Source organism: Coregonus lavaretus, assembly GCF_964263955.1.
Source record: "Coregonus lavaretus genome assembly, chromosome: 3".
NCBI classification, from domain to species: domain Eukaryota; kingdom Metazoa; phylum Chordata; class Actinopteri; order Salmoniformes; family Salmonidae; genus Coregonus; species Coregonus lavaretus.
This window is the reverse complement of record NC_139990.1, coordinates 69,616,466-69,688,554: the sequence shown is the minus strand read 5'-3', so window position 1 is coordinate 69,688,554 and position 72,089 is coordinate 69,616,466. Positions and strand designations below refer to the sequence as shown.

Below are 72,089 nucleotides of genomic sequence, written 5' to 3'. Positions count from 1 at the left end.
CTACCTGCCCCAATGCATAGTGCCAACTGTAAAGTTAGGTGGAAGAGGAATAATGGTCTTGGGCTGTTTTCCATGGTTCGGGCTAGGCCCCTTAGTTCCAGTGATGGGAAATCTTAACACTACAGCATACAATGACATTCTACACGATTCTGTGGTTCCAACTTTGTAGCAACAGTTTGGGGAAGGCCCTTTCCTGTTTCAGCATTACAATGCCCCCGTGCACAAAGCGAGGTCCATACAGAAATTGTTTTTCGAGATTGGTGTGGGAGAACTTGACTGGCCTTCACAGAGCACTGACCTCAACCTCATCAAACACCTTTGGGATGAATAGGGTCGCCGACTGCATGCCAGGCCTAATCACCCAACATCAATGCCCGACCTCACTAATGCTCTTGTGGCTGAATGGAAGAAAGTCCCCGCAGCAATGTTCCAACATCTAGTGGAAAGCCTTCCCAGAAGAGTGGAGGCTGTTATAGCAGCAAAGGGGGGACCAACTCCATATTAATGCCCATGATTTTGGAATGAGATGTTCGACTATGAGTACTTTTGGCCATGTAGTGTAGTTTGCTCTCACGATATGTACTGCGGAGTAGGCTAACGTAAGAGATAGATCACTACATTTGTTTCAACAGTGCTAATGGCTTTACCAGGCTTAAAGAGCAACTGCCCATAAAAAGCAACTTCTTATTTAGAAAACAGCCTATGTGGCATCGATATGAGTCAGAAACATTTATTCTACTGTCAAAATTGACTACAATGTGTAAATAGGATAATTTTGGTCATAAAGTCAATCTCGTCCAAAACTAACTTTTGTGAGACTTGTGGTCGTGACTGCATCACAATGTAAATGAAGGTTGGGTTTGTTTCAATCCTGCCCACATGCCCACAGTTGGCAGCACACAAGTAATCATCAATTCAGAGTGCAGCTGCACACGACCTAATCGTAATGCCCATGGTAAATTTCGGTTGACTTTGGATATCCCTTTGGGGCTAATTAGGGACCATCGGTAAATTACACAATGTACATGGGACAACAATAGCTCCAAATTTCAATGACTTAAAAACCTAACCCAACTGTAAATTGTATAAATTCATATACAACTAATGAAAGCATTTAATAAGAACTACAAGGTGTGCAACATAAAAATATCATCTCATTTATATTGTGTAATTTATTGTCAGTCCCTAACTAACCCAGGAGCTAGGCTATCCAAAGTCAAACCAACTTTGTCACGGTCTCACACCAGTCGGCTATAGCTAAACTGTGAAATAATTAGGCTAAATCTTCCAACTGCGAACACACACAAGACACCCACATCAAACCAAAGCCCGAAACCAACTCATGTTTGAATTCAGTCATGGCTGCTAGCATTTCTTAATTAAACAAATCTAAAACAAATCAGGAAGTGCAGTCGGCCTTTAACATGCAGGCAGTAGATACTCAAAATGGGATGCATAAGAATAACAGTTTGGAAGAACTCAAAGAGCCAATATATAGGATGAGATAAATACTACATTTTAACACTACTGAGCCAAGCCTAGCTGGCCTGGTTATTCACCCACCATAGTTGCTGGATCCAGTGGCTGGAAAGGACAGTAAAAAGAAAATATCAGAAGCAGCACGGTATGGTTTGGTTCAGCTCAGTAGTGTGAAAAGGGTATTAACTTTGACTGTGTTACTGTTACTGTTTAAAACAAACTAGCACCATTTCACCAGAAAGGACACCATTGCGCAAAATAACCGACAGCTCTTGTGAATGCATCCAAAAAATGTGAATGCATCCCAAAAAGAAGTTGACGCTTTCAATATTTGAATAATACCAATGAATTTTCATTATTTAGGCATGTTGTGAATTGGTGCCAATCTTTGTGAACAGCTCAAGCAGTGACAGGACACCGTGAGATTTAATAAGACATGAAAAGGAGCTACAAAGAGAGAACACCATAGCCGTGGTCCTGAGGGGGTGTTTCACTGAGAGCCCTACATCAGAGACACACACACACGTACTCACACACACACACACACACACACGCAAACGCACACAACCACACACACATCAGAGGAGCAGACTAGCTAAGCCTGTTTAGAAAAACAGACATTTGGTCCAAAGTCATTCTCCCCTTCTCTCTGCCGCTCTGAGAGTGCAGAGCACCATGCAACACTCTCTGTGTCTCTGGTTGTATCCCAAATGGCACCCTATTCCCTATGTAGTGCATTACATTTGCCCAGGCCCTATAAGGCTCTGTTCAAAAGTAGTGCACGACATAGGGAAGATAGTGCCATTTGGGACTTAAGATCTGTCTTTGAATTTAGAGCCTCATTAACAATCTGCTGATTAACAGGCCGGGAACACAAGGGTATATATATCAGAGAGGAGAGAGGCGAGAGGGAAGAGGGGGAGAATGGAGAGATTGGAAGATTGTGGAGAGGTAACTGAATGGTCGTGTGGAGTGCACAGGTGGGAGACAAGGAAAGGAGAGGAAGGAGAGGGAGAAAAAGACAGAGAGAGGGAGGGAAGAGAGAGAGAGAGAGAGAGAGAGAGAGAGAGAGAGAGAGAGAGAGAGAGAGAGAGAGAGAGAGAGAGAGAGAGATTGAGAGAGAGAGAGAGAGAGAGAGAGAGAGAGAGAGAGAGAGAGAGAGAGAGAGAGAGAGAGAGAGAGAGAGAGAGAGACGATGGATAGAGAGAGAGAGAGAGACGATGGATAGAGAGAGAGAGAGAGAGAGAGAGAGAGAGAGAGAGAGAGAGACAGAGAGAGAGAGAGAGAGGGAGGGAAAGAGAGAGAGTGGTTGGATGTGCCTGTTCTGAATTAATCACTGCTCTCATCAGAAGATGAATGTACGCTCACTATCCCCTCGGAATGAGCCCAATAATAAAAGGAAGTCAACCCAACAAATAATGAATAAACAAATAAATAAATAAATAGATAAATAAGTAAATAAATAAATAAGACTGCACTCCTGAAAGAAAGATACCCAACTGGTGTGTGTGTTGGTGCATGCGTGTCTATTTGTGTGTTTGTGTGTGTGTGTGGTGCATCTCTGGTGAGCCTCCTTAACATCAAACAGCTGGAAGTAATAAAATATTTAGGATGCGCTGGGAGTCTGTGAATATTAATATAGGCATTTTCCTCTGTCTCTCAAATCTGTCTTTTTCCTATATATTTTCCTCTTTCTCTCCCCTTTCTGTCTGTCTTTCTCCATGTTCCGCTCTTTCCCCCCTCCTCTCCCTCTCCTTTCCCTCTCTCTCTACCTTCCGCATCTCCCTCTCTCTTCCTCCTCCCTATCCCTCTCTCACTTCTTCTTCCTCTCTCTCCCTCTGTCTCTCTCCTTCTCTCCCTCTGTCTCTGTCTCTCTCTCTCTCTCTGTATGTCTCAGTGTTGACCTTCAGTCCCTAGTGACCTTGAGAGAGAGAGAGAGAGAGAGCGAGAGAGCGAGAGAGCGAGAGAGCGAGAGAGCGAGAGAGCGAGAGAGAATGGAGGCTCACGAGGAGGCAGTGACAGGATTTATGAGCTGCTGGGTTGCTCACCATGGTCTCGCTGTGGTCCACACCTCTATAATCGACGTTGTTCGTCAGGCTCCGATGTGTCTGCCTGGGGGCCTGTCTCTGTCCCTCCTCTCGCCCCATCCTCAGGAATCCGGGCCGCCGCCGTGCAATTATATCACTCACTACCATGGTATTGGAAAACAGACCCCGGATTCCCGCTTAGCTTACTGCATGTTTGTCTGTTTGTCTGTCTGTTCATCTGTCTGCATGTCTATCTGTATGTCTGTCTGTCAGTCGGTCATCCTGTTTATTTGTCTGTCTGTCTGTCTGTCACTCTCTGCCAGAGTCTCAGTGTGTGATAGGAGGCCGTAGGCAGTGTCTCTTCTGTTATATGGACATGTGTGTGTGGGTGCTGTCTGATATTGACACAGTCACGTACACAGCCATTTATGCATACCAATGACTGTATATATGAATGGACAAAGTCATTGATCACATGACACCATTCATTACAATGTGAAGACTCAATAGCGCATTGAAAGCAAATGAAGTCGGTTAAGATGGCGTGTCATGGAGACATAACATGCGCAGTTTGAGCTACTCTAGGAAGTGACGTTGCAGGCTAGCTCAGTCCTGCCCTCTCTCATTGAGTAACTCAAGTTGAAGGCCGACCGGGGTACTGCAGGCTTCTGTTCAAATCAAATCAAATCAAATTGTATTTGTCACATACACGTGTTTAGCAGATGTTATTGCGGGTGTAGCGAAATGCTTGTGCTTCTAGCTCAGACAGTGCAGTAATATCTAACAAGTAATATCTAACAATTTCACAACATATACCCAATACACACAAATCTAAGAAAGGAATGGAATTTCAGAATATATACATATATGTACAAGCAATGACAGAGCGGCATGGACTAAGATACAGTAGAATATTATAGAATACAGTATATACATATGAGATGAGTAGTGCAAGATATGTAAACATTATTAAAGTGACTAGTGTTCCATTTCTTAAAGTGGCCAGTGATTTCAAAAGGCAGCAGCAGCCTCTAATGTGCTAGTGATGGCTATTTAACAGTCTGATGGCCTTGAGATAGAAGCTGTTTTTCATTCTCTCGGTCCCAGCTTTGATGCACCTGTACTGACCTCGCCTTCTGGATGATAGCGGGGTGAACAGGCAGTGGCTCGGGTGGTTGATGTCCTTGATGATATTTTTGGCCTTCCTGTGACATCGGGTGCTGTAGGTGTCCTGGAGGGCGGGTAGTTTGCCCCCAGTAATGCGTTCGGCAGACCGCACCACCCTCTGGAGAGCCCTGCGGTTGCGGGCGGTGCAGTTGCCGTACCAGGCGGTGATACAGCCCGACAGGGTGCTCTCAATTGTACATCTGTAAAAGTTTGTGAGGGTTTTAGGTGCCAAGCCAAATTTCTTCAGCCTCCTGAGATTGAAGAGGCTCTGTTGTGCCTTCTTCACCACACTGTCTGCGTGGGTGGACCGTTTCAGTTTGTCAATGATGTGTACGCCAAGGAACTTGAAGCTTTCCACCTTCTCCACTGCGGTCCCGTTGATGTGGATAGGGGGGTGCACCCTCTGCTGTTTCCTGAAGTCCATGATCATCTCCTTTGTTTTGTTGACGTTGAGTGAGAGGTTATTTTCCTGGCACCACACTCCCAGAGCCCTCACCTCCTCCCTGTAGGCTGTCTCGTCATTGTTGGTAATCAAGCCTACTACTGTTGTGTCGTCTGCAAACTTGATGATTGAGTTGGAAGCATGCTTGGCCACGCAGTCATGGGTGAACAGGGAGTACAGGAGGGGGCTGAGCACGCACCCTTGTGGGGCCCCAGTGTTGAGGATCAGCGAAGTGGAGATGTTGTTTCCTACCTTCACCACCTGGGGGCAGCCCGTCAGGAAGTCCAGGACCCAGTTCCACAGGGCGGGGTTCAGACCCAGGGCCTTGAGCTTAATGATGAGCTTGGAGGGTACTATGGTGTTGAATGCTGAGCTATAGTCGATGAACAGCATTCTTACATAGGTATTCCTCTTGTCCAGATGGGATAGGGCAGTGTGCAGTGTGATGGCGATTGCATTGTCTGTGGATCTATTGGGGCGGTAAGCAAATTGAAGTGGGTCTAGGGTGACAGGTAAGGTAGAGGTGATATGATCCTTGACTAGTCTCTCAAAGCACTTTATGATGACAGAGGTGAGTGCTACGGGGCGATAGTCATTTAGTTCAGTTACCTTTGCTTTCTTGGGTACAGGAACAATGATGGCCATCTTGAAGCATGTGGGGACAGCAGACTGGGAAAGGGAGAGATTGACCATGTCTGTAAAAACACCAGCCAGCTGGTTATGCTCTGAGGATGCGGCTAGGGATGCCGTCTGGGCCGGCAGCCTTGCGGGGGTTAACATGCTTAAATGTCTTACTCACGTCGGCCACAGAGAAGGAGAGGCCACAGTCCTTGGTAGTGGGCCTCGTCGGTGGCACTGTTATCCTCAAAGCGGGCGAAGAAGGTGTTTTGCTTGTCTGGAAGCGAGACGTCGGTGTCGGCGACGTGGCTGGTTTTCCTTTTGTAGTCCATGAGTCTGTATACCCTGCCACGTCTTGTGTCTGAGCCGTTGAATTGCGACTCCACTTTGTCTCTATACTGATGTTTTGCCAGTTTAATTGCCTTGCGGAGTGAGTAGCTACACTGTTTGTATTCTGCCATATTCCCAGTCACCTTGCCATGGTTAAATGCGGTGGTTCGCGCTTTCAGTTTTGCGTTAATGCTGCCATCTATCCACGGTTTCTGGTTAGGATAGGTTTTAATAGTTACAGTGGGCACAACATCACCTATACACTTCCTGATAAACTCAGTCATCGTTTCAGTGTATTCGTCTAAATTATTTTCGCAAGCTAAGCGGAACATATCCCAGTCCGCGTGATCAAAACAATCTTGAAGCGTGGATTCCGATTGGTCAGACCAGCGTTGAATATTCCTTAGCACGGGTACTTCCTGTTTGAGTTTCTGCCTATAGGAAGGGAGGAGCAAAATGGAGTCGTGGTCAGATTTGCCAAAAGGAGGGCGGGGGAGGGCCTTATAACCATCCCGGAAGTTCGAATAGCAATGGTAGAGGATTTTAGCAGCCCGAGTACAACAGTCGATATGTTGATAGAACTTCGGCAGCCTAGTCCTCAAATTTACTTTGTTAAAATCCCCGGCTACAATAAATGCAGCCTCAGGATATGTTGTTTCCAGTTTGCATAAAGTCCAGTTTAGTTCTTTGAGGGCTGTCGTGGTATCGGCTTGAGGGGGGATATACACGGCCGAGACTACAACCGAAGAAAATAATCTTGTTAGATAATACGTTCGGCATTTGATTGTGAGGTATTCTAGGTCGGGTGAACAACAGGACTTGAGTTCCTGTATGTTACTACAATTACACCATGAGTCGTTAATCATGAAATACACACCTCCGCCCTTCTGCTTCCCGGAGAGATATTTATTTCTGTCTGCGCCAATGAACTGAGAACCCATCTGGTTGGACCGATTTCCCAGAGAGCCATGTTTCCATGAAACAAAGTATGTTACAGGCCTTGATGTCTCTCTGGAAATAAATCCTTGCCCTGAGCTCTTCGACCTTGTTCTCCAAAGACTGAACATTAGCGAATAGTATACTTGGAAGCAGTGGGTGGTGTGCGCGCCTCCTAAGTCGAACCAGCAGGCCGCTCCAAGTGCCTCTCCTCTGCCGGCGATGTTTTGGGTCAGCCGCTGGAATCAGTTAAATTGCCCTGGGGAGAGCAAACAAAGGATCTGCTTCGGGAAAGTCGTATTCTTAGTCGTAATGCTGGTGAGTTACCGCCGCTCTGATATCCAATAGTTTTTCCAGGCTGTATATAATGATACAAGACACTTTCTAAGCTAATAATGTAAAAAATTATACATAAAAAACAGTTTCCTAAGAGCTAGTCGCGAGGCCGCCATCTTCGTCGGCGCCAACAAAATTATCCTTATAACTTCTGTGTGCGATTTTTAAATAATTGATTCAAGGACAGACATCTGGTGTAATAGAAGCAATTATTGGTACCATGATTGTCTTAAAAATATATATTTACACGAAGATGCCTGCTAACAATGCCTGCAGTACCGCGGTCAGCCCTCAGCGTCTCTGGCCCTTTGGTTATGTGCTGTAGAGGGTCACAAAGTGTGGCGGGGGAGAGAGTGTCAGCCCTTTAATGTCAGTGTGAATAAGGACATCTGTGGGGCATTTTCATGTATTATTCAGTGGACCCTGCTGCCTCTCCGATGACCTTGCTCTATTACCCCCCAGCACCACACACACAGCACACTGGCCTGGTCCACACTGACTAGCACAGTGGGAGGGTGGGAGATGCTGACCAACACTGGACAGAGAGAAGGCGGAGAGGGGGTGAGAGAGAGCGGGAGAGATGGACAGCAGACAGACAAGGAGACAAACACAAAGACACACAAACACACAGAGACAATATATAAAGAGAGAAAATAAAGGGTTTTCAAATTATTTACTGTTTGTGTGTGTGCATGTGTGTGTGTGTGTGTGTGTGTGTATGTGTGCGTGCCATAAAGTGATTGACGGAGGGAGAAATAAACACAAGCATACAACATCTTAACCATCATCAGTAGCATCAAACAGAAGAGCAGCAGAGAGGAAGAGGAGGGGGTGAATATTTTGGCGCGCGTCCAGAGAGGGTCTGACTGACTTTCCGCTTCCCCCCGAGCAGTGTCAGCCCCGTCAAGCTGCCACTTCAAATCCCCTGTCTCACTGATATGAGGCCTGTAAGAAGTTCACAGGCCCTTCAAGAGGACAGAGCTAAAGAGAGAGGGAGAGAGCAAGCGAGAGAGAGAAGGAGAGAGAGATAAATAGAGAGGGAGAGATGAGGAGATGAAAAGAGAGATAGGATGAGAGACACAGAGGGAAAGAAAAGGGTGAGATGAAGGGAGACAGTATTTTTAGTATTTTATTAGGATCCCCATTAGCTAAAGCAGCAGCTACTCTTCCTGGGGTCCGTACAAAACATGAAACATTACATAATACAGAACATTAATAGACAAGAACAGCTCAAGGACAGAACTACATCAATTAGAGGCCGAGAGATGCAAAGACAGAGAGAGAGATAGCCAGAAAGAAAGAAAGAAAGAAAGAAAGGGGGATTGAGAGAGGAACACAGATAGAGATAAATTGATATAGAGGCGGAGGAAGACAGAAGCTCATACAGGACTATTGTAGTTTGCGAGTTGTACCCAGTCGGCACTTCTAGCCTCTCTCTCTCTCTCTCTCTCTCTCTCTCTCTCTCTCTCTCTCTCTCTCTCTCTCTCTCTCTCTCTCTCTCTCTCTCTCTCTCTGTCTCACTCTCTCGCTGCCTCTCCCCCTCTGTCTCCAGCTTATCCAGCAGAATTTAAAGTGTTGTTTTAATGGCTTACATGTGTACCGATTAAGAATCGGGCACACGAGCAAGCCCCTTTAAATGGGCAATCTAGGATTCAAACAAAAACCAAGAAAAACCTCACCACTTTTTTTGTTAAACAACTGAGGGATGGGGCTGGAGAAATGGAACCACTCTCAAATGTATAGACGGTAACCATCTATAGGATCAATATGATAATTTTAACAATGTTTTAAAGCTATAAAGTTTGTTTACAATCACATTGTTTACAAACGATGGAGTAAAACAATCTTATATTTTGGGTTGTGATTGAGTAATACTGTTCAATTATCTTTAATGGGGCAATCTGGGATTAGAAAAACAACAAGGTGAACAGCTGAGGGGTAGGACTGAAGAACCACTCTCAAATTCATAAACAGACCTAGTCTATGGATGCAAAGACTGATCATCCATGATCATAACTTTTTATTTTTATTTTTTACAAACAATGGTGTAAAACAAGCGGATATTTTGGGTTCTGAACAGTTGAACTAAGCTCATGAGGCATTTATAAATGTTATTCTTCAATAATCAATGGCTATGTATTGTTAATTTAAAAAATTGATGTACCAATCACAAATTCCCCCTTTAATAGTGTTGCTTTACTCAGAGTTTGTTGTTGCTCTGCTCTGTCTGTCGAGGGGATTTGGAGCTAAGGGTTTGTTATTGCCTGGGTATGGCAGGAATGTATTTTGTGAGACTGTAGGTATGTTGCATAGCAGGGATCCTCACACACTCGGCATCAATCACACACATACAGTGGGGGAAAAAAGTATTTAGTCAGCCACCAATTGTGCAAGTTCTCCCACTTAAAAAGATGAGAGAGGCCTGTAATTTTCATCATAGGTACACGTCAACTATGACAGACAAAATGAGAATTTTCTTCTCCAGAAAATCACATTGTAGGATTTTTAATAAATTTATTTGCATATTATGGTGGAAAATAAGTATTTGGTCAATAACAAAAATACCCTTTGTTGGCAATGACACAGGTCAAACGTTTTCTGTAAGTCTTCACAAGGTTTTCACACACTGTTTGCTGGTATTTTGGCCCATTCCTCCATGCAGATCTCCTCTAGAGCAGTGATGTTTTGGGGCTGTCGCTGGGCAACACGGACTTTCAACTCCCTCCAAAGATTTTCTATGGGGTTGAGATCTGGAGACTGGCTAGGCCACTCCAGGACCTTGAAATGCTTCTTACGAAGCCACTCCTTCGTTGCCCGGGCGGTGTGTTTGGGATCATTGTCATGCTGAAAGACCCAGCCACGTTTCATCTTCAATGCCCTTGCTGATGGAAGGAGGTTTTCATTCAAAATCTCACGATACATGGCCCCATTCATTCTTTCCTTTACACGGATCAGTCGTCCTGGTCCCTTTGCAGAAAAACAGCCCCAAAGCATGATGTTTCCACCCCCATGCTTCACAGTAGGTATGGTGTTCTTTGGATGCAACTCAGCATTCTTTGTCCTCCAAACACGACGAGTTGAGTTTTTACCAAAAAGTTATATTTTGGTTTCATCTGACCATATGACATTCTCCCAATCCTCTTCTGGATCATCCAAATGCACTCTAGCAAACTTCAGATGGGCCTGGACATGTACTGGCTTAAGCAGGGGGACACATCTGGCACTGCAGGATTTGAGTCCCTGGCGGCGTAGTGTGTTACTGATGGTAGGCTTTGTTACTTTGGTCCCAGCTCTCTGCAGGTCATTCACTAGGTCCCCCCGTGTGGTTCTGGGATTTTTGCTCACCGTTCTTGTGATCATTTTGACCCCACGGGGTGAGATCTTGCGTGGAGCCCCAGATCGAGGGAGATTATCAGTGGTCTTGTATGTCTTCCATTTCCTAATAATTGCTCCCACAGTTGATTTCTTCAAACCAAGCTGCTTACCTATTGCAGATTCAGTCTTCCCAGCCTGGTGCAGGTCTACAATTTTGTTTCTGGTGTCCTTTGACAGCTCTTTGGTCTTGACCATTGTGGAGTTTGGAGTGTGACTGTTTGAGGTTGTGGACAGGTGTCTTTTATACTGATAACAAGTTCAAACAGGTGCCATTAATACAGGTAACGAGTGGAGGACAGAGGAGCCTCTTAAAGAAGAAGTTACAGGTCTGTGAGAGCCAGAAATCTTGCTTGTTTGTAGGTGACCAAATACTCACTTTCCACCATAATTTGCTAATAAATTCATTAAAAATCCTACAATGTGATTTTCAGGATTTTTTTTCTCAATTTGTCTGTCATAGTTGACGTGTACCTATGATGAAAATTACAGGCCTCTCTCATCTTTTTAAGTGGGAGAACTTGCACAATTGGTGGCTGACTAAATACTTTTTTCCCCCACTGTACATGTAAACACACAACTTACACAAACTGTAATGTAGTGTTTCTTGGAATGCACTTAAGTACAGTATACATACAGTATGCAAATGTATGTGTACACACGATGCATGTACTGTTGTGCAGTGGAAAGTTGCAAATCACTTCAAATACTTTAACAGGGCTTGATTGAGCTTGTCTGGCACAATGGAACCAATAAATAGAAACAAAAAAACGCAAAAACCTCCCATCTTGCACTTCAGGTAGGCTAAAGCAAACACTAAGAGCTGGTTTCCTGGACACTGATTACATTTACATTTTTTACATTTTAGTCATTTAGCAGACGCTCTTATCCAGAGCGACTTACAGTTAGTGAGTGCATACATTTTTCATACCGGCCCCCCGTGGGAATCGAACCCACAACCCTGGCGTTGCAAGCGCCATGCTCTACCAACTGAGCAACAGGAGGCCTAGTCTTGGACTAATAAAGCATGCTCAATGGAGAATCTCAGGTTAGGCCTGGACTAGGCCTAATCTGTGTCCCGGAAACCGGCCCTAAACATATTAGAAAGATTTCAAATAGTATTTGAACCCAGGTCTGGTACTGTGTCTATGTACTGAATGAAGACATCGCGTGCATGCCTTACCCAAATATTACCCTCCCTATTCACTAGCTAGCCAGTCCTCCACCAATGTGTGTGTTTGGTTGCAACCCAAATAGCACCCTATTTTTATTATGTAGTGCACTACTTTTCACCAAAGCCCTATCTGTCCTGGTCAAAAGTAGTGCACTACTGTATATAGGGAATAGGGTGTCATTTAGGATGCACACTATGGGTATGGCAAGTGTCCTGCGCCACCAGACCGCACCGCTAGGGCCAGGGTGTCTCTCTACCCTGTAAAAGCCAGCTTGGCAGACACAAACGACCCTGCGGTCGAATAAAAAAGCCCAGGCGTAAAATGAACCCAGGCCTGTAAAAAGGAGAAAAGAGTGCGCTCACTGCTGCCTGGCCTACTCCATGTATGTGTGTGTGTGTATGCCATGTGTGGAGCTGAACTAATGAGGAGTTGGGGAAGGATGGGGTGAGGGTGGAGGTAGGGGTGTAATCAGCACCACTCAGCCGTGGAGGGAGAGGGGGGCTCCTCTCGGGGCGATGCCCAGATCCTGCAGTGGTGCCCACAGAGTCATGCCAGGGCAGATGTGGGTGTGCCTGGCATAAGGGGCACAGGAAGGGATGGAGGGGTGTAGGCGTGGGGATTGTGGGTTAAGAGCACGTGTGTGGGTGGGACCGAGAGAGAAGGTGAGCGTGCCGAAAGAAGGGAGAGACGGGTGGAGGGAGGAAAGGAGACAGTACACAATCCTCCTCATCCTCCCAGTCACCCTATTATTATCATTAAGAAAGCAGTAAGCTGTAAACGGTCCCTCTAAGCAACAATGTCACTGTGAAAATGACTCCATGGACACAGATATGTAGAGCAGGGTTGTTGTTTTTGATGAAGCGGCACTACACACACACAAACACACGTACACAAGCATCCACAAAGATGTACATAAGCAAGCATGCACACACGTACACAAGCATGATGGCATACACACAGACACACACACATACCCACACTCACACACACCCACACACACAAACACACACACACACAAACTTAAAGGGAGTGTAGCACTTATTTCTCAATGCCAGAAACGCATATAATAGTAACTTAAGAGCACCCCAAGAAAAAATTCGCAAATTACAAACTCTTTTCGGTAACAAATTCACCCATTTTCTATACAGCCTGCCGAGTGCGGGCTAAACCTCGCTTAGCCCATGGATCTGACCGCGGATCTGGGGGCATTTCGGAAAAGCCCAGAGCCATGCTTTCTTTGGAGGGGTGGATTCGGATTTTCCTCATTGGGAAAGTATTTTTTTAAATCTTAGGATCAATGTTGTTACAATTGCTTCTTGTTGAAGAGGCAGCTGCCAACGTTAGCTTGCTGTAGCTATCTGTCCTCTACCTCTGTTTCTGAATGAATTTGCTAGCAAAATCAGTGAGCTCGATTTTGTTTGTGTACTGCCATATGTCGATAACATAGCTAAGTTTGTCATTGGTGTGGGTTAGTAAATATCCTAAACCTAGCCAGCTAGATGGTAAGCTAAAACTGGGGAGAGAAGGAGGAGAGAATTCACTTTCTGTTTCATCTGCTGCTGGCTTGCTAATATTCCCGCAAATACGTAAAATTAGATTTTTATTCTATAATGATTGTAATTGTGCCAATATGTTGTGAATATTGTATAAAAATCCTCACAGCCGTTTTCCATACTAAAAGGTGAAGTGCCACTTACAGCTTACTATGAATAGACTACAGGCAATATGTTCCTCCACAATGTGAGTCATAGAAATTACGATCTTGCATACGGGGCTTTCCCGCAGTCTTCGTGGTTTTTATTTGCGGGGAGCATATAATATACATCACCAACTACATAAATATCTGTTAGGGTCCATTATCTGCTACCTGGACATATCTCCTGAGTGGCGCAGTGGTCTAAGGCACTGCATCGCAGTGCTAGCTGTGCCACTAGAGATCCTGGTTCGAATCCAGGCTCTGTCGCAGTCGGCCGCGACTGGGAGACTCATGGGCGGCGCACAATTGGCCTAGCGTTGTCCAGGGTAGGGGAGGGAATGGCTGGCAGGGATGTAGCTCAGTTGATAGAGCATGGTGTTTGCAACGCCAGGGTTGTGGGTTCAATTCCCACAGGGGACCAGTTTAAAAAAAAAAAAAAGACAAAATATATATATGTATTCACTAACTGTAAGTCGCTCTGGATAAGAGTGTCTGCTAAAATGACTAAAATGTAAAAAAAAAGATAAAAGACATAAAACGCAATGGAAAAATACTTTGGAGTACCTTAAATAATATAATGGGCAGAAAATCCAATTCATCGCTCATTGCAGTTGATGGGTCATTTATTACATTTACGTCATTTAGCAGACGCTCTTATCCAGAGCGACTTACAAATAGGTGCATTCACCCTATAGCCAGTGGGAACAAAACCTTTCGATATCTGCCAATCATTTCAATGACTATTCCAACTCAGAAGTGAAATGAAATGAACATCGAACAGTGAACCATCATAAAAAATCTAATAATGAAAGAGAAGAATTGCTGATTTGAATTTCGTCAAGTTTGCCACCAGGTACAGACAACCTTGATGTGAAACTATTGAGAATGGTAGCAGACTGTATTGTCTCCCCTATTTGTTATATCTTTAAAACCTTAAGGAGTGTGTGTGTCCACAGGCGTGGAAGGAAGCTAAAGTAATTCCACTGCCTAAAAATAGTAAAGCACCCTTTGTTGGCTCTAACAGCTGCCCAATCAGTTTGCTGACTGTTCTTAGTAAACTGATGGAGAGAATTGTATTTGACCAAATGCAATGCTATTTTTCAGAGAACAAGTTAACTACTGACTTTCAGCATGCATATAGAGAAGGGCACTCAATGTATTCTACACCGACTCAGATGACTGATTGGTTAACATTTCTTATAATAAGATGATAGTTGGAGCTGTAATGTTAGATTTCAGTGCAGCCTTTGATTAAATCATAAATTGTCATTGAAAAAACTCACTTGCTATGGCTTTACACCACCTGCCATCACATGGTTGGAGAGTTATTTATCCAATAGAACCCAGAGATTGTTCTTCAATGGCAGCTTCTCTAACATCAGATATGTACAGTGTGGTATCCCTCAGGGCAGTTGCCTTGGGCCGTTACTCTTCTCTATTTTTACAAATGATTTGCCACTGGTCTTACACAAAGCTAGAATGACTATGAATGCAGATGATTCCACACTCTACATGTCAGCACCCAAAACCAGTGAGCTCACTGAAATTCTAAATAAGGAGTTACAATCAGTATCAGAATGGGTGATTAATAATAAACTGGTCTTAACTACATCTAAAACTGAAAGCATTGTCTTTGGTTCAAAACATTCTCTAAGACCTAAACCTCAACTGGAATTGTGCATAAAGGGTGTGACCATTGAGCAAGTTGAGGAAGCTAAACTCCTAGGTATAACATTGGATGGTCAATTATCATGGTCAAGTCCTTTTAACAAAGGTGTTGTGAATATGGGGAGGTGTATGTCTGTTATAAATATATATATATATATATATATATGTTCTGCTGGGTTTTTTGACACAAAAATCAACTGTACTAGTTGTTCAAGCTCTGGTCTTGTAACATCTTGATTACTGTCCGGTAATATGTTCAAGTGCAGCAAAGAAAGACCTAGCAAAGCTGCAGCTGGTTCAAAACAGAGCAGCACGCCTTGCCCTTAACTGCACATATAGAACTAACATCAACAACATGCATGCCAGTCTTTCCTGGTTGAGGGTTAACTGCTTCTGTGATGAAAATTCCAGATTGTCTGCATAATCAAATAACATACAGCTTAAACACCCATGCATATCCCACAAGACATGCCACCTGGGGTCTCTTCACAGTCCCCAAGTCCAAAACAAATTCACAGCAATGCACAGTATTATACAGAGCCATGATCCCATGGAACTCTCTTACATCTCCAATTACTCAAGCAAACAGCAAAATTACCTTAAAATAATGGCTAAAAAAAACATCTCATGGCACAATAGGGACTGTGAAATGACACAACAGGAAGAATAGCTGCTGCTTTGGCAAAAGCTAATAGGGATCTGAATAAACCAAAGCAAACACAGACACTTCTCCTTCTCCAGTCGACCTCTCCTCTCTCTGAGGCATGGCAGAGCGTTGGCACACAGGCTGCCCTGGGGAGTGAGTGAGGGTGCCCAGCTGCATGCCAACTGTGCCTGCGGGGATGCCCTGCCCTGCCCACACACTCAAGGGAGCAGCTCTCTCTCTCTCTCTCTCTCTCTCTCTCTCTCTCTCTCTCTCTCTCTCTCTCTCTCTCTCTCTCTCTCTCTCTCTCTGCCAGTCTGAGTGATTGACAGGATGTGAAATGCTCTGGGGTTATGCTACAGCTAAGGAGCAAGAGTCTACATAATTGCAACACATACAAACACGTCTAAAAACTCTCCATCTCTTGCTCCCAGCCTCACTCACAGTCACACATCTAGTGTCACATTGTCATTTGTCAGATCCGCCTCTCATTTTAGTGCTCCAATCCAGGAGTGACACTCTTTGTCTGTCCCTGTGGCCTGTCTGCCTGGTCATTGGCTTTAATGTGCATCTTGGCGCCTCACGTCTCTGTGGCTGGGTTGCAAATGGTGCCCTATTCCCTAAATAGTGCATACACTTTGGGTCTATAAACCCTATGGGCCCTGGTAAAAAGTAGTACACCATATAGGGAATAGGGTGCCATTTGGGACTAACTCACTGTGTCTCGCTATGACTCGCTATGTGTCTGGTTATATGGCTCCCTCTGTGTCTCGCTGCGTCTCTCTGTGTGTGCCTCGCACTGATTACAGTGTTCAACCACTCACTCCCCTCACAGCCTGCTGGCAATGGCTATGGGGATCCAACCTTCAGCTCAGCAGTAGCACCACTTACCCAGGCCATCCATGACTGTGTGTGTTGTATCTGAATCAACCAGCCATGTCCTGCTTCCTCAACTCAGGTTGCGTCCCGAATGGCACCATATACCCTATATAGTCCACAACTTTTGACCAGGGCCAGGGAATAGGGTGCCATTTGGGACGTTATTTGTATGGCGCTGTAATGCCGCTGTATGAAAGCTTACCTACAGATGTAGGATCTTAATTTAAACCAGTTTGCTACAGCAGGAAAATAATCCTGCAGCAACAGGAAATTATAATTGTTATGTGGATTATAATTAATGGACATTTTTGTAGGGGTTGATACCGTTATTGTAAGGGAAAATTAAGTCTGAAATGTGGGAATGACAAACTTCAGAAGCCTTTTTAAACCTCAAATACACTACAAGTTTTACATTTCCTGCATTGCAGGAAGGTTCTCCTGCAACAGGGTGATCAAATTAAGATCCTACATCTGTAAGTCCCTGTAATGCAGGATGACCCCATAATGTGAATTCAAACCCTAAATACATCAAATCGCAACCAGCCAAGCTATAATGTTTTAGCTAAAAATAAAAAAGCGCTAAGAGAACATGTTGTACAGTATATCCATGTAAGAATGTACTTGCCAATATTTTCCTCTTGAAGGACAATAAACGTGATTCTGATTCAAGTCAAAATCATTATTCTAACAATTTTTATGAGGTTTGCTTGTGGATTAGCGTTAGCATGTTCTAGTTTACATGTTTACTTCCTCTTTCTCAATGTCTTGTGACAGCTTTTACAGTGAACTGGGTAATTACAGTAATAGCGCTAGCTGTCTTCCGCAGAACGCTGATGGTGGGAAACATGAATAAACAAACAAACACTGACACTGATGCTCTCACATCTACTGTGAAAAAGGACCCCTCTGTGCTCGGAGTCTGTGTGTGTTTCAAAGTAATTGACTTCTTGATGCCCGGGATGGATATAAAAAGCAAAACATGCCCAACGGAGCACGTAATGGGCTGATTTGACTAACGTGTGAGTGCAGAGGGGTGGAAGGAGAAGGAAAGGCATGGGGCCTTTCCCTCAGCAGCAGCAGCAGCAGACGACACAGACTGACCGCCCCAGACTGATGACATGGCTGCCTGCACGACTGCCTGACTGAACCGTCACATTTAGGCAGAGCTGTGAGTCTATGACTGTGAAGAGCTGAATCTGAATTTATTGAGCTGAATCGGAACTGGCCCTGAACTGAATCTGAACCAATTGAGCTGAATCTAAACAGATTGTGAACTGAGAATGTTAGTCAGTTCATTGCTGACTATGCTGATTCAGATTGAATCATGGCGTCATTCAAAGATCACCTTGAATCAATCTCACCTGCCCATACATATACAGTGAATTACTTGACTAATCAGATGAATTCTGATGTCTGTAATATGGATGATGACACTCAGACTCTCATTCCCTCATATACATGTGAAGTCAAAGTGTGAATGTGTACAGTAAATGTGTACACTACTGTACATTAGTCATACTGTGAATGCCAAAAGTAAAGGTATGACAAGCCACACTGTTATTTTGACCCAGCCAGTTGGGTCACTTAGTTGGGTTGTTTTCTTTGAAGACTGGAGGCATGGCTTAGTAGGTTTTTTCAGATAAAAAAAACTGGCCACACGTGAGAGTAAATGTCATTCCGGTTAAACTGTTCTGCTCTATTGTCATCATGTTAAGGTTGAGCACTGACACTTTTTTTGTAGCTTTATGATGCTTACACAAGAGTATGAGTTCCTCAAGTACCTATGCATATCCCAATGTTGGGATAGTTAACACTTAGCTTTATAATATTTAAATAATAATGTTATAAAATGCATATTAAAATATGTAATGTGCAAAAATATTGAAGGAAAATATCAATTTGCAGTGTACAAACTTAACAGGATGAATAGGAATGACATTTACTCTCCCGGGTGGCTGAACATAACTATCTGAAAGACACGCCCCCAGTAGTCGTATTGTTTATATACGATGTGGAACTGTTTTATATATTTGTAGACCACAAAAGAGATCGGATGTCAAACTGATCCAGTCCGAACCCCTGTGGTCTGAAAGCAAAACAAGTGCATTTAGTCATTTCTGAAAATGCAGCTATAATGACATTGTTATTCCCATACTTGGTCATTTAACACTAATAATGTCTGTATTGAATTAACAGAATGCCAAGCTGTGCAAGAGACCGTCTCTGTTTCTTGTGAGACTGACGCTGCATTCACCTGCCCCACAACAACAACCGCATCAACGGCACTATAAAGGCCACGCGTAGACGAATCCTTCTACTTTAACGTTAGTGAAGGATTGGATAGTAGGCCTACTTTTCATCTGGATGAAACTATCACAGACGCTGAGGACGGACAAGAAAGGTAGGCTAGCTCACCCTTGCTGTTGTAGTGAGTAATATTTTTGCCTTGGTGTAAATATTTTGCCCTGGTCATCTAAAAACTGTTTTGGATATTTAGCTTGCTAGCTAGATAGTTAGCTAGCTAGCTTCTTAAGCGAGCTAACATTATGCCCGGTTTACATCGTGATGTATTTCATTACGCCATACGTCATCTTCACAGAGTCTTACCACGCTACTGAACGGACAAGCAGTGTTGCCAACTTAGCGACTTTGTCGCTATATTTAGCGAGTTTTCAGACCCCTCTAGCGACATATTTTCAAAAAAGCGACTAGCGACAAATCTAGCGACTTTTTCTGGTGTTATTGGAGACTTTTGGAGACTCTGACGTGAAAGCACGTATCATTCTTACTCTTCTCAACGAGCAGCGTGTGCTTTGTTACCCCCGTCCCAAAGCACTCACAGGCGGCCCAGTCCTCGCGCAGCAGTCCCTCCCAGCTGCAGTCAGAGCAGGAGATGTTCACCCCTCCGCGTCCAGACTGCGCATGCAGGAAGCCGTCACTGGCTGATCCCGCCCTGAGTTACATTCAGGGCGGGATGTAAATGTAGGGTGTTTTTTACTCACTTTTTGTCTCTCCCACAACGTTATTCCTCTCTCCTACAGCGTCCATCACAATAGGCGATATGCACAGGCGAGCATCACGTATGTTAGAAATTGCGTAATTCAAATCTGGTATTGAAATAAGAATCAAGAGATCTTCAATCCAAGCTAAATTTATTATATACAAAATGTATGGATGATAAGTATGTTGGTTCGTATACGGGCTCACTGAAAAACCTCGCAGGGCAGACAGAGAACTAATCCATTGTTTTAGATTGTTCTTCAAATACTCTGACAGAGAGAGAGTTCCCACCTCTCTGCTGGCCAATCAGAGTAGAGACTTGAGCGTGGTTTAGACTTACTCAGCCAATCCGTTGGCGCACTGGCTGTTCCCCGCCTCTTAGCGCCTCCCTGTTTCCAGGCATACATTTATCATAACAACCTGTCATAGTGAGAAGAGCCAGCTCCCTTAGACACCATTCCTACGTCCAAGGAAGGTTCACAGATCACAAAGAACCAGTATAGTCTAGTATTTGGAGACACAAATCCTTATCTCATTTTACCCCCTAAAACAGCTCTTCACATCAATCACAGCTTGCCAGGTGACACAACCTACATTAGCCCAGTCAAGAATGCATTCTTTCTAAGTTAGTCATCCCATCAATTATAAGAATAATAAATCTCTCACAATCCCCCTTTTCACACCCACTAGGGTGTGATTTAAAAAAAATAAGAAAACACAGGGTGTCATTCATTATAATACAATACAAACAAAAAGAATCACACTTTTATTAATAGGCCATAATGATACTAAAAAATTAAAACCCTCAGTCCATCTACACCCAACTTGCAAATTGTTACCAGTCACCAAGGAACTTCAAACCATGAAACACAGGATTAATAGAACACAAAACATAAGACTATTAAAACATAAAACACAAACAGAGAAGTATATTTTGGCCCCCTTTAGACACCCTCTAGTGTCACTCCACCAAGCCTGGTAGGTCATATCCTTCATTCCTTAGGTCGGAGTCCAGGATTGGGCCGTATCTCACCATCTGTTGGGAAACCACCTTCTCCATCTCCTTTCTCACCAAACCTCAGACACAGGAAATAAGACAACATCCACAAAGAACAAGTATACCCATAGAAGCTATAACTTCACCCAGAATAGTTACAACAATAGTTTTCCATTTACCAAATATGTTATCAAACCAACCGTTTATGGAGCTATCAATACCAGAGTTCTCAGCCAGTTCGTTCGTCAGCGTGGTTACTCCCTGAAGCTCTTTTGTCACGGACCCGTCCGGTGCTATATTGTTTGAGGATGAAAGTACAGCACATATATCCAAACAGAACACAAACTCTGCCCCGCTCAGCCAAAAGCATATCTAAAGCTATTCTATTCTGCCATGTCATTAAGCTAGTTGCCGCTGTCTGCTCAGCTAATCCCTTTATTGCATCACGAATGTGGTTTACAAATCTTTGCTGGTTATAGTAAATATAATTTATCCAATCTACGGTTTTATTAATTGTTGACCACCAAAAAAGACTTGATTCAAACTCAGCTACGATCTGATTCCTAGCTTTGAATTCTTCTGGTACCCCTCGAGGTACTCCTATCCCATCAAAGGATCCTTTCATCAAAGGATCCCGGGAGGAGGTCCTAATTAATAAAACAAATACTTGCTATCGTTGATAAGCATACATTTAATGATGTTCCTATCATTTGAACTATGTACTGTCTCTCACCTCTCCTCCCCCTCTCCTGCTCCTTCCTACATTATGGGGGAGGCACGGGAAACTTCCCTACAATCTCCCTTCTTAGGAAATAATGTCATTCGTACTTGCAACATATTTTCATAGACCTATCTAAAATACTACTAAAGCTATCTTATGCAACTTTTAATACACGTAAAAACTCTCTCTCTCTCCACCCATTCCCTATTGAATAAGTGAGTTTTTTCTATTTAACCCCAAAACACGCTACAAATAGTCCATTCAACATTACCAAACCAAATACTCCATCGTACCCATTCGATCAATACATCAGCAGTGGAATTTACACTCATAAATGCAGATTGTTACTCCATGCCTTGAAATGATAAATAGATTTCCACCAATAGCACCATTAATGATTTCTCATCTTACCCTCTGACACAAAATGAAGTTCCCTCACTGTACTACGTTAGCTCTACCGTGATAATTAGTTCAATTTAACCCTTTATTTGCTTTGTACTATATTATACATTACGTCTAAAACAACATTACTTATGGTCAGTTTATTCCACCATCACATGATCCAACAACGCCACAACCTTAAACTCATATGGGGCAGCAGGCAGCTTAGTGACCAATAGCGCCGCTCCAACAACCGAGAGGTCGCCGGTTCCAATCCCCAATCCCCAACTCCCAGTCTATCATGGCTCCAAAAGCCACACTTTCGCTGTCTCCAGCCCCTCCCCTCGCAACTCTACCTATTCCTTGTCCAGGGGGAACAGGCTTTGTGAGGAGCTGTTTCTCGTTTTAGCGCGTTTCCAATATTCTGCCGTTATTCAAAGTACTTTAATCTATTTATTTAAATCAAATGATTCCCACCTAATTAGTTAAAGTTGGTGCATGTTTATATTTCAACGATAAACCGAATTATTTCAGTCTAATTGTTTAACGAGTATTTTGCAGGGTCAAACATCAAACGTTAAATCAAATAATAAACCAAATAGCCTAAACCAAGCACCTAAAACCAGTATTATGCTATGTCAAACATCAAACATCAAATCAAATAATAAACCGAATTGCTTCGACACAACTATTCAAAAGCAGTATTATGCTATGTCAAACACCAAACATCAAATTTCAATCATATCAGCTCAAACGTTTCAGTTCAGTCACACAATTAATCACTTTAGCTTTATGTTCCCAATTGTTTTTAACGGGTTATATGGTTTAAGCAACCACAAACCCAACAGTTATCCCCAAATTATACAGTTTGAATAGTTCACATACGTTTTTTTTTTTTTTTTATCCCTAATTGGTTTTTCATCAAGGTACATTATCATTCACACCCTCATGCATACAGTAACACTCTAATTTAAAGTACCTCCTATGGATTTCTAACCATAGCTCGCACTGTTTTTTTTAAAGTACCTCCTATGGATGTTCTATCCATAGCTCGCACCGTTTTTTAAAGGTACCTCCTATGGTTGTCTAACCATAGCTCGCACCTCCCATGGGTTTTAACCATCACAACTATCAAACATTTGCATGGTATTTTATCAAATCGAATTAGTAATCTATAATCGTTATTTATAGAGTAATAGAGTTCACTTACATCAAACAGGTGCTTCACAAAATTAATTTGGATAAAGCCAATGTGCAAAACTTTAGTTATATTACAATAGGTGTTTGCTTACCTTTTTAGAAGCCCGGGCACTTTGTGAAACACACGGTTCGAAGACAGCGATTGTCCAATAGGCTGGATGAATTCCAGCGAAGTTCTGCTACCAGATCACGTCGGAGGTCACCAATTGTTAGAAATTGCGTAATTCAAATCTGGTATTGAAATAAGAATCAAGAGATCTTCAATCCAAGCTAAATTTATTATATGCAAAGTGTATGGATGATAAGTATGTTGGTTCGTATACGGGCTCACTGAAAAACCTCGCAGGGCAGACAGAGAACTAATCCATTGTTTTAGATTGTTCTTCAAATACTCTGACAGAGAGAGAGTTCCCACCTCTCTGCTGGCCAATCAGAGTAGAGACTTGAGCGTGGTTTAGACTTACTCAGCCAATCCGTTGGCGCACTGGCTGTTCCCCGCCTCTTAGCGCCTCCCTGTTTCCGGTTAAATCACGTATTTCCGGTTAAATCTCAGGATGGATGTAAACTTCCGGTTATCGTAGAATGCTGTGCTACCGTGTGCTAGCATTGAATGCTTGTCGTCAAAAACATCCGAAACGGTTAATTTTCGTCGTCGTTGTTGTTGTTTATCTTAATGTTTATGTTAATGTTTTTACTTGTAATACTTCGTCTTGACTTATAACACGATGACGTGTAAACGTACGAAAGTGTCCTTTCAAAAACGGGATGACAGCTCTTCCAGCCATCACTGCTGTGTGCCGCAATGTACAGTGTCTGCCAGATGCAATTCTTCTGTTCGTTTTTTTACTTTTCCCAAAGACAGTGAATTACATAAACGGTGGGTTTCGACGAGTCAACTTTCTTACAACAAACACACGAGTCTGCAGCCGACACTTTCTAAGTGAAGATGTGATAGAGCCTCCGACTCCAGCTGGGCGCAGACATCTGAAGAAGGGAGCTGTTCCAGTGCTGTTTCAATGGAACAATTTCAGTCTTCCAGCCCCACGGCCCGGAGTTTGGGAAAGGACTGAGCGTCCCAACACAGAAACCATGAATGATCCGTCTGTGGAATTGGACTGTCCTCCTGACCATGACTACTGCAACAGTACTGAACCTGCTGCGCTGGATATGTCCCTTGACCACAATGAAGAACTTAGTGTAGAGATAGCAAGGCTCTGAAATCAAATTGAGGAGATAACTATCAGCAGCAAGTTCTGCTTGGAGCGGTTTGCTGGATCTGATGATGACATAAGGTTTTTCACAAGGTAAATTAAAATGTCCAATGTGTTTAATATATAGGCCTATGTATTTGAGCTGTCAACAATGACTAGTATTATTATCTGTTTAAATGTTGCATGTGTGATGTGTGTTGTTGTAAGCTACTGGAAACCTTGAATTTCCCTCGGGATGAGTAAAGTATCTATCTAAAACTATCTAGATCTAGGCTATCTACTAACACATTCATTGTATTTTAAAATACTGAGAAGAGCAGTAAGCAAAAGGACTGACGTGTGCGTGGTCCAGTTTCTGACCTTAGTGCCAAATGTTCTAAGATGTTGTATAACTGTCAATAAGGATGCTAACATGCTTGCAATTTAATGTTGTGTATGGACACTTAACATATAGAAATGTAACACGTATGTCCCACAGGTTTGCAAGTCATGCCCACCTGATGGCCTTTTGGAAGCAGATAGAGCCAGCCACCTGCAAGATCATACGGGTGACAAGAGCACGAAGTGTAGCAAAGACTGATGAGGTCCCTCACACTGGCAATGCAACTGTGAATATATTTTACAGTTGTTCTTACAAAGCAAGATATATTGCATCATCTTATCATCTTGAAAGTTAAGCCAGTAACAATCTATTTGTGTAATGAGGTAATAATGGAATTCTTACTCTTTTCAGGTTCTTCAACCCATTGACAAATGTTTTCTCTTCATTAATTACTTGTCATTGGGTCTAATGCAGAAGGATCTGGCCCACAGATTCAAAATCCACCAGTCAACTGTAAGCCGCATCATAAATAGATGGGCTAACTTCCTGTATACTGTACTAGGGGCTGTGGGTATTTGGCTGGATGAGGAGACTGTCAAATCTCACATGCCAGAGGTTTTTCAGGGTTACTCTGACACACAAATTATTTTGGACTGTACCGAAATACGCTGCCAAACACCTAGTTCTCTTCTCCTCCAGAGTGAGGTGTTCTCGAACTATATATCACACTGTACATTTAAAATTAATTGGGATGGCCCCTCACGGCACAGTAACCTTTGCGTCGTCTCTCTATGAAGGTGCCATCAGCGATAAAGAGATTCTGAAGCAGTCTGGCATGGTGGCTATCTTAAACCCATCTATGGCCATAATGGTTGACAAGGGTTTCCTTGTAGAAGACTGTGTGCCCTGCAAGGTCCACATACCTACCTTTCTGTGTAAGAGAGCACAACTGTCTGAGCCAGAGGTCAGTTAGACACAATCTATTGCCAGACTGAGAGTCCACGTTGAGCGGCTCATTCGCAGGGTTAAGGAACATAAATTATTCAGTACAGTAATCCCTCTTTCATTGACGGGCAGCATCAATCAACTTTACACAGTTGCCTGTCTTTTGGTAAATTATCAAAATGGGCCCTTGGTTAAAGCCTGGGCAACCAATGGCTAATGTTGGCAGCACAATCCTAAAATGAACACTCATGGATGGCTATGGAACAAATAGGCTGTGATGAAATATGTTATGAAATTCATGTCTTTTTTTTTCAAAAATGTTTTTATTGAGCCACAGATTATCGTACAAACAGTAAATTAGTCAAGTCAGCGCTCAATTTTTTAGAACGGTAACAGTAAAGTTACAACTATTAATCTGTATACATACAATATTCGGTACAGAAAAACAGAATTAAAGCACACAGTGCGAAACCAAAGCATAAATAATAAAGAAATGAGGATAGAGAAGAAGAAAAAAGGTAAGAGTGCATACAAGAAAGTCTCAGTATTTGTATGTTATAATTTGATATGTTACAATTTGTATATGTGACAATTAAAGGGGAACTATGCAGCTTTTTTAGCTTAATTTACCTTAACTGAACAGCTTCGGAGTCATTGGAATGGTTATATAACTTTTTTCGAGTTGAATGGTGGTCGTGTCCCTTCCCCCTAGCGCCTGTGAGCGGAAAAAACACCCTTGCAACTTTCAGCCGGCGAGCCGCCGTCCACAGCGTCAGGAAGTATCGCGTGATATCAGGTCTCACGATGTAACAAATTGCTTCACAGCACTGCACACATACGCCCATTCAGGAACCGGCTAACAAGGTAGCGATGGAGTTTTTCACACTATCGTCATGGCTGAGCCGGCCAAAAAGAAGCAGAGTAAACATAGGAGCTGCCAAATATCTATATGTAGGGGTAGCGCTATAGAGAAAAAAGCGAAGAAATGACCAAAACTGCATAGCGCCCCTTTAATATTACAATGTTGTAAATAAGACAGTTGACAAAATAAATTTTAAAATGATTGTACAATAATTCATGTGTCTGTTCAGTTACTTTTCATAGAGAGGTATTTTGACATGTATGTGTTAAAGAAAAACAAATCACATCTCTCTTTCAGGGAGCTTAATACAGTGCTGTCTCTGCAAATGCACTGCACGAAAATGTCATCGTGGTCACAGACAACAAAATCACACCATTCCATGCCTGTGATGAGTAACCGTCCCTGGACTTGCCAATAATAACAATGGCTTTCCTTCAATTTGTGTAGGCCATGGTCAAATCTCAGGAACTTGCAGTCTATGTAGCTGGCTACATTTGGCCATTTCATTTCAACTAGACCAAATGATGGTCGCTCAAGTGGGTCATATACCAGCCCATCAGGCGATGCACCCAGCCAGCAAAACTTGTTCTTTCTACTTTTTACTGGTGTAAGCAACTTATCTACTGTCTCGTGTCACTTTAGTGCTTTCTGCATCACTTTCCTACTGTCTTGCACCACTTGGCTATACTGTCTCCCACCACTTACCTATTGTCTTGTGCCATTTACCTACCTTCAAACAGTATTGGCAGAGCAGTAGGTGAGTGGTGCAACATTGTAGCCTAGTACCAATAACAGTAGAGTGAAGGTTTTGCTCCTAATTCCTCTTGATAAGTAGAAACATCAAGTACAAAAGCAAGGAAGTTGGGCCATATGTTTATAAAGAAAGAAGTAAAGATGACAGGACAGTTTTGAGTAGAACATCAGCAGTTTGAATAATAGCTGAGTGGAATATTACTGTCATTGCAGTCATCAAGTCAGGAAAAAGTAGTAATCTCATTATTGTTTACATTTCAAACCAAACTCCAATTTGTTTACAACAGACCCAAAAACAAAGCATGGCAATTCCCACTCAGCTACCCTGGTCTGTATTAGGCTACCACTGTTCAGCTATCGTGAAAACCACTAAAGTTCTAAAGTGTTCTCTTAGCAATGGCAATCAAAGCTGTGGTAACATTAAACGAGTAAAACATGTGTTGAACGGAACCTTGAACAAGTTCAACAGAACTTTGAACGTGTCACTTAATCTAGTCCTACTTTCAGCTGGTGTGGTGGTTTTAGTTTCTTCATTGAGCGGTAGCAGTGGGCTCTCACAGAGATCTCATTTGTAGCCCTGTTTTTACCTGATACTTTCATAAAAGTACAAACACATGAAGTGAGAGGTATATACACATGATTAAACTTTATTTAAAGCATGATTAACCTGAAGCAGTACGGAGTCATGACTTAAAACACCAAAGCAAGGCTTCTAGCTCAGGCTAGCTAGCGTTAGCATATTACCTTCAAAGTTGCAAAGAAAAGAAGAAACGTAAAATGTGAAGCCTTTATCCAGTTTGCTACCTGGTGTCATACTGGATGTCCGGACGACCCTCCGTATATCATTAACATATACTTTAGGCAACTCCAGCAAACACCTTGTAAACTTCATCTCTGCCATCATAACGGTCTACTGTCACTGTCTAATGTTTTTTTTCCGGTAACCGGAAATGCCCAAGCATCCTTACGGCAATGCGGAAGTGATGCGTGCATAGACACATGGCCAATTATGGAAATTAGGTGAAGACATCATTTAGCGACTTTTAGGACAGCCAATAGCTACTTTCCTTACTGAGGAGTTGGCAACACTGCGGACAAGTGTAGTGTTTGTAACGCAAGATGGAGGAGAGCTGGTCTCTCGTTAGAGATCGCATTTATTTTGGGAGATTGCAAAATATGACCTTTTCATTCAAGACAGAATAAATATATTGTTTCAGGTGATAATAAAACATGTTTTGTTTAGATACTTTTTCCTCAACTTGTTTCTCTAACTTTATAGCAAGTCAAGCTAGCTTGCATTGCAAAGTAGCTAGCTAGCTTGCTAAAGGCTAGGCTAGGTTGAAGATACCACTGTAGCTAGCGACCTCCACCTAATAATTATAATCAAAATCAAACTCATTACCATCACAATTAACTTAAACGGGAGGCACCAGTCATATAATATAATTGGCTTAACAGCCAATGTGTATTATTTAACATTACTTTTAAAATAGTACTCACTAATAGGAATGGGTAATTGTTGCTAGCTATCCCATATCTCAAAAAGCCATCACCGAAAACCACATGTTTTCATCTTCTTCTGTGGTTTGGGAACTTCCTGTTCTTTGATGGACTCTGGCTGTATTGAAGACGACGGCAAGTTTGAACATTTTCAAAGTATGCGGCATCTGTCTCGCAATGGAGCCTTCAACCACAAGGGTGGGTTGCGATAGGCCCTTTTCACGATGACGTCATCTAACTTCCGCCTTTCCGCGTAGCAGGTTAACTTCACTTCCGTTCGCCCGTAACCTGAGACTTCTCAACGAAAATACAACTGTTGACCACTAACTAGCAAGCTAGCTACTTGAAGAAATTCCAAAAGGTACGTTTAAGTTAAATTAGTAAAGTTAAGAGTAATAATGTTTACGTATATGCAATGGTTTGTAACTTGCTAACGTTATTGTTAATTCATAATTGTTCACTGCCTTAGTTACTTAAAAGTGGGCTAACGTTAGCTAACAACAACTTAGTACCAGATACCGATAACGTTAAAAGGTAGCGTTACATTGCTGCCTGGCTGTAATGTAACAAGTTTACTTAGCTAGCTATCTAACCCTTTGTTAGGCAGTTAGTTTATTCATGAATGTATAGTAACTCACCTATTCAAATACTGTTGTGCATGATAGCTAGATAAATATTGATTCCTGGTCAAAGCTGAATGTTAATTTAGCTGTTTCTTTTCTCCCGGTGTCTGTATCGCAACAGTATCCCATCCAACACCGAAGCATGGCACAATCTTCGAGAAGATGCTATTGCAGTGTACCATTTTGTTCAAACAACAAACAGAAATTCCCGTATCTGAGTTTTCACGATTTCCCTGTTGATGGAGAAATACGTGCCCGTTGGGTGAGGGCGATCAGGAGAGATGAGGGACCAAGTTTTAAGATTCTTCGTGGGAGCACCTTTGTTTGCAGTCAGCACTTTCCCCCTGAGGATAGATACACATCGGCCAGTGGACGGATCCGTATTAAACAGGGATCAGTGCCGTCTAGATTCCACTGGAATGATTGGGGTAAGGATAGGTAGACAGCGTTAAACGTAATACTACTGTAATCCAATAATATATTACTTGTACAAAATGTTTAATAATTTAATCCTGATGCAATATAGCTGCTACATTTTGTCATTTTAGGGACTGAAAAGTGATTACCAAAATGTATCATGACAAGCATATGGTTAATTTCACACATATAGGAGGCGGCTCACAAGCTCGGGAGTCAGTTTACCAGCGAGCAAGAAAGCGTCTTGGTGTTGCTGTCCTGGATGATTCTGATCATGAGATGCCTGACAGCACAGAGGGTGCTTTGCCTGCAGTGACAAACGATCACGACTATGCCTGCCGTCCTTCTCCTGGTTAGTATTACAAATAAGAGTAACCATGTATCTGTTTGGCAAAAAAAGTAAAAGTATATGGCAGTTAAGTAAAAATACTATTTTATACTACGATTTGGAGTAACTGGTCTCTCTGTGAAAAGACTTGGCGTTTTAAACCTCATCCATCTTAGAAGCTTCTTCAGTTTTATTTATTGAAAATGGGATGGGATAGATGAGTAATAACTAACCTACCAACATGTATGCTTTTTCTTCCCCTTAAGGTAAACTGGACAGTGCTACTCAAAGAATTCGAGAGTTGGAGCTGCAAGTGTTGTCCCTAGAAATTGAGATCCAGCACCTGACAGTTAAGAAGCAGCATCCACTCCTTTTTAATTTTTGTGTCACAGATGAGGACTATCGCTACTACACACGATTCAGCTCAAAGGAGGTCTTCACTGTGTTTTGGGATTCTGTTTATCCCTCTGCTTCACGGCTTGTATACTGGTCTAAGGCACAGCAAACGGCACATGTGACACCTAGCCCTCACCGAAAACTTCCACTTATTGATGAACTATTTATGTTTCTGTGTCGTGTTGCAGCTGGGCTTCAGGAGAAAACCTTGTCTACCATCTTTGAGGTCAGCCTGTCCACAGTTAGCCGCATCATTTTAACATGGACTAGCTACCTTTACCAGGTTCTTGGCTCACTGCCGGTGTGGATGACAAGAGAGCAGGTGCAGGCCACAATGCCTGATAAGTTCAAGCTCTACTGCCCTCAGGTGAGAGTTATAGTAGACTGCACCGAGATCCGCTGTGAAACACCATCCTCCCTCTCACTACAGTCAGAAACCTTTTCGAGCTACAAAAATCACACCACCTTTAAAGGGCTGATTGGTGTAGCTCCATGTGGTGTTATCACATTTGTATCAAAGCTCTACACAGGCTCCATCTCCGACATGGAAATAACACGGAAATGTCAGATCTTGCATTTACTTCAGCCCGGAGATGAATTAATGGCGGACAAGGGTTTCCTGATCGAGAGGATGTTGTCAGAAGTGGGGGCAACACTCGTCATCCCTCCACTGAAAAAATCTCCTCAGCTCAGCAGGGAGGACACTCTTAAGACCCAGGCCATCGCCCGGCTGAGGATTTTAGTCGAGAGGGCCATACGGAGGGTGAAGGAGTACCATATCTGGGATGGGCTTGTTCCTCTTTCCACAGTGGGTTCAGTGAATCAGCTGTGGGCCATCTGCTGCCTCATGTCGAACTATCAGGGACCTCTTGACATTAAAGGAGACAAACCAGTCTGATGTTTTTGTCAACTGGAAGTTGTATATTTCCTGAGTAAGCTAGATGGGCTGTAAATAGAAGTACTTTTATATTACTGTATTGTATGTACAAAAAAATGTAAATATGAATTAACTTTGTTGGTAATTTAATTGATCTAATGTTATACTGTATGTTTTTGTTAAGGGTAATAACTTTTTCATAGCTATTAATGAACCTAATGTGATATATTGTAAAAATATCCAACTATTAACCATGTTATGTGCTTATGTGTCATGGCACTGATGGAACTATTAAATATATGTTTGCAAGCAACTGCTTCCAATCCTTTTTGATTTTGGTAAGAGCATTTACAACATCGCAATCCTTTTCAAAATTTGTATTTCAATACATAGATATACAGTATATAACACAATTAAGTTCATTTGCAGTTAAAGAAAAACATGTCAACATTTACATCACAATCCTTTTCAAAATGTGTGTTTCAGTACATAGGAGATATACAGTATATGACAAGTTAATTTGCAGTTAAAGAAAAAAATGTCAAAGGTTCACCTTCCACATTTACCTTAACACTATTTACACATAAAATTCTGCCTTATGTTTTATAACTTAAGAAGACATCCATGTAGATGTTATAATAGAAATGATCAAGCTTCTGTCGCATTGAGTGGATAATCTCCTCATCCCTAAAGATTCTCTCAACTGTGAAGTCAGTGCGGGTATCTGTAATGAAGTCACACCACTGAAGTCCGCTTAAGGCGAGTTGGCCTTGAACCTGATAGTAGTATTTGTGGCTCTTCTTAAGGCAGGCCTGGCCTTTAACTGTGATCAGGTGTTTAACTTGGGTAACATTTTCAACATCGCAACTCTTAACCTCAGCAAGACCAAATGGTGGTGCTTCTGTTGGGCAGAAGACTTTAGCATCCGGGCTGGCTGCAAGGTGAGGTGAATCAGGGTGGATGATGACCCCGCATTGTTTCAGAGAGACATCACAAAAATCAGAATATTGCCTCAGTATCTCAGGTTCCAGATCCAACCCTCTTCTCATAGCAGCTGTCTGAGGAGTTCCTCTCAGAATGCGGGTTGCCAAAGCCTTGGCAGACAACTCCCCACGAACATGGCATATTTCACGGAATCTGCTGGCTGTCAGTCGGGGTTTGCGTACCTGGCTCCACAGCTGGCATTCTGACTGCATTCTTGTTTCTGCTTCAATAGCAGCAGACATCTCCTCTGACACAATCAGGCTGTCCAAATGACATTGTTGTATGTAGTTGGGCTCAAAATCAATGGGAAATTTAAAGTTGTAACCTTCAATAGGCAACTGAGGAAACTCACTGGCACCAGGGTGTTTAATAATATCTCTACTTAATTCTAGAGGGCACTGGTAAGAAAGCACAGACCCAAATGGCACAGGGCCAAATTTAGAGTCCACCAAATTAAGGCCCTCAAGCCCGTGCAGCAATTTGCAAATCCCTGGTTGTGGACGGATGTCTTTCAGTTTCTCAGCACTGGCCATGACGTGAGGATCCGGAATAGGCCCTGGCATGAAAGTGAGATATGTCAAGTTTAGATTTCATTAAATGCCACCTTATCTTTTTCACTAAAAAAGACAACCACACTCATCCAGTCTCGTACATGCTTCTAATACAAATAAAAAAATATCCACTGAAAGTCTATATAAAAAGTAACAAATAATAATCACTTTTATGTTTGTATTATTTTAGAAATGCACTAAAGTCTTTGTGCTCTAGTACAGGCGGGGGCTCATTCAGACTCACCATCATAGGCTCGGTACAGTGTGCACTTCACACCAGCTCTGACACTTGTTTTTTTCTTAGCCGCTGGTTTACACACCGCCATATCATTGGTGGCCTCTGGTACAATTCCCTGTGATATAATAATGATGAACAATACATTGTCAAAAGTCAATACAAACTGCAAAGTTCTGCATCAGTGTAACAAATAATGTCTGACCTGTGTCCTAGGCCGGTGCCAGGTCTGCAGTGCGCTGGTGCATGACAGAGGCAATGGCACTGTCTTAAAGCCCATGGTAACATAGTGAGCACTTTGAAAAAGAAGTGCTACTATGTGATTACATAGTGCTTTCCCAGCAGAGCAGGAACATGACATGTGATTGAGTACCACAGGAACCTCTGCAGAGTCTAGTGTAACCTGTTCATAGAGACATAACAATTAGTGCTGTACTTAAAACATTTTTTCTGCGTTTCATTATAAACTACTGTACACAATTTTCAAAACCCAATTTCTTTTTTTAATTAAGAAAAATTGGCTGTTCTGAAACCTTTGACAAGTAGTGCCAACACTTATCGAAAATTTGAACATTTTGAGTTATCACATAATCTTTCCCAGTCTTTATTGCCGTCAACAACCCACATCGGTTTGTAAGAATTTCGTTGTGTATTAAGTTTAATGATACAAAATCAGAGCTCAGACTGAGAAACAAACTGATCCACAGTGGAACTTTGTGGAATCATTCTTATTAAATCTGCAACCGCAGCAAAACACAACAAAAAGAAAACTTATCTATCTTAACCTATCTTATCATAATGTTAGAGAACTGTTTATCTGAGAAACCTGAAGCCGATGAGCCTCCTCATTTTTCTTCATGGACCTGTAACATCGCCCTCTCACTGTCACCTCACCGTTAACTACACTTGAGACTGTTTCAATACAGTGATTGGGAGAAAGGGCGCAGCATTAGCCATTAATACATTACTGACTCTTATCTTACGGTCGATACAAACAGCAGTAATATTAAAAAGAGGCTGCAAAACAGAAACTCGTCAGCTCATAACCTTCGCTAGCATAGGGCTAATTTAAGCTAAATAAAGATAAACACGTACCTTCATAATCAAACAGGTAACCTTCAACGAAGAACTTGTAGCCTTTATCAAGCTTCGATCTTGAAGTAAGGGACCACTTGTCAGCAAGTCGTTCTACGTCGTTAAGTCGTATTGGTGGCAGATGTGAAAGGGACTGGGTGAACTCCATAATGATGTGCTACTAGCTAAGCGTTCCTAAGCGACACCGGATGTAAACATAACCTGCATCGCGGCAGAACGGAAGTTGTCTGACGTCACGTGAAAAGGGCCTATTCCACGCCATTGTGGACGTCCCCATTGAAATGACATCCGGCGCAATGTAATGGAGTGCTTATGGGTAATGTGAACGAGGCTTTATACAGTTGAAAGCAATATTTTTGTTGGTTATACCTTGGCTTGCTGTAGTTGCCTTTGCTTGCTAAACAAAGCCAATTCTGTAAACAAAGCATGATAATGGGAACGCGTTTGCAAAATTCCTGCATAATTGCCGACCATCCTTTAGTGACAATGCAAAAGAACATTGCATCGCAAATGTGCTAGCTAGCTAGCTATACACACAAAGTGTTTATGTCTGGCACGTACTAGCTGCAAGACGTATCGTCAAAAGATTATGCTAACTAACCCCAGTTACCTGTGGTATTGTGATGCCTGATCACGATGTGTTGTAGACCTGCACCTACTAGCTAGGCTTTATCACACACAGTGGTGGAAAAAGTACCCAATTTTCATACTTGTAAAGATACTTTAATAGAAAACGACTCAAGTAAAAGTGAAAGTCACCCAGTAAAATGCTACTTGAGTAAAATTCTTAAAGTATTTGGTTTAAAATATAATGAAGTATCAAAAGTAAATGTAATTGCTAAAGTATACTTAAGTATCAAAAGTAAAAGTATAAATCATTTCAAATGTCTTATATTAAGCAAACCAGACGGCACAATTTTCGTGTTTTTTAAATTTATTTATGGCTAGCCAGGGTCACACTCCAACACAAAGACATCATTTTAAAACGAAGTATTTGTGTTTAGTGAGTTTGCCAGATCAGAGGCAGTAGAGATGACCAGGGCTGTTCTCTTGATAAGTGTGTGAATTTGACCTTTTTCCTGTCCTGCTAAGCATTCAAAATGTAACAAGTACTTTTGGGTGTCAGGGAAAATGTATGGATTAAAAAGTACATTATTTTCTTTAGGAATGTAGTGAAGTAAAAGTTGTCAAAAATATAAATAGTAAAGTAAATTACAGATACCCCAAAAAACTACTTATGTAGTACTTTAAAATAATTTTACTTACAGTTTTTCTCGATTGTTTACACACATTTTCTGAAAGCATGCCTCATATTCTCAGAACTCTACACACAAATCAAAAAACACACACACAATGGGCAAATCCCCTCAATTCTACAGCAAAATGAAACTTTACATTCAAAACAATGTTATTTCTTATCAAAATGGTATTTTGTTTTCAAATGACACACACAAACCATCATATGAATAGACATTTATAAGAACCAGTTGAACACTGATGTGCTCAATGTAAAACACTATGATGAATGGAAAACACTTCTTCTCCATTCATCATAATGACTTAGGCCATTTTTTGGTTCAGTATTGCCATTACTACAGATAGTACATACATAAGTGTGTTGTAAAATATTTGAGAATATTGTTTTTATACTCAGAACACACGGTAACAAATATATTTTATTTTTCCCACAAAAACAATGTACACAGTGTACATCCCATTCCCAACCAACACAAAGTTGCACATACAGTGGTCTACATACAAAACAGAATAATTTAATGTATACAGTTACAGTAAAAAAAAAAAACCTGTGCTGCATCCTCTCTTCTGTTGCGGTCTGGCCACAGCACCTCATCCACATCACAAGCAATGTTTTCCCTGGCCAAGCAGCGGGGGAAATATCGCCTAGCATGGCGATTCCAGCCATGAAAAGCATCAGCTGCTGTATCTCCACATGCGTCTTCCATAGCTTGGAGAAGAGGTATACGCGTTTGTGGATTTCGGTCATACACTTTCCATCTCCAGGCAGAAAAAAATTCCTCTATAGGATTGAGGAATGGAGAATATGGAGGGAGATAAACAACTAAAAAGCGTGGGTGGGCAGTGAACCAGTTACGAACCAGAGCAGCCCTGTGGAAACTTACGTTGTCCCAAATGACAACGTACCTGAGCTGCTCTGGGCCATCTACCTGATCTGGTGGAATGAGTGTGTTGTGTAGGGTGTCCAGGAATGTGATCAGATGGGTGGTGTTGTAGGGGCCAAGGGTAGCATGGTGATGGATGACGCCGTGGTGGGTAATCGCTGCACACATTGGGATGTTCCCTCCGCGCTGGCCAGGGACTTGAACAATGGCACGCTGGCCGATGATATTCCTTCCCCTCTTTCATCTTTTTGTGAGGTTGAATCCAACCTCATCAATGAAGATGAACTGGTGCTCCACTGCAGCCACCTCTAGCTCAAGGACTCTCTGAAACACACATGACAATATCAGAAATAGACATGGAGTGGTCACTATTGTGAAGCACAATCATTATGATTACAATACTGAAATATGTATAATTTATACAGTGTTGAGAGTATGCATCAATTGTGGGATTGTATAGGACTCACTTGCGCATAGTTATATCGCAATTCTTTGACTCTTTCTGAATTGCGTTCAAATGGCACCCTGTAGACCTGCTTCATCCTGAGATTATTTCTGCGCAAGACACGGTCCAGTGTTGATAAGCTTACCCTATCAATATTTTGAAATATCTCATTGTTTTCTATTATTTTTCTTTGTTTTTGCCGTAATGTTATGGCTTTATTTTCTAGGACCATGTTCATGATTTCAGTTTCCTGTTCAGGAGACAGAACACGTTCCCGACCACCTTGTGTTGGTAATCTTTCAGTTCTGCCAAACAAATAGTAAAATGCTGTAAATACAAAGTAGAAATACATTTCCCAAATACTTGAAACATAGTTTATTTTTACAGTCCTACAGAACAGTCCACAGGCAATACTGTACTACTGTACTCATTGAGTACTGTATTGATATGCAGTACTGCAATTTTCTAGTGAGAGTAGATTTCTTACCTATTCTCATTTCGGAATGTCCGGATGATGGATGCTACAGTGTACCTGCTCAAATTTGGCTGTACTCTTTGCCCAGCCTCCCTCATTGTTAGACCATGGTTGACCACATGATCAACCAAAGTGGCTCGGATCTCATCAGATATTACGGTCCTTGGCCTTCCTCGTCCTCGTCCTCGTCCTTGTCCTCCCCGTCCTCCTCCTCTTACTCTCACTCTTCTGGCTCTGCCTCTGTTTCCAATGTTGGCATCCATTGCTCCAAAACAGAAGAGCTCACCTGTTGCCCTTTTATGCTAAAGCTCTGATTGCTAATTGTAAAATTGTGTGACGGGTGTTTGCCCATGTGATGAGTCAGTGTACAGATTTGAATGGCAGTGTGTTCATTGTGAAAACAAGAGATTTTCTACATGAAAATTGTGCCAAATGCAAAGATTTGTGTGTAGTGTTTTGAAAAAAGTGTGTTGTAGAACTGCAATTTGAGTGTAAAGCAGGAATTGTGCTTGTAGTTAAGCAGAATTGGTTCAGGGGATTGGTGCATGAGTTACATGTTGTGGTCATTGTGTCTCAAGTACCAGTATTTGTGTGTAAACAATTGAGAAAAACTGTAAGTACTTTACACCACTGACAAGAGTTAGTTATAAAACATATTTTGCTTTATGTTTATGTAGCTATTTGATTTTGTCCCCGACCACTTTGCACTTGGCTTCTAAGTACATCATCTATGAAGACTGTCTCCTGCAGTTATTTAATTCCTGTCCTGTATGCTCCCGCACCTGTAGCCTTGATAAAACCTCCATAGGCACCCTACTCATTGTGAAGCAGAGCTACCCTCACTGTGAACACAAAAAGCAATAGAAAAGTCAACCCTACATGCCAATACCAACCTCCCAGCTGGAAATGTGCATGTGTCAGCAGCCACAGCATTCAGTTCTGGATCCTTTACTCACTTACCAATATTCAACTTGGTGTTTATATGATCTACATTTCATTGGTTCCTGATGGCCTGCCTTTTTCCCGTTCCTTTCAGCGCTGCAGATGAAGACTATATGCAAACTGCTAAATCCCACCATCTATTGGCAGTGGAAGACTGACCAGAGGGCCCTCATTCAGCTGGCTTCAGAGCAAGCTTCTGCAATACTTGGTGGGGACATGAGAGCTGACACACCAGGTAGGCACCACATGTACAACACTACTATACACTCAATGGCCAGTTTATTAGGTACACCCTGTTCACGAAAATGTCACGTGGCCGTGGCTTGCTATATAAAGCAGGCAGACAGGCATCAAGGCATTCAGTTACTGTTTGATTGAAAGTTAGAATGGGCAAAACGAGTGACCTAAGCGACTTTTAGCATGGTATGATAGTCGTGCCAGGCGCACCGGTTCCAGTATCTCAGAAATGGGTGGCCTCCTGGGCTTTTCACGTAAGACAGACTAGGGTTTTCCGAGAATGGTACGACAAACAAAAAACATCCTGTCAGCGGCAGTCCTGTTGGTGAAAACAGCTTGTCGAAGAAGAATGGCAAGAATCGTGCAAGATAAAAGGTGGGCCACAAACAGGGAAAAAACGTTGCAGTACAGCAATGGTGTAGAACGGCATCTCGGAACGCTCAACTCATCGGTCCTTGTCACTTGGATGGGCTATTGCAGCAAACGACCACAGCGGGTTCCATTCCTATCAGCTAAAAACAAGAAGAAGCGGCTCCAGTGGGCATGCGATCACCAACACTGGACAGTTGAGGAGTGGAAAAACATTGCCTGGTCTGAAAAATCCTGGTTCCTGTTGAGTCATGTTGATGGCAGAATCAGGAGTTGGCATAAGCAGCATGAGTCCATGGCCCCATCCTGCCTGCTGTCAACGGTACAGGCTGGTGGCAGTGGTGTAATGGTGTGGGGAATGTTTTCCTGGCACACGTTAGGTCCCTTGATACCAATTGAGCAACCTTTGTACTTTTCCGACACCTTGAAGAATCCATGCCCCGAATAATTCAGGCTGTTGTGGAGGCAAAGGGGAGTCCGGCCTGGTACTAGATGGGTGTACCTAATAAACTGGCAATGCGTGTATATCACAAGGTCTTTATGATTTGCCCTTGTAGAGTAAACTGAGTGTTCCGCAGTATGGAGAAAAAGCACCACTGTCCGCTCCACGGCTGTTGTTATTGTTTTTGTTTTGTTGATGAAGTAGAGCTCGGGAGCGTCGCGCATCGTGTAAAATAAATGCCACAACATATACTGCTGTTCTATTGCGCATGCAATGATGTCAGAGGGAAAAAAAACTGTTGTTTGCTGTGACTTAGCCCTGCTACTCTGAGACACTATGAATATGGGCCTTGGGTGAGAAATGTCTCCAGATGTCTCCTTTGGCCTAACTCTCTACAGTCTGGGTGGCCAGTACACATGGCCGCTGGAACACTCTGGCTGCATCCCAAATGGCACCCTATTCCCTATATGGTGCACTACTTTTGTAGTGCACTATAAAGGAAAAAGGGTGCCATGTGGGATGCAGGCAGAGGGTTCCAGAGCTCCGAGTAAGGTGTAACTGGGTGTTGAAACAGCTGTGTCAGGAACAGGTGTAAGAGGTGGTGCAGTCCCCCTCCCCTGCTGTTTAATGACTGTGGTACAGTCCCTCCACACCCAGTCTCACCCCCCCCCCCCCCCCCCCCCCCCCCTCCCCCCCCCCTCCATGTGTCCTACCTTCTCAATGTGGTATCCAGATGTTCCATTCCACCTGTAAGCGAGGCTGGCTGCCTTTGTCGTAGTCTACGAGGACCTCTGATGAACACACACACATATATGCAAGCACACACACACACACACACACACACGTGCATACACATACACGCCCACTATCAACCACACATAACATAATCCTTCCATGCTTGTGGCCACAAATGTTCATTCCACCCAAAGCTTTGGCCTGAAAATGCATATTGGGCCAGCACTTACATACATACCACCTTCATGTTACCCAACTCCCACCTCTTCCCCCTCTCTCTCACTATAAAACTATACCATACTTGCCATCCTAGGGCTGGGTAACTGGAGAGTGTGGCCTTTTACGACAGTGCAGAGTGCATTGGGATGCACAGAGAGGTTGCGTCCCAAATGGCACCTTTATGGTGCACTACTTAAAGTATGGAATAGGGTGCCATTTATGGAATAGGGTGCCATTTGGGATACAGACACAAAGAGAGACAATCTTCTTCTTCACACATTCCTGTCAGAAAGCATATTGAGCTGATTAATGAGACTAACTACAATGGTTCTTTACGCATTCTACAAGAGCTGGACTGCTGCCAAGTCGCCCTTGTGGAAGCAAAGGTGTGTGTGTGTGTGTGTGTGTGGAGAGGGGGTGGGTAGGGAGGGTGGGTGGGGTGTTGGAATGTGTGTTGCGGGCATGTGCTTTGTGCATTTGCAAACATAATGTTCTCTAGTTGTGGGTGTCTCTGTGTATTACAGTGTCTACACCTGAGTGTGTGTGCACCTGTGAGGGAGTTGTTGTGTGTTTGAGAAATAAAAGGATTCTACAGGGACAACCTGGACTCAGGGGTAGACGTAACATAGTAAACGAAAATCCGGGAAATTAAATTAGTGTGATATGTTACATTTGGTATGGTATGTATTAATTTGTGGATGTCCATCATCCATTTCGTATGATATGTTACGAATTACAATTCATATGATATGTTATGAATTACATTTCATACAATATGTTATGAATTTACAATACGCATGATATGATACTAATTCCAATTTGTTTTTGTGGCTAACGTTAGCTAGGTGGCTAGGTGGCTAACGTTAGCTAGGCTAGGTGTTAGGTTAAAGGGTTAGGGTTAAGGTTAGGGTTAAGGATAAGGTCAGGATTAGGAGTTAGGTAAAAGGGTTAAGGTTAGGGTTAGGGAAAGGGTTAGCTAACATGCTAAGTAGTTGCAAAGTAGCCAAAAAGTAGTAAGTAGTTGCTAATTAGCTCAAATGTTGTCTGTGATAAGATTTGAATACGCAACCTTTAGGTTGCTAGACGTTCGCGTTATACGCCTACCCATCCACCCGACCAACCACCTTCCTTTTGTTTTTGCCTTAAGTAACCTTCTGTTTTATGTAAGATATCATACTAATTTGAGAGTCCCAGTTTATGGTTTAGTATGTTACGTCTAGTCTATGAGACCAGCCTGTGACAGGGAACAGTCATGCAGTGTACAAAGAGCAAGACCCGGCACACAACTCACTTCTACACAACTCTGAATAACCCCCAGTCTCACAAATGACTCTAAACAACACAACAACATGTTTTCCATTGCAAACTGGTTTGAAACTTTAAATGCAGCGAATTAAATGTCGTGTGGCGGTTTATCCTACTTTAAAGAGACACAACTAACACGCTCGTCCAAACTTCCCGTCCCAAAAACTTTCTCTCGCTTTTAGTTTGAGATGTTGTGTTTTTGCCTGACAGTCTCCACAGTGGGAAACTAGCCTATTGGGTCTGGCTAGCAGCTATCTCCTCTATCTGCCTTTCTCTTCAGAGAATGGTTAAAAAGAAGCCATCTTTCATCTACACTGCATCATCACACCATCTGCATTATTAATGGCTTGATTACTGTAATCAAAAATTCTTATTTATTTGAGGAAAGAGAGGCGAGGCTTGGGCTTTTTCTTTCTCCAGACACAAAACCTTTGGTCTCCTCTGCTTGAATTTTTCAGAGGAGAGATGCTGCAATGCCCTCCCCGAGTTAGGAGTTAGTTAGAGGTGCATAAACATGTACATACTTAAGTGTACACATACAGACACTTTTTCTGTTTCACTCTTTCTCTTTCATACTCACACACAAGCATACACACTCACACATGCATGCACACACACGCGCGCGCACACACACACACACACACACACCAACTCCACAGATAGAATGCAGTGTATTGTGTCCCTGCATTAGCAGCAGTATCACTCTACTTCTCACATGATTCCTATAGTATGGTGTCAGCTCGGACTCAGCGCAACATCTTTCAATATCAGCAGGACTTGTTCCCATCTCAGCTGAGACTGAGGCTGTCCTAATATGGATGCCGTACCATAGAGGTTCCTTCGGGTTCAGTCTGCCACTCTGAGTTGAAACAAGTCAAATTACCACATTTACCACCTTACAAAAAATAAACAATATTATAGACAGGTTAGATGACAACGTCACAAAAACTATGCTCGCACATCAAAGGGGCTGTGTGTTGTAGTGGTTCTGGATGGCCAGATATCTAGCAACAATGACAAGAAACTGCCATGTGGTGAATCCTAAGTGGCTCGTTTGATCTTGATCTTGATACCATGTCTTGTTTTGAGGCGTTTAGACTGATGTCACGTCTATGCTCAAATTTGCCAGCTAGCTAGCTAACCAACAACTGTAACGATGTATTTGAGAGACAACCCACTGGGCACAGACTTCAATTCAACGTCTATTCCACGTTGGTTCAACATAATTTCTTTAAAATGATGTGGAAACAATGTTGACTCAACCAGTGTGTGCCCAGTGGGAAGTGGTCATTGTGCAACTTTATTAATGTTTTCAATAAACATTGGAGACGAAATATACTTTACATGTTATCAACAATCTAAGCCAACTGTTTTGCCCCATAAATGTGCACGTGTCGGTTTTGTTGCTAAACAACCAACCCGTCTATGTTTTAAAGAGATATGTTTTAAAGAGAGCATAAAGTTATAATGATATTGCAAAGAGAAACGTTTGTTCTGGTGAGGAGACTAAGAGAATACATTACTTGATAATAGAGAGTGAGGACTCAGGACTAAATAAACCACTGTATTTCTCCCAAGCCTGTCTGGGTTTGGTTTCAACGTCGAGACGCTTTTCCGTCTCACTTCCTCTTTAATAAAGACTGGCTGCCTACTTGTCATCTTCCTCCTTCAATCCCTCCCTGCCTCCATCCCTCCTTCCCTCCCTCCGCCCTGTCTAATCTTGGCGGGCGCTGCTATTTGCATGCAAATTGTCCATTACCGAGTGGCGGGGAGACACCGCACAGCTCCAGTAGGTAATCAAGGACAAAAGAAGCTGGAGAGGCAGAGAGAGAGAGAGAGAGAAAAGATCACAGGTGAAGCACAACATCAAGCGAGGAAAGACACAAAGCAACATGGCAGAGGAATATGGAGAATAGAAGAGCGAGAGAAGTGAGGAGCGTTTTGAAGAGAAGTGATTTGAGGCAGGGGTTCTCCATAACAGCTCAACTATAGGAAAGAAAGTGTACACAAAGGTGCTTCAACCCAGTTTGAACAAAACATAATTTTCCTGGATAGTTACCTGTTGAAGTGTCCTGTTAGGAATGTGTTTTTAGCTCTATTATAGGGTTACTACACAGTAAGATTGTAGCACGGGAAAGTGTAGCTGTGTGAAGGGTGTAGAAGGCCTATAGAAGATCAGTATAGATCAAGTTATAGACCATTGCAGTTTCGTGTCAATCTGTCCATCACCCAGGGTCGTGTTCATAAGGCACCAAACGGAAGAAAACAAATTGAAACAGGTAGGAACTACCTGGACCTGGAAAATATGCACATAAAAATGTTTCCTTGCAAAACACTTTCCCATTGTATGCCCTAATGAACATTACCGAGGTTGATGTGTTTGAGGAATATATAGTAAACAGACTTTGAGAGACAATCTCTCCCTTGAAACCAAATGGGTCAAGTAGAAGCTATCTCTCAGGGTTACTGTAAGTTTACTGTAGCTTCCAATGGCATTTCAACTCAGAATGATGCTTTGGTAGAGTTCATGCATTTCGTACCAATTCAAATCAATCAAATCAAATTGTTTTTGTCACATGCTTCGTACACAACAGGTGTAGACTAACAGTGAAATGCTTACTTACGGGCCCTTCCTGACAATGCAGAGAGAGAGAAAATAGAGAAATAATAGAAAAGTAATAACACGTAATAATAAAAGTATTAATACAGTTGAAGTCGTAAGTTTACATACACTTACTGTAGGTTGGAGTCATTAAAACTCGTTTTTCAACCACCACAAATTTCTTGTTAACAAACTATAGTTTTGGCAAGTCGGTTAGGACATCTACTTTGTGCATGACACAAGTAATTTTTCCAACAATTGTTTACAGACAGATTATTTCACTTATAATTCACTGTATCACAATTCCAGTGGGTCAGAAGTTTACATCCACTAAGTTGACTGTGCCTTTAAACAGCTTGGAAAATTCCAGAAAATGATGTCATGGCTTTAGAAGCTTCTGATAGGCAAATTGACATCATTTGAGTCAATTGGAGGTGTACCTGTGGATGTATTTCAAGGCCTACCTTCAAACTCAGTGCCTCTTTGCTTGACATCATGGGAAAATCAAAAGAAATCAGCCAAGACCTCAGATAAGAAACAAGTCCACAAGTCTGGTTCATCCATTTCCAAATGCCTGAAGGTACCACGTTCATCTAGGGCGGCAGGTAGCTTAGTGGTTAAGAGCATAGTGCCAGTAACCGAAAGGTCGCTGGTTCTAATCCCCGAGCTGACTAGGTGAAAAATCTGTTGATGTGCCCTTGAGCAAGGCACTTAACCCTAATTGCTCCTGTAAGTCGCTCTGGATAAGAGCGTCTGCTAAATGACAAAAAAAAAAAAAAATCTATACAAACAATAGTACGCAAGTATAAACACCATGGGACCACGCAGCCGTCATACCGCTCAGGAAGGAGACGTGTTCTGTCTCCTAGAGATGAACATACTTTGGTGCGAAAAGTGCAAATCAATCCCAGAACAACAGCAAAGGACCTTGTGAAGATGCTGGAGGAAACCGGTACAAAAGTATCTATATCCACAGTAAAACAAGTCCTATATTGACATAACCTGAAAGGCCGCTCAGCAAGGAAGAAGACACTGCTCCAAAACCACCATAAAAAAGCCAGACTACGGTTTGCAACTGCACATGGGAACAAAGATCGTACTTTTGGGAGAAATGTCCTCTGGTCTGATGAAACAAAAATATAACTGTTTGGCCATAATGACCATCATTATGTTTGGAGGAAAAGGGGGGCTGCTTGCATGCCGAAGAACGCCATCCCAACTGTGAAGCACGGGGGTGGCAGCATCATGCTGTGGGGGTGCTATGCTGCAGGAGGGACTGGTGCACTTCACAAAATAGATGGCATCATGAGGAAGGAAAATTATGTGGATATATTGAAGCAACATCTCAAGACATCAGTCAGGAAGTTAAATCTTGGTCGCAAATGTGTCTTCCAAATGGACAATGACCCCAATCATATTTCCAAAGTTGTGGCAAAATGGCTTAAGGACAACAAAGTCAAGTTATTCGAGTGGCCATCACAAAGCCCTGACCTCAATCCTATAGAAACTTTGTGGGCAGAACTGAAAAAGCGGGTGCGAGCAAGGAGGCCTACAAACCTGACTCAGTTACACCAGCTCTGTCAGGAGGAATGGGCCAAAATTCACCCAACTTATTGTGGGAAGCTTGTGGAAGGCTACCCAAAACGTTTGACCCAAGTTAAACAATTTAAAGGCAATGCTACCAAATACTAATTGAATGTATGTAAACTTCTGACCCACTGGGAATGTGATGAAAGAAATAAAAGCTTAAATAAATCATTCTCTCTACTATTATTCTGACATTTCACATTCTCAAAATAAAGTGGTGATCCTAACTGACCTAAAACAGGGAATTTTTATTAGGATGAAATGTCAGGAATTGTGAAAAACTGAGTTTAAATGTATTTGGCTAAGGTGTATGTAAACTTCCGACTTCAACTGTAAATACACAATGAGTACCAGACTGAGTTGATATGCAGGGGTATGAGGTAATTGAGGTAGCTATGTACATATAACTAGGCATAAAGTGACTAGGCAATTCAACATACATGTTGTTAGAAAAGTATAGTTCATTAAAAAAAACATAATTATTTCCTTTCTTCATCCACTCGGATGACTTGCTATGCCTGTCTCCACCCCACCCCCCCCTCCTCTCTCTCTTTCTCACTCTCTCCTCCCCCCTCTCTCTTTCTCTCACTCTCTCTTCTTCTCTCTCATGACGGTCGTTTGAAGTTGCAGAGGTGCCGAGGAGCTTCCTTCTCTCCGGGAGGAACGAGAAAGGAACGAGGGAGGAGTGGAGAACGACAAAACGAGAAGAGAGAAGAGCTCTCTCTCTCTCTCTCTCTCTCTGTGAGGCTGTTGATTGTAGGCCGTTTGATGTCTTAAACGTGGCGCGCTAAGATTTGCTCTCTGTTCCTTGCCGAGGCCTGTTTGAAGCTTGCAGATGAGCGACACACATTTTAGACGTTACACTCCTCTAAAACGGGCAATTATTTTCCACCCCTTTTTTATGTTCGGCTTCGGATTCGCTGAGAGTTGGGGATGGGGAGAGAGAGACAGAGCGAGAGAAAGTGAGAGAGACGGAGAGAGATCCTTGCACCCACACACTTCTCTAAGACGTAAATATGTCTCCAAGGCCTCTGTTCTTCTCAGAGAAAAAAACTATAAGCACGGCTCAAAGTCGAATATTCAGGTGTTGAGAAAGTAAATACTGTGTACTGGTATGATGTGGTTCTGTACTGTATATACAGTGAGGGAAAAAAGTATTTGATCCCCTGCTGATTTTCTACGTTTGCCCACTGACAAAGACATGATCAGTTTATAATTTTAATGGTAGGTTTATTTGAACAATGAGAAACAGAATAACAACAAAAAAATACAGAAAAACGCATGTCAAAAATGTTAGAAATTGATTTGCATTTTAATGAGGGAAATACGTATTTGACCCCTCTGCAAAACATTAATTAGTACTTGGTGGCAAAACCCTTGTTGGCAATCACAGAGGTCAGACGTTTCTTGTAGTTGGCCACCAGGTTTGCACACATCTCAGGAGGGATTTTGTCCCACTACTCACTACTCTTTGCAGATCTTCTCCAAGTCATTAAGGTTTCGAGGCTGACGTTTGGAAACTCGAACCTTCAGCTCCCTCCACAGATTTTCTATGGGATTAAGGTCTGGAGACTGGCTAGGCCACTCCAGGACGTTAATGTGCTTCTTCTTGAGCCACTCCTTTGTTGCCTTGGCCGTGTGTTTTGGGTCATTGTCATGCTGGAATACCCATCCACGACCCATTTTCAATGCCCTGGCTGAGGGAAGGAGGTTCTCACCCAAGATTTGACGGTACATGGCCCCGTCCATCGTCCCTTTGATGCGGTGAAGTTGTCCTGTCCCCTTAGCAGAACCCCCCCCCCCCTCCCCCCCCCCCCCCCCCAAAGCATAATGTTTCCACCTCCATGTTTGACGGTGGGGATGGTGTTCTTGGGTTCATAGGCAGCATTCCTTCTCCTCCAAACACGGCGAGTTGAGTTGATGCCAAAGAGCTCGATTTTGGTCTCATCTCATCTGACCACAGTTCTCCTCTGAATCATTCAGATGTTCATTGGCAAACTTCAGACGGCCCTTTATATGTGCTTTCTTGAGCAGGGGTACCTTGCGGGCGCTGCAGGATTTCAGTCCTTCACGGCGTAGTGTGTTACCAATTGTTTTCTTGGTGACTATGGTCCCAGCTGCCTTGAGATCATTGACAAGATCCTCCCGTGTAGTTCTGGGCTGATTCCTCACTGTTCTCATGATCATTGCAACTCCATGAGGTGAGATCTTGCATGGAGCCCCAGGCCGAGGGAGATTTACAGTTCTTTTGTGTTTCTTCCATTTGCGAATAATCGCACCAACTGTTGTCACCTTCTCACCAAGCTGCTTGGCGATGGTCTTGTAGCCCATTCCAGCCTTGTGTAGGTCTACAATCTTGTCCCTGACATCCTTGGAGAGCTTGTTGGTCTTGGCCATGGTGGAGAGTTTGGAATCTGATTGATTGATTGCTTCTGTGGACAGGTGTCTTTTATACAGGTAACAAGCTGAGATTAGGAGAACTCCCTTTAAGAGTGTGCTCCTAATCTCAGCTCGTTACCTGTATAAAAGACACCTGGGAGCCAGAAATCTTTCTGATTGAGAGGGGGTCAAATACTTATTTCCCTCATTAAAATGCAAATCAATTTATAACATTTTTGACATGCGTTTTTCTGGATTTTTTTGTTGTCTCTCACTGTTCAAATAAACCTACCATTAAAATTATAGACTGATCATTTCTTTGTCAGTGGGCAAACGTACAAAATCAGCATGGGATCAAATACTTTTTTCCCTCACTGTAACCTGTGTTGTCAGTTGGTAAGAGAGCAGTGCCAATAACGCCAAGGTCGAGGGTTCAATTCCCACCGGGATCATACTTGCTGTACTGTAAGTTACTTTGGATAAAAGTATCTGATAAATGGCATGTGTTGTTACTCTATTTTTTAAAATTACTACTGTATGTTGTATAAGTCTTTGCACCTACAGTATCAGAAGACTGCATCAATATATCACACATCACACCTATATGCATATCAAGACAAATTCACATATTTACTCTCTCTCTCTCTCACACACTCTCTCCCCACACTCCCTCCACACACTCTCTCTCCCACGCTCACTCCCTCTCTCATCCACATGCTTCTCAGCTTGTCAGCTTCTCAGAGTGCTTGGCCCATGCCCAGCATTGCACTCATTTTTATGACCATGCTTTATGGTTTATTTAAAAAGCAACAGTCCCTTTATAGATCATTAAAGGAGAAATAAAAGGCAGCAGACGGCCCTGCAGTAAATTGAAGAAGGGAGCGAGGAGAGCAGACAACAGCCAGATATGGGCAGCACACGCAGGCCATTCCAGGCCAAGGGTTGTGACCTCCTTGTTAGTTAGTATGTGTGGCTACAGATAATGAAAGACTGTTTACACCTAAACCTCACTTCACTTCACTACACTGGGGATAGAGTGCCAGAAGAAGATAGACAGTCACATACAGTGCATTCGGAAAGTATTCAGAACCCATCACTTGTTCCTCATTTTGTTACGTTACAGCCTTATTCTAAAATGGATTAAATTCAATCTACACAAAATGACAAAGCAAAAACAGTTTTTTATTTATTTTAGCAACAAAAAAGAAACAGAAATATCACATTTAAATAAGTATTCAGACCCTTTACTCAGTACTTTGTTGAAGCAGAGATTACAGCCTTGAGTCTTCTTGGGTATGACGCTACAAGCTTGGCACACCTGTATTTGGGGAGTTTCTCCCATTCTTCTATGCAGATCCTCTCAAGCTCTGTCAGGTTGGACTATTTTCAGGTCTCTCCAGAGATGTTCGATCGGGTTCAAGTCCGGGCTCTGGCTGGGACACTCAAGGGCATTCAGAGACTTGTCCCAAAGCCAGTCCCGCGTTGTCTTGGCTGTGTGCTTTGGGTTGTTGTCCTGTTGGAAGGTGAACCTTGGAAGGTCCTGAGCGCTCTGGAGCAGCATTTCATCAAGAATCTCTCTGTATTTTGCTCCGTTCATCTTTCCCTCGATCCTTACTAGTCTCCCAGTCCCTGCCGCTGAAAAACATCCCCACAGCATGATGCTGCCACCACCATGCTTCACCGTAGGGATGGTATTGGTCAGGTTCTGAGCGGTACCTGGTTTCCTCCAGACGTGACACTTGGCATTCAGGCCAAAGAGTTCAATCTTGGTTTCATCAGACCAGAGAATCTTGTTTCTCATGGTCTAGGTCATTTAGGTGCCTTTAGGCAAACTCCAGGCGGGCTGTCATGTGCCTTTTACTGAGGAGTGGCTTCCGTCTGGCCTCCGTCTGGCCACTCTACCATAAAGACCTGATTGGTGGAGTGCTGCAGAGATGGTTGTCCTTCTGAAAGGTTCTCCCATCTCCACAGAGGAACTATGGAGCTCTGTCAGAGTGACCATCGGGTTCTTGGTTACCTCCCTGACCAAGGCCCTTCTCCTCCAATCTCTCAGTTTGGTGGGGCGGCCAGCTCTAGTAAGAGTCTTGGTGGTTCCAAACTTCTTTCACTTAAGAATGATGGAGGCCACTGTGTTCTTGGGGACTTTCAATGCTGCAGACAGTTTTTGGTACCCTTCCCCAGATCTGTGCCTCGATACAATCCTGTCTCGGAGGTCTACAGACAATTCCTTTGACCTCATGGCTTAGTTTTTGCTCTGACATGAACTGTCAACTGTGGGACCTTATATAGACAGGTGTGTGCCTTTCCAAATCACATCCAATCAATTGAATTTACCAAAGGTGGACTCCATTCAAGTTGTAGAAACATCTCAAGGATGATCAATGGAAACAGGATGCACCTGAGCTCAATTTCGAGTTTCATAGCAAAGGGCCTGAATACTTACAGTATGTAAATAATTTTATTTTTTATAAATTTGCAAAAATGTCTAAAAACCTGTTTTCACTTCGTCATTATGTTGTATTGTGTGTAGATGGATGTAATTTAATCAATTTTAAAATAAGGCTTTAATGTAACACATTGTGGAAAAAGTGAAGGGGTCTGAGTACTTTCCGAATGCACTGTATGCATGCACTCAAGCACAGCTAAGCATGTACACACAAACACACACAGAAACACACTCAATAACACAGTAAAGCGCACGACAGACAGACAGACAGACAGACACGCTGCTGATGACCATTTTTTTATTATAATACTTTTTTTATTCTGATTTATCAAGGGGTGATGCAGCACCCTCTACTTCCCGTGGCTATGCATAAAGTACAGTATATGGATAACAGAAACAATACCCTCAACACTAACACTCTCCACCACAGTTTTTCATGCACGTAATCATTAGCAGCAGCAGTTAGTCCGTAGGAGTGGGAGGTGCCACTCTCCTCTCTGCTACACGGGTCACGTTCTGTAATTACATTACTGTCATTATTCTCAACTGACATTTCCCCACAGTAATCATTTCCATTCTGTCAACTGGCACAGGTCAGTGTGTGTACGTGTCTGTGTGTGGGAGGGAGTGGGCGGGAGCCAGGGTGTGGTGAATTGATGTGAGTATGATGTGTGTGTGTGTGTGTGTGTGCGTGCGTGCGTGGGTGCGTTTGTGTGTGTGCGTGCCTGTGTGTGTGTGTGTGTGCCTGTGTGTGTGTGTGTGTGTGTGCGTGCGTGGGTGCGTTTGTGTGTGTGTGTGTGTGTGTGTGTGCTAATCTGTATTCTATTGTAATATCTTAGTTTTTTATTATTTGTGCACCAAATTGGCATCATCTTAGAACTGTATGAAAGAAATGAATCTGTGCAATGACATTATAGTTTCATGCAACAATGAACACTAATGTTAGATGGATAATACATAATATCTGTGTCTTACTTTCTGAGTCCAGATTCCTATCTTGTTATCTCACACATTGGCAGCTACCAAATGGCACCCTATTCCTTACATAGTGCACTACTTTTGACCAGAGATCTATGGGTCCTGGTCTAAAGGAGTGCACTAAATAGGGAATAGGGTGCAATTTGGAATGCGGACATCGACTGCACAGCACATATGGGTAAATAGATTTCTGTACCATTATGTGTGATAGTATTTTTGTGAAATTGAGACACATATTGTGTATGTGTAATGTGTTGGCTCTCCTGAAAGATGGGAGTCTAAAAATATAATCAGTTTCTGTAGTTAACGCTCTTAGTTTTGTGTGTCAATGTGATGTGTTTGTATGTGTGTGTGCATTGGTGTGTGTGTGTGTGTTTGGAGATTGGGGATACTATATCCTGCCCCCTCCTGTGCCCTCCTCCCTCGCTGCTTTGCAATTCTCACTCATCCATCCCTCTCTGCCCCCTCCTCCTCCCCTTGTCTGGCAGTAGAGTGCAGATAGAGGGGCCACGGCCCTTTACAGTCATATTAGTGATAATGAGAGACTGCCATTCTAACAATTTACATCCGTAATCTGATATTAGCACCAGCCTCCGGGGCCAGGGGACTAAACACACACAGTCATGCACGAGCACACACCCAAACACGCATGCGCACACACGCATGTACATACACAAGCGCATCACAAACACACCCGCCACACCAGAGGTGTAAAGTAACTAATTACAACTACTCTCGTTACCGTAATTGAGTAGATTTTCCGAGTACTTGTACTTTTTTGAGTATTTTATAAGTCAGTAACGAGTAAAATTTCATTAAAGTAACAGTACTTCTACTTGAATATGATATTTCAGTACTCTTTCCACTCCTGGTGAGTGAGTGAAAGAAGGTGTTTGTGAGTGAGTGAGGGAAAGTGGGAGTGAGTGAGGGAACGAAAGAGTATGAATGGGTGAGTGAGTGAATGTCAGCCGGTCCAATGGACAAGTAACAAGTAACAGGGGTGAATGGGGGATTGGGTGAATAATAAATGTTTATTTCTGAAGTCTAAAGTCTGGCGAATTTATCATTTATCCACTTGATTTTTTATTGCTTTTTTATTTATCAATACATTTGAATTGCTTTGAATGTTTAATTTATTTTTCAAATGTTAATATATATTTATATTTGACAAATCCTTACTTTTCTTTTACAAACAGATGTGCGTTGTTGCAACTAGGGTTGCAAAGGGAGGGTATATTACTGGAAATGTTCTACGTTTACCAGTAAACTACCAGAATGTTGGTATCTTTTAAGGATTTAATGTAATATATCACGAGACATCTAGTGGTCCTTTTGGGCACTTCAGATTATTACAGGTGTCTGTAATTATCTCTGGCCTTCACTGATGCGATAAGGCCAGAGAGGAGGCTCCTCAGAGGATGAACGGGAGGACCATCCTCCTCAGTGAATTTCATAAAAAGGAAACATTAAAAACATTCTCATTTATAAATAAAATTATACTAAATATAATCACATGTCACCAAACATTTTTTTTAAACACACTATTTTGTGAAGAAGGTCTACGGTAGCCTCCACAGCACTCTGTAGGGTAGCACCATGGTGTAGCCGGAGGACAGCTAGCTTCCGTCCTCCTCTGTGTACATTGACTTCAATACAAAACCTAGGAGGCTCATGGTTCTCACCCCCTTCCATAGACTCTTGCAGCATGAACTGACATGTTGTCCACCCAATCAAAGGATCAGAGAATGAATCTAGTACTGAAAGCATAAACTACAGCTAGCTAGCACTGCAGTGCATAAAATGTGGTGAGTAGTTGACTCAAAGAGAGAGAAAGACAATCATTGAACAGTTTTGAACAAATTAATTTATTCCAAAATGAAGGAGAATCAAGAGAGAAATAGAGAGAGAGAGAGAGAGAGAGAGAGAGAGAGAGATTTTGTTATTTTTTTTCACTTACAGTTTCACTTACTTAGCTGGCAAATGCAGCTAGCTAGTTCAGCCTACTGAAACAATCTGCTCAAACAGATTGATGCTATGTTAGCTAGCTGGCTATGACTATCCAACACAACACTGGAACTCTTCCAAGTCAAGGTAAGCTTTTGGTTTTACTAATTTATTGCCACTGGGGCCCGCTGGTGTAACTGCTTACTGACTGTACACTGTAACGTTACTGCATGATTGTAGCAGGTTTACTAACGCATTAGTTCTATTAATTTGATGTTACTTTAGCAAATATGGTGACAATGATGTAGGCTGTGCGTAGCGGTTTGGCTTGGAGAGGTTTTTTCGACCTTGTCACATACACAAACCTTGTACATTTGAAGTCCACGAGCAAAGGGAAGCGGTGAGACAAGGAGAGCACATACCTGAATTTGTCCACTAGAAACTCTCGTTTGCAACTGTTGGACTAATGATTACACCCTATATCAGCTAGATGCAGGCAAGAGTGTGCAAGGCGGTATTGAATGTCACCGTCAGTCCATGTGTCACTGTCTGTCACCTAAAACTTGTCCCTTGACCTGTGTGCACCTACTTTGTAAACTTTCATTCATAGGCTAGGTTGTGGCAACTTCATGATGGGAATAGGGAAAATGTTTGTATCATGTAGTAGCCTAAACCGATCGCTGTTACATTGAACTGAGTGAATGGAATATGAATGACAATCATCCAATATACTGTAATCGAAATAAGGCCATGCTCATGAAAAAAAAACGTCCTCCCTCATCTTAAACGGCACTGGCGGCCACTGTATCGCATGTAAAATAAATTAAATAATTAAATAATATGATTTTAAAATAACAAATAGAATAACAAAGCTGTAAAACATTATCCTTATTATAAACCATCAACATAGTGTATACCATTGGTGGTGTTTATTTCAGAAAGTATCCACATTTTGTTGTTACAGCCTGAATTAAAAATTGATTAAAAAAATAGTTTTTTTGTGACTGGCCTACACACAATACCTCATAATGTCAAAGTGGAATTATGTTTTTCGAAATGTTTACAAATTAATTCAAAATGAAAAGCTGAAATGTCTTGGGTCAATAAGTATTGAACCCATTTATTATGACTAAGTTCAGGAGTAAAAATGTGCTTAATAATTGAAATAATAAGTTGCATGGACTCACTTTGTGTGCAATAATAGTGATTAACATGATTTTTTAATGACTACCTCATCTCTGTACTCCACACATACAATTATCTGTAAGATCTCTCAGTCGAGCACTGAATTTCAAACACAGATTCAACCACAAATACCAGGGTGGTTTTCCGATGCCTCACAAAAAAGGGCACCTATTGGCAGATGGGTAAAAAAACAGAAAAGCTGACATTGAATATCCCTTTGAGCATGGTGAAGTTATTAATTACAATTTGGATGGTGTATCAATACACCCAGTCACTACAAAGATACAGGCGTCCTTACTAACTCAGTTGCCGGAGAGGTTAGGAAACCGCTCAGAGATTTTACCATGAGGCCAATGATGACTTTGAAATGGTTGCAGAGTTTAATGGCTGTGATAGTAGAAAACTGAGGCTGGATCAACAACATTGTAGTTACTCCACAATACTAACCTAATTGACAGAGTGGAAAGCAGGAAGCCTGTACAGAATAACAAATATTCCAAAACATGCATCCTGTTTGCAACAAGGCACTAAAGTAATAGTGTAAAAAATGTGGCAAAGCAATGAACTTTTTGTCCTGAATACAAAGTGTTATGTTTTGGGCAAATCCAATACAACATATTATTGAGTACCACTCTCCATATGTTCAAGCCTAGTGGTGACTACACCATGTAATGGGTATGCTTGTAATCGTTAAGGACTGGGGAGCTTTTCAGGATAAACAGAATTCAAAAATCCTAGAGGAAAGCCTGGTTCAGTCTGATTTCCACCAGACACTGGGAGATGAATTCACCTTTCAGCAGGACAATAACCTAAAACACAATGCCAAAGCTACACTGGAGTTGCTTACCAAGAAGACAGTGAATGTTCCTGAGTGACCGAGTTACAGTTCTGCTTGAAAATCTATGGCAAGACCTGAAAATCTAGCAATGATTTGAGTTTGAAGAATTTTGAAAGGTATAATGGTTAAATGTTGCACAATCCAGGTGTGGAAAGCTCTTAGAGACTCACAGCTGTAAACATTTCCAAAGGTGATTCTAACATGTATTGACTCAGGGAGTTTAATACTTACAGTTGAAGTCGGAAGTTTACATACACGTAGGTTGGAGTCATTAAAACTCGTTTTTCAACCACTCCACACATTTCTTGTTAACAAACTATAGTTTTGGCAAGTCGGTTAGGACATCTACTTTGTGCATGCATTTTTCCAACAATTGTTTACAGACAGATTATTTCACTTATAATTCACTGTATCACAATTCCAGTGGGTCATAAGTTTACATACACTAAGTTGACTGTGCCTTTAAACAGCTTGGACAATTCCAGATAATGATGTCATGGCTTTAGAAGCTTCTGATAGGCAAATTGACATAATTTGAGTCAATTGGAGACACTGCTCCAAAACCACCAGACTATGGTTTGCAACTGCACATGGGGACAAAGATCGTACTTTTTGGAGAAATGTCCTATGGTCTGATGAAACAAAAATAGAACTAATGACCATTGTTATGTTTGGAGGAAAAAGGGGTCTGTTTGCAAGCCGAAGGACACCATCCCAACCGTGAACCACGGGGGTGGCAGCATCATGCTGTGGGGGTGCTTTGCTGCAGGAGGGACTGGTGCACATCTCAAGACATCAGTCAGGAAGTCAAAGCTTGGTCGCAAATGGGTCTTCCAAATGGACAATGACCCCAAAATGGCTTAAAGACAACAGTCAAGATATTGGAGTGGCCATCACAAAGCCCTGACCTCAATCCTATAGAACATTTGTTGGGCAGAACTTAAAAAGTGTGTGCGAGCAAGGAGGCCTATAAACCTGATTCAGTTACACAAGCTCTGTCAGGAGGAATGGGCCAAAATTCACCCAATTTATTGTGGGAAGCTTGTGGAAGGCTACCCAAAACGTTTGACCCAAGTTAAACAATTTAAAGGCAATACTCAATATTGGCAATACTCAATACTAATTGAGTGTATGTAAACTTCTGACCCACTGGGAATGTGATGAAAGAAATAAAAGCTGAAAGAAATAATTCTCTCTACTATTATTCTGACATTTCACATTCTCAAAATAAAGTGGTGATCCTAACTGACCTAAAACAGGGAATTTTTATTAGGATGAAATGTCAGGAATTGTGAAAAACTGAGTTTAAATGTATTTGGCTAAGGTGTATGTAAACTTCCGACTTCAACTGTATCTAATCAAGATATATTTGTGTTTTATTTTTCATATTTTTTAAAAATACAAATGTTAGAGTATTTTGTTGTAGATTGTTGACAAAAAAATCACAATTAAATCCATTTTAATCCCACTTTGGAACACAACAAAATGTGGAAAAAGGTAATGAGGTGTGAATACTTTCTGAAGGCACTGTATTTGTTGTCAAGGTTTTGGCGTCAAACTTGTGTTAGTTGTGAATAAAGTCAATAGTTGTACGAGTCATAGATGTAATTGAAAATAATACCATTGTTGATTAGATGCTTCTTGTGATTAATTAAGCTATTTTCTCTTGAACCATACGTGTGTGTGCACAAACGCATGCACACACAAACATTTACATACAGATACACTCCTTTCTGATTACATCCAGAGGGAGAGAAGCTATACTCTACAACCGAAATGCAGAACTAGAGAAGACTGGGAAGCCAAGTAGCAAAATGTATAGGTTTCTTTATGGGTTCGCATGAGACTTTGACCACGTGACACAAATTTCCATCTCAAGACAACATGTCTTAAGATGTATATTTTTTACCAATGACCTGCCACTGGCATTAAGCAAAGCCTGTGTGTCCATGTATGCTGATGATTCAACCCTGTACGCGTCAGCAACCACAGCTAATGAAGTCACTGAAACCCTTAACAAAGTGTTGCAGTCAGTTTTGGAAAAGGTGGCCAGTAATAAACTGGTCCTGAACATCTCTAAAACTAAGAGCATTGTATTTGGTACTAATCATTCCCTAAGTTCTAGACCTCAGCTGAATCTGGTAATGAATGGTGTGGCTGTTGAACAAGATGAGGAGAGTAAACATATAGGTTCAATGGTTGTAAAGACGGGGAGAGGTCTGTCTGTGATAAAGAGATGCTCTGCTTTTTTGACACCACACTCCACAAAGCAAGTCCTGCAGGCTCTAGTTTTATCTTATCTTGATTATTGTCCAGTCATATGGTCAAGTGTTGCAAAGAAAGACCTAGTTAAGCTGCAGCTGGCCCAGAAGAGAGTGGCACGTCTTGCTCTTCATTGTAATCAGAGCGCTAATATCAATACTATGCATGCCAGGCTCTCTTGGCTAAGAGTTGAGAAAAGACTGACTGCATCATTTCTTGATTTTTACAAGAAACATGAATGTGTTAGAAATGCCAAATTGTTTGCATAGTCAACTTACACACAGCACTGACACACACACTTACCACCAGACATGCCACCAGGGGTCTTTTCACAGTCCCAAGGTCCAGAACAAATTCAAGGAAACGTACAGTATACAGAGCCATAATTGCATGGAACTCCTTTCCATCTCATATAGCTCAAGTGAACAGTAAACCTGGTTAAAAAAACAAATCAAGCAACACCTCACGGCACAATGCCTCTCCCCCATTCGACCTACTTTTTATGTGTATGTACTGACATGTATGAGTAACTGATAGATGCACACACACACACTACATGTTAATGTTTTTAAATGTATGTAAATTGTACATTGTCTTTTGTCTGTAATGTCTTTTTCATTATGTGTTGGACCCCAGTAAGACTAGCTGTCGCAATTGGCTAATGAGGATCCTAATAACATTTTTAAAAAATATATATATATAAATGTATAGATAGAGATCCTACATCTTTCAGTGATTTGTTTCTGTTTCTGCCTAGTGTTCTCTCCCCATCACACTCTGTCACTCCATCTCCCTCCCTTTCTCTGCTTTTCTCTCTCTACCTCCCTCTCATCCTTTACTTCTCTCTCTCTATCCCTTTTTATCCCTCCCATCCCCTTGTGTTTCCCAATTAAATGTACTCAGTTAATTGCAGTTGTGCTACTCTGCAGATTGAGAGACTCCTCTTTCAAACCCTAAAATGTGGGCCTCCACCATGGGGACAGAGAATCTTACGTAAGGCCTGGAGGGGACCCTTTTTACAGTAACACCACACGCACTTAGTATAATAGATGAAGTCTCTGTCATACAGTGTGTAAAGAAAACTTAGATCTTCCTCCGAATGGGGAGGAACCTATTTACTGTAACACTACCACACACTTAGAATAGTTCAGTCTCTGTAATACACTACATGACCAAAAATATGTGGACACCTGCTCGTCGAACAGCTCATTCCAAAATCATGGGCATTAATATGGAGTTGGTCCCCCCTTTGCTGCTATCACAGCCTCCACTCTTATGGGAAGGTTTTCCACTAGATGTTGGAACATTGCTGCGGGGACTTGCTTCCATTCAGCCACAAGAACATTAGTGAGGTCGGGCACTGATGTTGGGCGATTAGGCCTGGCTCGTAGTCGGCATTCCAATTCATCCCAAAGGTGTTAGATGGGGTTGAGGTCAGTGCTCTGTGCAGGCCAGTCAAGTTCTTCCACACCGATCTTGACAAACCATTTCCTAATTTTGTGCACAGGGGCATTGTCATGCTGAAACAGGAAAGGGCCTTCCCCAAACTGTTGCCACAAAGTTGGAAGCACAGAATTGTCTAGAATGTCATTGTATGCTGTAGCGTCAAGATTTGTCTTCACTGGGAGCCTGAAACATGAAAATCAGTCCCAGATCATTTTTCCTCCTCCACCAAACTTTACTGTTGGCACTGGAGCAGGTAGCGTTCTCCTGGCTTCCGCCAAACCCAGATTCGTCCGTCGGACTGCCAGATGGTGAAGCGTGATTCATCACTCTAGAGAACGTGTTTCCACTGCTCCAGAGTCCAATGGCGGCGAGCTTTACACCACTCCAACTAACACTTGGCATTGCACTCAGTGATCTTAGGCTTGTGTGCGGCTGCTCGGCCATGAAAACACATTTCATGAAGCTCCCGACGAACGGTTATTGTGCTTACGTTGCTTCCAGAGGCAGTTTGGAACTTGGTAGTGAGTGTTGCAACCGAGGACAGACGATTATTAAGCGCTACTCGCTTCAGCACTCAGAGGTCTGGTTCTGTGAGCTTGTGTGGCCTACCACTTTGCGGCTGAGCCGTTGTTGCTCCTAGATATTTCCACTTCACAATAACCGCACTTACAGTTGACTGGGGCAGCTCTAGCAGGGCAGAAATTTGACGAACTGACTTGTTGGAAAGGTGGCATCTTATGACGGTGCCACGTTGAAAGTCACTGAGCTCTTCAGTAAGGCCATTCTACTGCCAATGTTTGTCTATGGAGATTGTATGGCTGTGTGCTCAATTTTATACACCTGTCAGCATTGGGTGTGGCTGAAATAGCCGAATCCACTAATTTGAAGGGGTGTCCACATACTTTTGTATATATAGTGTATCTTGATCAGCATGGGGAGGACCCTATTTACTGTAACACCAAACACACTTAGTAAGTCTCTGTTATACAGCCTATATCCCATTCAAATTATATATCTGTATCATCATTGCAGCAGACGATGTGGGTGAAACTCTGACTTGAGATCTGCTTGTTTAAGTCTTGCATTGATGTCAATAAATATATACGTGAAAGTCTGAATTGTCTTTATTTAAACTCTGAATCACGTCCATTATGTTATTACTGTCACTGTGCCAAAGCTCAGTCTGACAATGTCCGTCCGTGCTTAGCCTACTGTATAGTATGTGCAGTTTATGTTTCATTATGGCATTAATGGCTCAAGCAGTAGAATCGAATCCAAAATTAAGTAATTACGTTCTTAGCTAACCATCCATTTACAGCAATACTAGTCAAGAAAAAAAGTGTACAGCACCATATATGAATGTTTATACTGTAGCCACAGCCAAGTGTCTCTTGTAGTGCAGCCATGAATGCTTTATGCGCTACTCCACTGTGGTGATACTTGTTAATGAGAATCAAATTGGAGAGGGAAAGAAGTAGAGGTGGATGAGGAGGTATTCAGTAGTTCTAAGGGGGTTTACCGCAAGCTCTCTGATAGGCTGATAGGTATGGCTGCTTCAGTTGTCTTTGATTGGATAATTTGCACTTTTCGCACCAAAGTACGTTAATCTCTAGGAGACAGAACGCATCTCCTTCCTGAGCGGTATGACGGCTGCGTGGTCCCATGGTGTTTATACTTGCGTACTATTGTTTGTACAGATGAACATGGTACCTTCAGGCGAATGGAAATTGCTCCCAAGGATGAACCAGACTTGTGGAGGTCAAAAAAAAAAAAACTGAGGTCTTGGCTGATTTCTTTTGATTTTCCCATGATGTCAAGCAAAGAGGCACTGAGTTTGAAGGTAGGCCTTGAAATACATCCACAGGTACACCTCCAATTGACTCAAATTATATCAATTAGCCTATCAGAAGCTTATAAAGCCATGACATCATTTTCGGTAATTTTCCAAGCTGTTTAAAGGCACAATCAACTTAGTGTATGTAAACTTCTGACCCACTGGAATTGTGATACAGTGAATTATAAGTGAAATAATCTGTCTGTTAATAATTGTTGGAAAAATTACTTGTGTCATGCACAAAGTAGATGTCCTAACCGACTCGCCAAAACTATAGTTTGTTAACAAGAAATTTGTGGAGTGGTTGAAAAACAAGTTTTAATGACTCCAACCTAAGTGTATGTAAACTGCCGACTTCAACTGTAGGTTGCTACCAGTGATGGTGTAGATCAGCATGTTATTTGTGCTACTGCATGTTCTGAATCAGATAGCCTATTCCAACACTTTGATTACTATCCTGTCATAACTCTTACCTGGCTTTTTCATTTGTTGTCATGCTAAACAAGACCAACCATAGAATTAGAGTAATTATTATATTTCTATGACTACAACAGTTCACCCAAGTGTTTTGACCTATATCGCAAGTAAAATCACAATATTTGGTTGAAAAATCACAATTACGTTTTTTAATTTAGAGCCCTGCCCATCACATGAGTCACTCTGATGTGTCAGATCAGAGGTCATGTTGTGTGTCATAACATTTACATTTACATTTACATTTTAGTCATTTAGCAGACGCTCTTATCCAGAGCGACTTACAGGAGCAATTAGGGTTAAGTGCCTTGCTCAAGGGCACATCGACAGATTTTTCACCTAGTCGGCTCAGGGATTAGAACCAGCGACCTTTCGGTTACTGGCACAACGCTCTTAACCACTAAGCTACCTGCCGCCCCTAACGATTTTAATATCCTTGCTTTATGGTGATAATTTTATTGGCTTGTACTATCATTTGCTTTTTGAATAAATACAGTACTATAAAATGATGCAAGTCTAAGAATTTTATGCAAAAGGGATGCATTTTCCAATTTCCCATTCTCTGTATGAGTGAATGTGTTTTCTCTCTTTCTCCTTCATTTTGTGTATACCGGTACTGTACCTCTCTCCTGCATTCTGTCAATATCTCTCATTCTCTCATACCAATTATATGCATGTGTGTGTCACATTGGTTCCCTCTGTACTCTCCCGTGTGTGTGTGTGTGTGTGTGTGTGTGTGTGTGTGTGTGTGTGTGCATGTGTGTTGTATATGCCTCATTCTCTGCCTCTCTGTTTCCCCTCCGGATCTCATGTATAATTAATGTTGTCGCTCATGAATATGCTAATTTGGCAGTGTGCAGGGAGAGGTGAGAGGGCTTCCCCTATTCTATTCTTACATCCGTCTGATGAGAGAGAAAGAGATGGAGGGAACTGGAGAGTGAGAGAAAGAAGAGAAGGGCAGAGAGGGAAATGGTGGATGGAGGAGTGTGGAGATGTGTTTGTGAAATTCCCTAGCATTCAACAAATAAGCATTGTGTAAGTGCGACACACAGACACAGAACGGATAAGTATAAGATGGAGGTGGAGGACATGGTTGCCATTGTTCTAGAATCTAGAGACTAAATGAGTCACCCATGCTGTGGGACAGAGAGAGGTGAGATTGAAACAGGTGAGTGAGAAAGACATAGTGAAGAGGATAATTATTGTTCTGCTCTTTTACACCAGTTTCAAAAATAGGCAGACATATCAATTATTTCAGTATGTTGTTAGCATTACTTAAATTTAGTAGGCTATTAGATGTTTTATTTATTTAAATAATAGTTGATACCATTATTTCAGTATTATACCACAGCATTGTTGAATACTCGTTTCTGATTGGCTAGAAGGGCATGCTAGAATGGACATTAAAACCAGATAATGGGACAGTTAGAAAAAGAAATTGGGACAGTTGGAAAAGATATTGGGACACCTTGCAATCATGAAGCAATAAGCGCCCACACTTGCAGACCGTACTTGCTACAAAGTTACAGAAAGCTAAACCAACAACCGAACAAACCTAAATTGGATGCATTGTAAACGCAGGCCCAATTAGTAAAAACCTAGCTAGATAGCTAGCTAGCATTGATTTGTTTTTGCAAAGATGTTTTTTTTGGAGCATCTGATGACCTAACGTGGTGAGTGATGAACATGAATTTCTCTGGTCCCTACTGTTGCAGTCATGACGCAAGTGGTGCTATGCTGTCAAATCCTCCCACATTTCTAGTTTGACCAGTTGTTTTCAGCAACTGATATTTTTGAATTCGGTTGTCATATTGGCAGGTTTGCAAGCAACAAACTATTTAGCTAGCTTTTAGCCTAGTGTTTGATATGCAATGCGATCGGAATAAACATTGCTGTTATTCTGGCTGCAGAGGTCGTGACTGTGATTACCATTATTTCAGCGTTAGTTGTAACCGTTATTTCAAACACCTGAAACAGCTTTTTCCTGCAATCTACAGCCATAATCAATATGCCTAATTCTGTCAAAAGTATGTCTATTTTTCTGCATAGGTTACTAAGCATACCTCTTTACCTGTTCAATTGTCATTTTAATTGCACATTGATTCTTTAAGAACTTTTATGCCTTATTAGTTGAGTACAACTGCCACGCTGGTGTATAGTATCATAACTGAAGAATTAAAGAAATATTAGTATTTTCTAAAGTCTAGCAACCTTTCCAGCAGGCAGCTAAAATAGTTAGATAATCTACTCTAACTTGACTGATTGAGTGAAATGGCTTCTTGGTAGCTAGTTATGAGGTTGGGGGATTGGCTTTAGCTGGCTAGCTAAAGCCAACTTCACATCATCGCTAAGTGGCTAGTATTACAGAAAATCAACAAAACATTTTGGTTTTATTTATTCATCAAGAAGGAATCAATAGGCTACATAGCATGATCAAATTAATTTACAAACATACCTTGTGCACCCTATGGGCATGACGCATCTGTTAGTTGTTATAAATATTTCTGTAACAGTTGTTAAAAAAAAATCGGTTTTAGCGGTGACCATTACTTCAATATGAGTGGTCACCATTATTTTAGGATTAGTTGTCACCCTTATTTAGGTCTTGTTACCATTACTTCAGAATGAGTTGTTACTCCTTTAAGAGATGATAGGTGCCAGGCCTTCAAGTTGACAATAAAACCTTTTGAATACCATTTTAGACACAAGCATGATGCAAACACAAACCTCCAAATAGATCAAACGAGAAGGGAAAAGGTGAGAGAAAATTAATCCAACTGACGCTAACAAAGCTAACTCACTTCAAAAGCAATGAATCTTCATAGTTGCGTAACATGAAAACCCATTTTTTCACCACATCAAAACACACCAGACAGCTGAGGGATCTGTCTCTCCCCCTCTCTCCCTTTCTCTCTCTTCTCATGGACACACATTAAAGAGGCTTCATCCACCTCCCCTCTCACTAGAGTTCCATCGTGGAGCATGTGTGTGTGTCTGGGCTAATGTGAATTAGTTCATGGTGTGTGTGTGTGTGTGTTTGTGTGCGTATGTGTGTGTGTGTGTGGGCGTACATGCATGTATGCATGCATGCGTGTGTGTTTGTGTAGGGGGGGTAGAGGGGGGCAGTCTCCTCCTGGCACCCTCTGGGCAGAGAGACTGCCAAGGGGCAGCTGATGATTCAGCATCTGTTTCTGTGGTTATGTAACACTGAAGAAACAGGCTGGCTGGGGCTGGGAGAAAGGGAGGAGAGGAGAGAGAGAGGAGAGGAGAGAGAGGAAGAGAGAGGAAGAGAGAGGAGAGGAGCTGGGCAGAGTTCATTACTGCATACTCACCAAGTGAGAGAAGAGAGAGATGAGACAGACAACAGAGGTGTGCAGATTGACACAGACAGACAGCCAGCCAGCCAGCCAGCCAGCCAGCCATACATACGTATGGGGAAAAAAAGTATTTAGTCAGCCACCAATTGTGCAAGTTCTCCCACTTATTAAAAAGATGAGAGAGGCCTGTAATTTTCATCACGTCAACTATGACAGACAAAATGAGGGAAAAAATCCAGAAAATCACATTGTAGGATTTTTTATGAATTTATTTGCAAATGATGGTGGAAAATAAGTATTTGGTCACCTACAAACAAGCAAGATTTCTGGCTCTCACAGACCTGTAACTTCTTCTTTAAGAGGCTCCTCTGTCCTCCACTCGTTACCTGTATTAATGGCACCTGTTTGAACTTGTTATCAGTATAAAAGACACCTGTCCACAACCTCAAACAGTCACACTCCAAACTCCACTATGGCCAAGACCAAAGAGCTGTCAAAGGACACCAGAAACAAAATTGTAGACCTGCACCAGGCTGGGAAGACTGAATCTGCAATAGGTAAGCAGCTTGGTTTGAAGAAATCAACTGTGGGAGCAATTATTAGGAAATGGAAGACATACAAGACCACTGATAATCTCCCTCGATCTGGGGCTCCACGCAAGATCTCACCCCGTGGGGTCAAAATGATCACAAGAACGGTGAGCAAAAATCCCAGAACCACACGGGGGGACCTAGTGAATGACCTGCAGAGAGCTGGGACCAAAGTAACAAACCTACCATCAGTAACACACTACGCCGCCAGGGACTCAAATCCTGCAGTGCCAGACGTGTCCCCCTGCTTAAGCCAGTACATGTCCAGGCCCGTCTGAAGTTTGCTAGAGTGCATTTGGATGATCCAGAAGAGGATTGGGAGAATGTCATATGGTCAGATGGTCAGACTCAACTCGTCGTGTTTGGAGGACAAATAATGCTGAGTTGCATCCAAAGAACACCATACCTACTGTGAAGCATGGGGGTGGAAACATCATGCTTTGGGGCTGTTTTTCTGCAAAGGGACCAGGACGACTGATCCGTGTAAAGGAAAGAATGAATGGGGCCATGTATCGTGAGATTTTGAGTGAAAACCTCCTTCCATCAGCAAGGGCATTGAAGATGAAACGTGGCTGGGTCTTTCAGCATGACAATGATCCCAAACACACTGCCCGGGCAACGAAGGAGTGGCCTCGTAAGAAGCATTTCAAGGTCCTGGAGTGGCCTAGCCAGTCTCAAGATCTCAACCCCATAGAAAATCTTTGGAGGGAGTTGAAAGTCCGTGTTGCCCAGCGACAGCCCCAAAACATCACTGCTCTAGAGGAGATCTGCATGGAGGAATGGGCCAAAATACTAGCAACAGTGTTTGAAAACCTTGTGAAGACTTACAGAAAACGTTTGACCTGTGTCATTGCCAACAAAGGGTATATAACAAAGTATTGAGAAACTTTTGTTATTGACCAAATATTTATTTTCCACCATAATTTGAAAATAAATTCATTAAAAATCCTACAATGTGATTTTCTGGATTTTCTTTTCTCATTTTGTCTGTCATAGTTGACGTGTACCTATGATGAAAATTACAGGCCTCTCTCATCTTTTTAAGTGGGAGAACTTGCACAATTGGTGGCTGACTAAATACTTTTTTTCCCCCACTGTACATACATACATACTTCTGCAGGCCTCCTCCACACAGCCTGTGCTACAGTGCAGGGAGCTTGTCCACTATTGTTTCTCCAGCTGAAGGTTGTCAGTGGCCTGGGGCATAGGTCACTGAGACACTCAGACACTGGGGACACTGAGAGGCGGAGGGCAGGGGTGTGTGTGTGTGAGTGACCAGGAAGATGGCAGAGTGACTTTCAGCAGTGGGCAGCTGAAGAGAGTATCAACCTCGAGGAGACATGTGAGTCTTGGCAAAGTCACTCTCAGACAGCATGAGCATACACACAAACACTGACTCACCGTTGTGGACACACACGCACACACATGCCTACTCTACACATTTCAAATCAAACCACATCAGAACCGAGGGCTGTAAATATGTGGCCAGCAGGAGTCACATCACACCCTGTTTGATGGGCTAAGGTCAAATGTCACCTCCATATGTCTACCGTATCTATACAGCATCTACAGAATCAGCAATGATATGGTCTCAGCTCCAATTCATACAACTCTTAATTTAGTGGTCAGGGCAATGAGGGAGGAGGGAGGGAGGAGGGCTGGAATGGAGGAGTGTGAGAAGGAGAGGAGGCGGAGAGAGAGAAATGTGTCGCTTCGTCTTGCTGATCCCCATGCTAAGAGGGATTTGCATTCATGTTTAATCAAAGCAAATTAGATTATAACCAAATGAAATCACACTTCCTGCACTCCCCTCCTGCTCCATCCACCCACCTATTCCTCACTGTTAAATTAAATACACTAATAGATAATAAGCACAAAAAAAAGAATACATTGACGTGTGTGAAGAAAGATTGACTTGAGAAAATTATATAAAATTACGCTTTTATAGCCTAAGGGAGAACAATGTCGATGTAACATTTCAAGGAAATGCTGGATGGGGTTGAGGTTTGAGACAAATTGAAAAGTGAAAAAGCATTTACTTTATGATGTAGACTGACAGCCACCTTGACATATATTCCAAATATGGGGATGCGCCATCATTATTTATAGACAGACGGACAGACTCCACTATAAACCTTATATTGCTTTACATATTAATATCAAGCTTATAGCTTGCATTCCTCTTAGACCTAAAGGCATATCATACCAGAGTCCCACACATAGTCCCCTTCCTCACCCGTGTAGAGCGAGAGAGAGAGAGAGAGCGAGAGAGAGACACACACAAAGTCGCCTGCAGGCTTATTTGAGATGCAGACTCCTGTGTCACAGTAAATGATATTAAAAGTCATATCATGAATAAATCAGCAGGCAGGGTTCTAATATCTCCTTCATGACACATCCACACATAGCAGTAGGGGAATCAAGAGAAAGACAGAGCTTTAGACCTTCAGCATGGATGTTTGTTGCACACACACGTAGACAGGGGCGGACTGGGACCAGAATTCTGCCCAGACATTTCTAACACACAGGTCCATTTTTTTCCTTGAGGCCACCACCCTGTTACGGTCAACCCTGTTACTAGATTTGGCAATTAATAGGCACTTGTTTTTAATGAAGTTGAACATGTGCTCCTTATGACAGAGAGCGAGAGAGAGAGCGAGAGAGAGAGAGAGAGAGAGAGAGAGAGAGAGAGAGAGAGAGAGAGAGAGAGAGAGAGAGAGAGAGAGAGAGAGAGAGAGAGAGAGAGAGAGAGAGAGAGAGAGAGAGAGAGAGAGAGAGAGAGAGAGAGAGAGAGAGAGAGAGAGAGAGAGAGAGAGCCTGTGAGTGTGTGTGAGAGAGAGAGAGCGCAGGCTGATGGGCAAAGGCATGCTCAGCCTGCAGGTTAAATCTGCCCATGAGCCACGCATCAAACTTTCACATCCCTACCATAAATTATTCATTGGGCTACACTGTCAGGAGTTAGCATGCCACAGTGGCAGATGACAACCAGGAGGGAGGGAGGGAGAAAGAGAGGGGGTAGTGTGTGTGTGTCACAGAGGGAGGAGAAGGAGGCGAGGGGGGCAGGGGTGCAATACCAAATAACGGCTACTCAGACTATCCATTCAAAGTACATACAGGTCAGTGGCGGTTGGTGCCGTTTACGATTACGGAGGACAACATTTTTTTCATGAGCATGGCCTCATTGCTATTACAGCATATTGGATGATTGTCATTCATATTCCATTCACTCAGCTCAATGTAACATCGATAGGATTAGACTACTACATGATACTTGAATTTGCCCTATACCCAGTGCTTAATTTGTAAATCGGGAGGTGCCGGAACAAAAAGTGAGTGCGAGAGGGGGGTGACCTGGGGAGCTCTGAGGTATGCAATTCTACATCATTTTACACGACTGGAGACTTTGGCGGAATATTTTTTAATACCACACAAATCATCGAAATGACATGCTGCTTTGACACTGACAAACTGAAAATCTGAGATGAATAAAAACGACCTTGTCTTGAATCCATCAATAGCCTAGGCCTAAGTCTGTGGAGACACATATTGTAGGCTACAATATGAGGAGGAAATTATAGTCCTAAAAATGCTTTCCAGTTTCAGTGACTCAGCCAATGATGAGCAGCTCACTCGCTGGTGATGGCCGATGCGCTCATGCCAAAAGCCTATCTCTCTCTTGTTTTGCTTTATAAAGATATTCAAATATTTTGGTAGCCGGCCCAACCCGAATCAACTCTTAGAATATCAGACCCGGCAGGAGAATTAACAAAAAGGCATCTCGAATGAACTTTGCTCTCTTTTATTCAAATTTGTACACTGCAGAAGTGACATTTCTTTTTCATGCCACGAGAGGTACTGGATCCAGCCAAATAGGTTCCGGAACGAATCAGTCCAAAACGGAGAAGTGCCAGATCCTGTTCCGGCAGGATCTGGCTCAAATGAAGGACTGCTTATACCCATCATGAGGTTGCTACAACCTAGCCTACAAATGAAAGTTTATATAACGTAGGCGCACAGGTCGAGAGACAAATGGGAGTAATCATGTAGACAGACAGTGACACATTCAATACCGCCTTGCACATTCTTGCCTGCATCTAGCTGATCTGGGGTGTAATCATTAGTCCAAACAGCTGTATTGCAACTAAAACGAGAGTTTCTATTGGACAAATTCCGGTATGTCCCTCCCCATTTCATTCAGTTTTCTTCCGTTTAAGAAACGTATTGCAACAGAATCGGTGGAATGAATAGACCCCTGATCACCAGCACACACAGTTCACTTTCAACTTTCATAGAAGCCACATACAGCATCATCACTTTGCTCATTGTATAATTCCTTCTTGCATTTACGCGCTCTCCTCCTCTCACCTTTAACCTTCGTTTGTGGACTTTAGTGCTTTAGGGAGAGGGAGTGCAAGAGACGAGAGAGAAGGACATAGTGTAACACCAGCCACTTAGACTTGTACATTCACACTACATGCACAAATGCAAGGGCACACAAATAACTATTTTTCTCCTCTCACTCCCCGTATCTTTCTCTCTCTCTCTGTATAGCCTCACTAGTCATCTGAAGGAAAGGTAAGAAAGAGTTGTGGAGAAGTACACTCTTGGATTCTGTCCATGAGACATTTGCGAGACAATGTATTGCAGAGGCAGTTGATACAGATAATACGATTTAAAGTCTCTATAGAAAATACAATGGACTAATAGTTATAGGCTCTGGTTAATAATTGTTTTGGTCACTCTTTTATAAACTATTAATTTATCATTTTGAACAGGACTAAGAATCAATGGATGACCTTTCAATGTACAAGAAATAAAAACACCAACAGTATGGGCCTCAATATGAGCTATGCAAACCCTTCAATTCTACTGTACACACACAAGTACACCCTCACACACACTTGTGATTTCCCACTTGAGTGCGAGCCAATGGAGTAAACAAGGAAACAAGTGACAGCCAAGCCAAATTGCTGATGGTAAGCAGCATTCAGCTGGGACTAGAAAGACAGGAAGGAGAGAGGGAGGGAGGGAGAGAGAGAGAGATAGAGGGGGGTGAGAGAGGGTGAAGGGTGATGGAGATGGAGACAGAGAGAAAGAGAGAAATATTCGCCAGAGACATAGTGATGTTAATATGCCTCTGAAGACCCATGCCCCTAGCTATGCTATAAGGCTGCTTTGCCAGAGCTGACTGTAATACGTTCTGGGACTCCGCCGATAGCATCGACGAGCTAACCACCTTTTATGCTCGCTTCGACAAAACAACACCGAGTCGTGCATCAGGGCCCTTGCTGACCCAGGGAACTGGGAAATCGTTCTCCGAGACCGACGTGAGTAAGGTTTATAATCAGGTCAACACTCGTAAGGCTGCGGGGCCTGACGGTATTCCAGGGCGCATTCTCAGAGCATGCACAGAACAGCTGGCAGGTATATTCATGGTCATTTTCAACCTCTCCTTGTCCCAGTCTGTAATCCCCACGTTTCTCAAACTGACCACCATCATTCCTGTTCCCAAGAACTCTAGGCTGCCTGCCACAATGACTTCCACCTTGTAGCACTCACATCTGTAATCATGAAGGGCTTTGAAAGGCTGGCTATGTCACACATCAACGGCATCATCCCAGACACCCTAGACCCACTCCAATTTGCATACCGCCCCAACAGATCCATAGACGATGCAATCTCAATTGCATTCCACACTGCCCTCACCCACCTAAGAGGAATAGCTATGTGAGAATGCTGTTCATTGACTACAGCTCAGCATTCGTCACCAAGCTTGGGACCCTGGGACTGAACACCTCCCTCTGCAACTGGATCCTGGACTTCCTGACGGGCCAACCCCAGGGGGTGAGCTGGACTTCCTGACGGCCAACCCAGGGGGTGAGGGTAGGCAACATTACCTCCGCCACGCTGACCCTCAACACGGGGGCCCCACAGGGGATTGTGCTTAGTCCCCTCCTGTACTCCCTGTTCACCAACGACTGCATGGCCGTGCATGACTCCAACACCATCATCATGTTTGCTGATGACACGACGGTAGTAGGCCTAATCACCGGCAACGATGAGACAGCCTATAGGGAGGAGGTCAGTGACCTGGCAGTGGTGCCAGGAAAACAACCTCTCCCTCAACGTCAGTAATACCAAGGAGATGATATGGACTACAGGAAATGGGGGGTGAGCGAGCCCCCATCCACATCAACGGGGATGCAGTGAAGCAGGTCGAGAGCTTCATGTTCCTCGGTGTCCAAATCACTAAAGACTTAAAACGATCCACACATACGCAAACAGTCGTGAAGACGACGCGACAGCACCGATTTGGCATGGGCCCTCAAATCCTCAAAAAGTTCTACAGCTGCACCATTGAGAGCATCTTGACTTGCTGCATCACCGCTTGGTATGGCAACTGCGCCACCCCTGACCACATGGCACTACAGAGGGTGGTGCGTCACTGGGGCCGAGCTTCTTCACACCCAGGACCTCTATATCAGGCAGTGTGAAAGGAACCACCACCCAAGCCATAGACTGTTCTCGCTGCTTCTGCACGGCAAGCGGTACCGGAGCATCAAGTCTGGCACCAACAGACTCCTGAACAGCTTCTATCCCAAGCCATAAGACTGCTAAATAGCTGACAAAATGGCCACACGGACTGCATTGACCCTTCAATTTTTATCTATGCACATTCTACACACTCACTCACACACACTCACACTGACACTCCAACACACCACACACAC

General features: G+C 42.6%; 2 protein-coding genes across 2 annotated transcripts; one reads left to right on the top strand and one right to left on the bottom strand.

Annotated features, from left to right (window-relative positions):
- Positions 1 to 29,855: 29,855 nt before the first annotated feature.
- LOC311115379 (uncharacterized protein) lies at positions 29,856 to 31,614 on the top strand. The gene is made up of 2 exons (XM_084157300.1): positions 29,856 to 30,052; positions 30,295 to 31,614. The coding sequence occupies exons 1-2, from the start codon at positions 29,872 to 29,874 to the stop codon at positions 31,320 to 31,322; spliced, it is 1,209 nt and encodes a 402-aa protein (XP_084013426.1). The 5' UTR covers positions 29,856 to 29,871; the 3' UTR covers positions 31,323 to 31,614.
- Positions 31,615 to 31,754: 140 nt separating this feature from the next.
- LOC311115390 (uncharacterized protein) lies at positions 31,755 to 33,406 on the bottom strand. Its single transcript, XM_084157301.1, has 3 exons — positions 33,277 to 33,406; positions 33,081 to 33,189; positions 31,755 to 32,841 (listed from the first exon to the last, which is right to left on the bottom strand). Exons 1-3 carry the CDS (start codon positions 33,349 to 33,351, stop codon positions 31,898 to 31,900), a joined length of 1,128 nt encoding a protein of 375 aa, XP_084013427.1. The 5' UTR covers positions 33,352 to 33,406; the 3' UTR covers positions 31,755 to 31,897.
- Between the last annotated feature and the right edge of the window lie 38,683 nt (positions 33,407 to 72,089).

Bases quoted from the DNA above. Each gene is read 5' to 3' on its own strand.
- LOC311115379 (XM_084157300.1), top strand. From the start codon at position 29,872: ATGGTTAATTTCACACATATAGGAGGCGGCTCACAAGCTCGGGAGTCA. The intron at 30,053-30,294 runs GTTAGTATTACA...CTTCCCCTTAAG, and splicing joins TGCCTGCCGTCCTTCTCCTG to GTAAACTGGACAGTGCTACT.
- LOC311115390 (XM_084157301.1), bottom strand. From the start codon at position 33,351: ATGGGCTTTAAGACAGTGCCATTGCCTCTGTCATGCACCAGCGCACTG. The intron at 33,190-33,276 runs GTCAGACATTAT...ATTATATCACAG, and splicing joins GGCACCGGCCTAGGACACAG to GGAATTGTACCAGAGGCCAC. The intron at 32,842-33,080 runs GTGAGTCTGAAT...CTTTCATGCCAG, and splicing joins ACTGTACCGAGCCTATGATG to GGCCTATTCCGGATCCTCAC.